This window comes from Hydractinia symbiolongicarpus, chromosome 7, assembly GCF_029227915.1.
Source record: "Hydractinia symbiolongicarpus strain clone_291-10 chromosome 7, HSymV2.1, whole genome shotgun sequence".
Taxonomy (NCBI): Eukaryota; Metazoa; Cnidaria; class Hydrozoa; order Anthoathecata; family Hydractiniidae; genus Hydractinia; species Hydractinia symbiolongicarpus.
Window position 1 is genome coordinate 4,948,715 of NC_079881.1, and position 57,200 is coordinate 5,005,914.

The 57,200-nt window shown below is 33.9% G+C and overlaps 3 protein-coding genes, 1 long non-coding RNA gene and 1 pseudogene across 5 annotated transcripts; 1 reads left to right on the forward strand and 4 right to left on the reverse strand.

The window, feature by feature from the left end:
• The first annotated feature begins 6,385 nt into the window (after positions 1–6,385).
• On the forward strand, positions 6,386–9,828 carry LOC130648432 (glycine amidinotransferase, mitochondrial-like; annotated as a pseudogene).
• Positions 9,829–12,428: 2,600 nt separating this feature from the next.
• Positions 12,429–26,394, reverse strand: LOC130649019 (uncharacterized). 2 transcript variants are annotated; one of them, XM_057455209.1, is made up of 19 exons: positions 25,886–26,098; positions 25,070–25,321; positions 24,510–24,703; positions 23,530–23,662; positions 21,425–21,625; positions 20,774–20,967; positions 20,533–20,662; positions 19,246–19,488; positions 18,626–18,822; positions 18,403–18,547; positions 17,640–17,981; positions 16,600–16,793; positions 15,375–15,504; positions 15,004–15,240; positions 14,642–14,835; positions 14,418–14,562; positions 13,978–14,263; positions 13,339–13,472; positions 12,429–12,855 (listed from the first exon to the last, which is right to left on the reverse strand). In XM_057455209.1, the coding sequence occupies exons 2-19, from the start codon at positions 25,311–25,313 to the stop codon at positions 12,785–12,787; spliced, it is 3,414 nt and encodes a 1,137-aa protein (XP_057311192.1). In that variant the 5' UTR covers positions 25,314–25,321; positions 25,886–26,098; the 3' UTR covers positions 12,429–12,784. The 2 variants fall into 2 exon arrangements, with proteins under 2 accessions (XP_057311192.1, XP_057311191.1); XM_057455208.1 differs by lacking the exon at positions 25,886–26,098 and adding an exon at positions 26,135–26,394 and having other exon boundaries at positions 12,430–12,855.
• Positions 26,395–33,886: 7,492 nt separating this feature from the next.
• LOC130649149 (uncharacterized) lies at positions 33,887–42,301 on the reverse strand. The gene is made up of 2 exons (XM_057455375.1): positions 42,160–42,301; positions 33,887–38,012 (listed from the first exon to the last, which is right to left on the reverse strand). The coding sequence occupies exons 1-2, from the start codon at positions 42,212–42,214 to the stop codon at positions 34,825–34,827; spliced, it is 3,243 nt and encodes a 1,080-aa protein (XP_057311358.1). The 5' UTR covers positions 42,215–42,301; the 3' UTR covers positions 33,887–34,824.
• Positions 42,302–46,607: 4,306 nt separating this feature from the next.
• Positions 46,608–51,019, reverse strand: LOC130648433 (uncharacterized). The gene is made up of 4 exons (XM_057454484.1): positions 50,908–51,019; positions 50,674–50,817; positions 48,076–50,390; positions 46,608–48,011 (listed from the first exon to the last, which is right to left on the reverse strand). Exons 1-4 carry the CDS (start codon positions 51,017–51,019, stop codon positions 46,608–46,610), a joined length of 3,975 nt encoding a protein of 1,324 aa, XP_057310467.1.
• A 1,760-nt stretch (positions 51,020–52,779) lies between these two features.
• Positions 52,780–53,798, reverse strand: LOC130649278 (uncharacterized). Its single transcript, XR_008983031.1, has 2 exons — positions 53,551–53,798; positions 52,780–53,405 (listed from the first exon to the last, which is right to left on the reverse strand). It is a non-coding gene; the product is annotated as an uncharacterized LOC130649278 (long non-coding RNA).
• Between the last annotated feature and the right edge of the window lie 3,402 nt (positions 53,799–57,200).

Genomic DNA, 57,200 nt, shown 5'->3' on the forward strand with positions numbered 1-57,200 from the left:
TTTTTGAAGTTTTATTCGTTAAGTCATCACTTCATCATCAAAACACGCAAAAGCATTTTGTGCAGACATCAACATCCACTTCTTCATCTCTCCATTCAGATTTTCTTCACAAAACTGCTAGAGAAATGTTTGAAAAAAAAAATGTTTCGCGGGTATTCGATTTCGCGGATGACGTTTTCGACTAGCTCGCGCCGGGTATTTGATTTCACGGATTAAGACAAAATCCCCGAAATCCACGAAATTTTCTTCCTGCGAAAATTTGTACTCTTAAGGTACCCCCGAAACACTGATATTATGTGCGCTTCACTCGATTTATGATACATTGTATACCTGTGCTAAAACGTTTCAACCGGATGAATGACACAGTTTATGGGTTGATAAGCCCTCAATCTGGTGTTCGACGCTGTGTCACGCATTTACTTGTGGCTTAACCAGGCGTTTCGATTTCCCCGGCTAGTGTATTACAATCCTCTGGAAATACGTTGAAAGATGTGACTTGTGTACCGTGGCTAATTAGCACATCTTAACTCGTAACAAGATAGGGGACGTGTGAACTTTTTAGATGTTCAACTGAACGTCATGACACTGGTTTAACTGTTTTAGCGTTCAGCCCAACTTTTGATTTTGTAAACTCTCAGCCGAACTGTAAAATATGTGTTGTAAGTCTTCAACAAATATTACATATATTTTATTTTTATTAAATATCGAGCACTCTTTATGGTTATTTTTGGTACATTTATAGTTGTAAAAGCTAAGTAGCGGTATTCGACAGTTAGAAGAGCTAACTGGCGGGTTTTGACAGTTAGAAGAGCTAACTGGCTAATTTTGACAGACAGAAGAGCTAACTGGCGGTTTTCGACAGTTAGAAGGGCTAACTGGCGGTTTTTGACAGTTAGAAGAGCTAACTGGCGGTTTTTGACGGTTGGAAGAATTAACTGGCGGTTGTTGACAGCTAAAAGAGCTAACTGGCGGTTTTTGACAGTTAGAAGAACTAACTGGCGGTTTTTGACAGTTAGAATTGCATCAATGAACCACTCCTAGTAGAAACTGTTCAAAAGACAAGGAAAAAGTTCTTTTTTTCACTCTCACATAAACATTGACAAATTTAAAATTTATACATATATATATATATTATATATATAAAATACATTAAATGTATTAACTTTAAGAAAGTTCGGACCAAAAAATGTTTGGATATTAAGTTTTGAGACATAAATTTTTGGACATCGAAATACACTCACTTTAACGGATTTTGATTTCGGGAATTGTTTTTGGACCGGATACATTTTTATAATTACCTTTTGTGAAACCGAATTGACATTAAAAAGGAAAACATGGTTTCTTATTCTGATATTGTTATGAAATTTAAGACTTGTATTTTTGAGATATATTCATTGCATGCGAGAAGACAAGTATGACATGATAGCGGAGTTGATAAAGAACGATGGACAGTCCAAAATCCAAGTAAAAACAGGACTGTCACTCACAAAAGCGCGTACATTAAATACTGGAGATTAAGGAATGATTTGACATCAGATTCAAATGGATTAAATTTTTTTCAAGGTAAACGAGTTCTGAAAAAAGGCGAACTGAATGAAGTAGCTAGTAGCAGAAACTTTCAAAAAAAGCAAATCAGCTGGATATAAAAAACTAACAAACAGAGCTGCGGATATGCGGGAATCAATGACAGAATTTTTTTCAATGTAACATCAACTGATGCTGAGATTAAAAAGTTCATTGTGAAATTCAATAACAAAGCAGTTCCTAAACCAGTCACTGCAAATGAGGTAGGTTCTATTTATATTGTGATCATGTAAATTAAATGCAAAGGCATGGGGAAGAATACTTTGCCCTCGGGTTTAATTCTGACGCCAGGTCCCCCCTTTCTTATCATCAAAACTTGAGAAGGCTGCTGAAGTATTGATTTGCAATATCTATATTTGATTTTTAGATATACCCGAGGTGACTATCACTAATCCCTTTTGTCACATTGCTTGCTGTAAAAGACTTCACGTCGAAATCCTTGAACTGATCAGTCTGCATGTTATGTTAAACAGGTTAAAGATTGCTACAGGTTATATTTCTTATGTTATGCTATAGTACGAAAAACATATTAGCTCCTGCATATTTTGTATCTTATTGAAACGCGGTTGTAACATTTATGTTATGTTATGGTATAAAAACAGTTCAGCTAGTACATTTTTTCACAAAAAGGTCAGTGTATATAATCTTACAACACCTGTTTATCAAAATTAAAACTAATCATTAACGTATGACACGCGTTTCATCGCAATTAACAAAACAGAGCATCCAGAACACCGATAACATAACAAAAGATGACATCATAAAAATTGCAAATTGGTCAGCATGAGAAAAATAAAAAATTACAAAGTGGGGCAAGACAGTGTTACAAAGCTGGACAAGACAGTATTACTAAGTGGGGCAAGAGAGTATTATAAAGTGGGACAAGACAGTATTACAAAGTGGGGCAGCTTTAAAAATTACAAAGTGGGCCAACGATGAATTACAAAGTGGGGCAGCTTCGAAAAAGTGTTTAACGTTTTTAGCAACCATTATGCCTGACGACGGAGAGTTCCGTCCAGTATTCTGCCCGTTGTTTAGGGTGCTGGGGTAATAAAAAATAGAAGTCTTACTACCGACCGACCTTTGCGACCTAGATGGTAAACAAAGGCAGATTACCGGGAAACATATACATGCTTCGTCTGTGTTCAGTTATGACAATAAAAATCATTTTAAAATTATTTTGGAAGTCATAGGGGAAAATTTCCTTCCTAATAAGTTTTTAAGGATTGTACAAATGAATAAAGGAATGCTTTCTTTTAATAATTAAAACTATCAATTGAGTTTCTGCTTGTACGTGACACGTGGAATGAGTAGAAGTTGAAAACATTTGAAAGAAGATCAGCGATTGCAGAATGCTGTGAAACGTAATTATAATTATATTTATCTCCTATTATGTTTGTTTTTCTTTTCACATGTAGTATTGTCTGAGTATTTTTTAACGTAATTAATACCTAGCTAAGACCTGACTTACACTACATAAAAGCAATTTTATTAGACTGTTTATAGCTACGATGATATGAACTGAAATGTTTTTTATAAGCTTTTGAAATAATTGTACCAGATAATGACACTCTAATTATCTGTTGCTAACTGCAGAGTTAAAACTATGCCTGTTGAACATTTGTATTAGATAGATTATTAGCGAAAGCTGATCTAATAAAGTATTTCATATCTGCATAATTCATGGTAAGGAAGTAAGTTGGGGTAAAACGTGTTGAAAAACAAAACTTAAATAATTACTGATGGTGAGAGAGGGAACTCCTGACACGTCACCTAGCTATATCATGTTTATGTAATGGCAAACCTTTAATACCAACTGTAGTAATTGTTACTTCCACTTCTTTTTTGAGATCAACCTTGTATTTATACTACAATCTCAAAGCAATTGGTGTATCTATTTAACGACGTTCTATATTCTGGGTTGCAGCCAAATTCTATCATCAATTGACGCCTCATTCTTTTCGCATCAATTAATTCTAAAATTCTTACTATCGGCGAATATGTTTAATTTTCACAACTTTCACACAACAGAAAACATACGTTCTTCCTTTTCTAGATCAAATAATAATTTAAACAACGAATTCTAAATTATACGTATTTCAAATTAAATCATAATAGAAATCGTAACAATATGGTCCTGGGTACCTGGTTGATTTTAATGAATGGTTCATTCTTTATTTAAAATGATTAAAAACAATTTTATTTACCAAGTTTACGTGCCAACACTGAACACTTGCTTATAGCTTTTATAAAGTAGAGAAACAGTCCAACATGATGTGTAGCATGCTATCAAAGTTCTATTCGTTAGCTCTTCGACGAAATGCAAGGGTAAGTATACAATTTTCTTTGGATTTGGAAACCCAGTTAGCTTATTAAAGGAAAACTAACGAAAAAACCTACATGTATGTTTTTTTTTTGATAATTGAAGCACTCTTACATATCTCGAAAACAACATGGCAAATAAAAAATTTAATTAAATTTTTTTCACTTTTTGTGTCCAAATTTTTGTCCCTCAAAAACGATAATTACATTAACGGTCGCCGCATTTATCGAACAGAAGCCAAGTTGGTACACATATACTTTGTTCATTTGTGACGTCACACGGCGTGTAGACCTCAACAGGATTTGCAAGACGATTGATAAAAATTCAGTCAGTTCTTGATCATCCAAGAGTAATTCAAATTTATTGGGAGGTACGAGCGATGAAGAAGACAAGCTAAATTCTAGTACAAAATAATCCTCGTGGATAAAATAATTTCCAAGAATTTTGCTAAAACAGGTAAAGAAATAAAAACTTTGACATTGTTTTTGTTTTGCTTTGCTTTCACAAAATCACTTCCAGTACACTTCATTGCGTACAATCATTGGAACTGTTGTTTTCGAAACCAGCAAATTAAATCAGCTGTCGTCTTTAAAGATCTTTTAATACAAAAAATAACAGAAGAAACATTTTATAATAAATTCGAATACACGGAATCCTTTATATTAATTTTATTTTTCAAGTGATAGACTCAGGTTCAAAGCTCCTGTAAAACATCATTTTATTCTGGGAAAGATATTTATTTCAAAACATAATGAATAAAATTACTTTATTGCAATCACAGCAGACACAGTTTTCCCATTTAGCATTCCTTTGCTTCGTTTATTTAGAATGCATCTACACTTGCATCCCCGCGGAATTACGTCACACAATTTAGTAATTTACCGAACAGAAAGCCCATATCGACACTGTCTTGTCGGCGACCGCAGGACTACTGTGACTTTGAAATTCTCGTAAACCAAAGCTCACAAATATAAAAAAAATTATACAGTTGAGTTTCAAACTATTATGAACATTTAAGAACAGCTTGTTATTAGTCGTTAGTTCTCTTGTAACTATCACTTTTCAATACAAGTTTTCAATTTTAGCAGAAAATATTGCTGTGCAGGAAATTCACCTGGACTGCGGATGAAATAAGAATTAAATGTAGACCAAAATTGAAACTTAATTTCGATTCATTCATTTCAAAAGCAGAAGATTTTTTTGTACAAGGAAATTTTAAATTGCTCATAGTAGCTAGCGCCATTTGAAAAAGTAAAATTCACTTTAATGGGATCTAATTAATGCTGAGTACGTGACATATTAGAAACAGGCATGGTTTCACTTCCTGGCTATAGGCAACCTCGTCCCCAGAGTGTCTTGTATATTTTTTGCCATCGGGACGGCAATTGTGCTGCATACCTTTTGTTTGACATCATTTCCTTTCTAGAGAAAATAATTTTTCACAAAATTTCATTCTAAAAGAAGAAGATTTTTTTGTACAAATTTAAAATTGCTCATAGTAGCTAGCGCCACTTGAAAAAGTTAAATTCAATTTAATTAGATATAATTAATGCTGAGTACGTGACTTATTAGAAACAGGTTTGCCATTTCCTAATTGGTTTCACTTCCTGCTTATAGCCAACCTCATCCCCAGGGTTTCTTGTATCTTTTTTGCCATCGGGACGGCAATTGTGCTGCTGTTTTGACATCGTTTCCTTTATAGACAAAGTAACGTTTCACAAAATGACGAAAATGTTTTAACTTATTCATCTCAGGTTGTGGTTAGCAAGCATGCTGTATTGCTTTTTATATATGTTTTGGTTAACATAAAATTCCATTTTTTTATTGACTGCACTTTTATCCGGCCTAGTTCAAGAAAATTAAAAGTGCAATAACTTTGGTAAATAAATAAATTTATCGGTTTGAAACTTGTTACGGAGCACTTTTAGACCAATCTTGTAAAAGATAAGTCTGCATGAAGTATACAAAAATTATATAGGCATTTTGAGGAAATAGTAAGAACTTTTGAAATTTGAATAAATAATGAAAAAGATAAGAACATTTTTGGTAAAATGATTCTTGCTAGCCAATTGGACACGAAGAAATTCCAGGCATATCAAACTTTAATCACATTTTAAGTCGAACTTTCATTGAGCGCTCAACCTGGCATATCGTTAAATCCAGGATCAACTAATCTAACCCTTACCGGTTCCTCTCAACGAAATAAAGTTGTGTTGTGAGTTTCAAGTTCTAAAAATAATTCCAATGAATTTCGCATATGAAATTCTTGGAAATTAATTTTTCTACAAGGATGTTTTACTAATTTAGCTTGTCTTCTTCATCGCTCGAACCTCGCAATAAATTTTAATCACTCTGAGAAGACAAATAAGTAGCCCGAATCTTCATTCATCGTCTTTACAAATCCTATTAAGTTATGCGCGCAGTGTGACGTCACAAATAAACAGAATATGTACGAACCAAGTTGGCTTTTGTTCGATAATGGCGGCGACCGTTAACGTAATTAGAGACAGCTATTATAAAAGCTTGGCTAAACATTCTGACATTATGTTATGTAAAACAGCAGAACCATTAAGGGATATTGTGGAGAATTATTTTTTCAAGAACTAATTTTTGAGATACTTTTGAATTTTTACGAGAACTATTTTTTGCCAAAGTAAGCAAGTTCTGCTCCTGTTTAAAATACCTCTTTAACCTGAATATAAGTATAAGTATATGTACTGAAATGGATATAAGCTAAAGGCTTTTTTTTTACTTCAAGAAAATTTTCTGTGAATTGGAATGGAAAGAAACAAGGATTTCTGAGCATACATTTCTTAAAATGTTTACAACACATAAACAGAATATTTGTTATCTATCGAGTTCAACTTTTTCTTTCCGTTGTGTACGTAAAAGACAAGTAGAGAATTATCTAGCTATTCAGGTTATTTTAGTTTGTGAGAATTGTGCAAAGTGTGTTTACTTTCTATATGAAAACGTGTTCAATTTTATAAAATGGAAATTACAAGTAAAACATTTTCTGTTCTGTAACTGTCCGTTCTGTTCCATGAAATTTTTTTTTAAAGTGGGAAATAGCTGGGAATTGTCAGATAGAGTCTAAATAAAAATATGTGCCATGCTTTATTGGTGCAACCCAGTTTCCTATTTTCTTATATCACTGAAAGCCACTCTGCCAATAAAAAACTCCCTAAATTTCAGTTCAAATTGGCCAATTTTTTAACATACAGCGTCTTTTTAAGCTGCGAGTGGGTAGATTTTACCTGCCTCTGCATGAATACGGTTAAGGTGTTATTGAAATTCATTGATTTCTCAGAGACGCCAGATTCCCCCTTCTCCGAATTTTAATATATTCTTTTTCTTGAATAAATTGATCAATTTAGGTAAATACTTGATAAATTTTTGCAAATGCCTATTTGCAAAAATTTACTGAGGAATTTCTCTAATGCTATTGCAATTTAGAAACATTGAAAAAGATGAGCTAGCTAATAGCTAAATGTAAACAAAACACCTAGCATATAGATAGCTGTTATCAGCACGTCTGTAGTAGGTGTTTATCACCTTCTACGTACTAAGCATATTAACAACCTTGTTTTAGCTACCTATCGCTAGCTAGCTACACTTACTAAAAGACAGGGCTGTTGTTTTTATTATTTCAGCAGTCTAGAATTCTTTCTTAATGTACAACGCAGCACTAGGGTCAAGCCAGCTATATTTCAATAAATGTAACAAAGTAACACCAAAACGTTTTTCATATACTTTTCTAACTTTATAAAGTTATGCTTACAAGACTGATTGATCACGCTTCATGCAACATTATATTATTACCCTGAGAAAGTGCTGACTAAGGAAAAAATCATCATAATTTTGCAAAAATGTGAAAGCGAATGATATTTTAAAATCCGATCAACGATATCATGCTATTTCTCGACGTCATCTCTCTATCAAAAAAGGCAGAAAACCATGGGGACGAGGGTCTCACACTAAATACTCAATATAATTAACTCTAGGGTCAGAAATTAGAGCGAAAAATTGAAAGAGATGGAAACCAAGCTTTAGCAATACTTTTTGAACTATTAATGCGGTGATACACGATTCAATTAATTAACTGGAGAAATTTGATCACATATAGACTTTACCGCTTTCGATTAAATTTATGCATTACTAAGGTTTTAAACCAAAAAAAAATAAGTGTTTTATATGTGCGTGCAAGAAAATGTGAGCATATGTGAAAAATAAAAAAAGGTTGTATAACATTATAAAAACACTAGTCGTTAGCCCGTGGATAATCCACGGGTTCGCCTGTCCTTTTTATACCGCTATGCCACGTGATATAATAATCACCATTGGCAACGAAATTATTGAAGCTCCTATGGCATGGAGAAGTCGGTTCTTTGAATATCGTGCTTACCGTACATTGATGAAGGAGTATTTTTCGAAAGGTGCTAAATGGACAACAGCACCAAAACCTACCATGTCAGATGAGCTATATGACAATGTATATGTTAAAATGATACCTTATTCATTCTGCCATAACAGTTTATTTTCTACATTATTTTGATACATGATCTTGTATTTAGGATTATCCAATTGATAATTTTGAAGAAAGACTTGTAGATTTGTAACAACAGAATTTGAGCCATGTTTTGATGCAGCTGATTTTATGAGAGCTGGAAAAGATATATTCGTTCAAAGAAGCCAGGTATTAAAAAAATACTTTCTTCCAGTCACCTTTATTAAATTGCGCTTTTCCTTAAAATTCTAAGTTGAATTGAAAAGAAAATTCTCAAAATTCTGTCAAAAATACATATTCTTTTACATTTTTAGAAATATCCTACCAATCAGATGAAGCTTTGTTTCAAACTAAATTATTTAAACGTTTTAATTAGCGAAACTTGCTTTTTTTATCTTACAACCAGTAAACTGACTTTCGCAAACGCAAACTATGTGTAAACGCTATATTCAGTCAAATAAGAAATATTGCTGTTTCAGGTAACAAATATGATGGAGATTGAATGGATGAGGCCCCATCCCGGTGAAAAATATAACGTTCATGTTCTGTCATTTGACGATGCAAACGCTGTGCATATTGACGGAACATTTCTTACGATTGGAGAAGGTTTAATCCTTGTCAACCCAGGCCGACCATGCAATCAGATAGATTACTTTTATAAGGCAGGCTGGAAAGTTGTAGCTGCACCTAGACCAGTTATGTCTGAGGCGTATCCATTATGGATGAGCTTCAACTGGCTAAGTATGAATGTCTTAATGTTAGATGAGAAAAGACTTGTTGTGGATAGTGATGAAATACCCACGCAAAAGGTATGTTATCTACTTCTTGGTTTGTTTAAGCAGATCTCATGGGTGAGCTTGTGTAAACTAATACTTGATGGACAAGTGAACATTTAGCGTTGTGGTTGTGTTCTTTTACCTCCCTCTATCCTCCCCATACCTAAGAAAATAACACGTTAATTGTATAGATTCAAATAATTTACTAAGTGAATTGTTTTCTTGGTAACAAATTCTTCATTTATGTAATTGAATATATTTATATATGAATTTCCTACAAAATTTTGTCTCCAATGCGCAGATAATTCAGAATATAAAGAGTAATGTTATAAAACCTTTTTTAGAAGAAAGAACTTAAAGTGAATTCTCAACAGAATAAAGAAAGTAATCGCAACAATATAGTAATAATCTTTCGTATTTAGATGTTTGAATCCCTTGGCATCAAATGCGCCAAAGTATCAATAAAACATGCCAATGCACTGGGTGGTGGATTACACTACTGGACGTGTGATGTAAGAAGAAAAGGTGAACTTAAAAGTTACTTCTGAATATGTCAAATTAGTAATAACTTTTTAATATTTTATAAAAACTCCATCCATGCAAATTTAATTCCAAATAAATATATATTCATTCATGACTTAATTATTGTAATGTTTAATTATTAAATCCGTTGAAGGTGATAATGCGCCAGTGATATCTTCTGTAACCAGGGCCCTTCGGGGACTTAAATTAGTTAATTTCCTTATAGAAACCTTTGAACTAAAGCATCTTTTTTATTAACTACCTCCATTTTTTGTCTGTGTGCGCTGAGGGTGTACGCATTAACGATGGAAGATGCACAATGCGCAAATTTAGATGCACGGATGCATATGCATATGTACAACGGGCAAATGTTTGGAGTTTTCCGCACGATAACTGCTAGTATTTCTTTGTGACAATACACGTCGTCTGGCTGTCTGTTAAACAGATGAGTTGCTTCAGAAACGCAATGACGAGAATCTACAACACTGTACCAGCACCCGTAACAACTAGACTTGACACTCTAGATACTCGGTGCTGATCAACTGCAGAATGTGCGAGGTCGTGTTACTCTTTATTACAATAGGGAAAAGGAAAAAATTTGCTCTGGGACGCACTGCACGACGAAAGAGAAGGTGAAGACCAATATGTTGCAGCAACTGACTATATATTGCAGCAACTGACTATATGTTGCAGTGACTGACTATATGTTGTAGGGACTGACTATATATTGCAGCAACTGACTATATATTGCAGCAACTGACTATATATTTCAGCAACTGACTATATATTGCAGCTACTGACTATATGTTGCAGTGACTGACTATATGTTGCAGCTACTGACTATATGTTGCAGAGACTGACTATATATTTCAGCAACTGACTATATGTTGCAGTGACTGACTATATGTTGTAGGGACTGACTATATATTGCAGCAACTGACTATATATTGCAGCAACTGACTATATATTTCAGCAACTGACTATATATTGCAGCTACTGACTATATGTTGCAGTGACTGACTATATGTTGTAGGGACTGACTATATATTGCAGCAACTGACTATATATTTCAGCAACTGACTATATGTTGCAGTGACTGACTATATGTTGTAGGGCCTGACTATATATTGCAGCAACTGACTATATATTGCAGCAACTGACTATATATTTCAGCAACTGACTATATATTGCAGCTACTGACTATATGTTGCAGTGACTGACTATATGTTGCAGCTACTGACTATATGTTGCAGAGACTGACTATATATTTCAGCAACTGACTATATGTTGCAGTGACTGACTATATGTTGTAGGGACTGACTATATATTGCAGCAACTGACTATATATTGCAGCAACTGACTATATATTTCAGCAACTGACTATATATTGCAGCTACTGACTATATGTTGCAGTGACTGACTATATGTTGTAGGGACTGACTATATATTGCAGCAACTGACTATATGTTGCAGTGACTGACTATATGTTGTAGGGACTGACTATATATTGCAGCAACTGACTATATATTGCAGCAACTGACTATATATTTCAGCAACTGACTATATATTGCAGCTACTGACTATATGTTGCAGCTACTGACTATATGTTGCAGAGACTGACTATATATTTCAGCAACTGACTATATGTTGCAGTGACTGACTATATGTTGTAGGGACTGACTATATATTGCAGCAACTGACTATATATTGCAGCAACTGACTATATATTTCAGCAACTGACTATATATTGCAGCTACTGACTATATGTTGCAGTGACTGACTATATGTTGTAGGGACTGACTATATATTGCAGCAACTGACTATATATTTCAGCAACTGACTATATGTTGCAGTGACTGACTATATGTTGTAGGGCCTGACTATATATTGCAGCAACTGACTATATATTGCAGCAACTGACTATATATTTCAGCAACTGACTATATATTGCAGCTACTGACTATATGTTGCAGTGACTGACTATATGTTGCAGCTACTGACTATATGTTGCAGAGACTGACTATATATTTCAGCAACTGACTATATGTTGCAGTGACTGACTATATGTTGTAGGGACTGACTATATATTGCAGCAACTGACTATATATTGCAGCAACTGACTATATATTTCAGCAACTGACTATATATTGCAGCTACTGACTATATGTTGCAGTGACTGACTATATGTTGTAGGGACTGACTATATATTGCAGCAACTGACTATATATTTCAGCAACTGACTATATGTTGCAGTGACTGACTATATGTTGTAGTGACTGACTATATATTGCAGAGACTGACTATATGTTGTAGTGACTGACTATATGTTGTAGTGACTGACTATATATTGCAGAGACTGACTATATGTTGTAGTGACTGACTATATGTTGCCGTGACCGCCTATGTGCTGCGGAGACTGACTATATATTGTTGCTACTGAATACATCGTTACTACTACTAAAACATAATTAATTTAGTTCTTCCATTATCGAAGTTTGTTGGGTAGTTACAAAATAGTATGAAACAATTCAAGAAAGCACTTTTGTTGGTATTGTTTGTGAAAAAAAAAGTGATTTCAGTATATATACATTAGAATCCTGTTACATAAGGGCTATACAAAACGGTTTTAAAGAGGATAAATACCTCCTTCCGGAGGTATTTATCCTCTTGCTACAGTTAATTAATAATAGTAGAAATTTTAGTAGAAATCCAGTACGTCGACTATGTTTCTCCTCCAAAATAAATTTGCAATTCTACTGATACTCCTATGTTTCACTGACAATCAAAACAACAAATTCACCTTTCAAAATAAACATTCATTAATAGGTTGTCTAGACGCCTATGTGGTTAGAAAATTTATATGATCTCTTGCACCTATTGGGTGGCCTGTTTGTAACACACCGTCATTAGAATGTGTGAGGATTAAGAATAATACTAATGACGGCGTGCTTAATTTAACCGATTTGTTGCCCCTTTGAAATCAGTACTTATATACTTTAATAAAATCAACAAATACATTATAAATGAACCTGCAGAAACAGGCTGAAACAAACATTAGTTGTTGTTTGTACTTTATTTGGCGTATGCGTATGTATGCTCATTACTTGATTTTGTGTAGGGCCGTTCGTAGCTGGTGTTAATTTCTAAACAAAAAATTACCATAAGTAATCAAATTGGTTCACCTATAAAATTTTGTTCTACTGCTATACCTCATCTTCAAACTTTTAGTGTGGAATATTAGCTTTTAGAAAGCGGGTTCTCCATGCTCATTTTTTGAATATTATATATCTGCATCAAATCTAACATTACTTTTTTGATTTCATATTTCTAATATATAACATTTCTTACTAAGGCATCTCCCATTTAAGCCATTCAAGCCGATTAGACACAACACAGACTCAAAAAAACAGAGATTCAAGATGTCAATTCCACTTCCTACTGCATGCTAACAGTTAGGAATCAAAACACTATTAAATTGTTGCCTTTACCTGAATCTGATTGTAAATACAAAAGCAACAATCCGTAGTCCAGGTGGGCATAAGTCGAACAACGTTTTAATTGGAATTTAAGAGATAGGTTCAGCATTGAACTGATCATTCACTGTTAAAGAATTTATTTAGATGTACCTTGGTAGACAGGCTTGTTAATGCTTGCATACATATTGTCGACCCTGTAATTCGAAGCAGCTTTCGATTGATGAAAACCTTGGCCCTTGTCAGAATGCTTTTTAGTTTCCTCTATTGTGTGCTGTGATTGGTTTCTATGATTAAATATATCGATCTCATGTTTAAAAGCTCTTTTTGAAAAAATACATGAAAAGATAAATAATAAAAGAGTTGTACTGGCAAAGAATGATGCAAATAATACAACTAATCCAGCATCATTTTTCATGGATGGCATTTTACATTCTATTGCAAACAGGATTGTGAACATAAAGAAAAACGACATCACTGAAAAAAGTTGTTGTAAAATAGATGTAAAGCAGCATACTTTTGCGTGATGAATTTTTTATTGTACTGGTTAATTAAGGAGCAAAAAAAAAGGAAAATACACTGAAATGCGTTCCATAAAAGCTAAAAATAAGTACTCCCTCCATTAAGCGCCTCCCCTTTTAAACCCCTTTCTCAAATTGTGGCCCACTAAAAAATAGTAAATTTAATTAACGGCCAAGCGTTTATTTAATTTCATAGAATATTGATATAACTGAAGGGTATTCCTTTCCACCTGACGATGGAACTGTATGGGTTAATTTTGAAATGATTTACCTGTTCTTTTTTGCTCGTATACAAACTATACAGAAGATAAGGAGCATCAGAATAATAAAAGCAGCAGCTCCTGCACCAACATATATCATCGTGTTCGAGCTTCCTTCACTCATTTGATTTTTTGCCTGGTTTGACTCAGGTGAGCCTTTTGAGATAGTTGTTGTCGTTGCTGGTGTCGTTGGCGTTGTTGGCGTTGTTGGTGTTGTTGGTGTCGTTGGCGTTGTTGTTTGTGTGGACGGTGTCGTTGTTGGTGTCGTTATTAGTGGTGGTGGCATGTTTGTTGTATCTTAAAAACATAGTACCATAGAAATTAAAAAACCCAACATCACACTACAGAAACATGCAAAAAAAATCATCAGGCTCTCAGAAATCAGACGGTGGAATATTTTCCTGAACAATTTGAACTTTTACAAACAGCTCAAGTAAGTGAAAATACATACACCTAATTGATCCTGCTCCTTTCACTAAAAAACATCCACGAATAGTACCATCGCAGAAAAGACTGATTTTAAACAGTCTTCCGGAATAATAACCATTATATCGGGCTGATTTCGTAGTTACACCGGTGATGATGTAACTTCTCCACTGCAAAAGAAAAAATGGATTAATGTTAACAAGATATACAAATCTTCTTAGTTAAGGAAAAAACTATTTCATTTCACACCTGTAGCTGAAGACGTCCGTTGGAATAAACATATTTAAAATCTCTTTCATAGAATTCTTCCCATGTTTTTCCTTTCCATTTTTTTATGGTAACACTTCGCGTGCCGGAACATTGTCCAGAAGATGATGACATTACTACAGAAGCAGCTGTAGCGTCCAAGGTAATAAGTTGTGTAGATGTACTAAGAGTGCAACCTAAATATTGGAAACGCAAATTGTTTTGAGTAACCCAATTATAAAATTAAAAATATTCTAGTCTCTTTCTTACCTTCGGCAAATGAACAACAAAGCGATATGACAGAATACGTTAGGCACCATGTTATCATGTTGTAGTCAGAATAAACAGTAGAAAGCTTTTCTCACCTAAATCTCTTCCCCCACCAGCATGGCATGAAGGACCTGAGAATCCATCAATGCTGTAAAAGTCCTGTTCTTTACACACGCAACCAATCGCATCGCGTCTTGCATTATAACGAGAACATCCAAAATAATTTCCTGGCTCGTTAAATTCGTCAATGCTTTTCCGCTCCACTAGTGTATCAAAACCAGGCTCTGGTGACGGCGTGGGTGTTGATAATACAGGTGGAAGATTGATATGATCTAATAACATTATAGATATTACGCTCGTGGTACAAATCCTGGTCCTTGATTTCAAAATGTATATTTGAAATTGATCTTATAGTTCAAAGAACATTACCATACAAGTTATTAAGTGTAAAAACTATAACACTTACAATTTGAGACTCCCCATCCTTTCACGACAAAGCATCCTTTAGCAACACCATTGCAAGACATATCAATTTTAAACATTTCCCCTTGATAATGTAAAGAAAATACAGTCGTTTGAACAATATACCACTTCCACTAAAAAAAGGAATGTACAATCTACAATAAGGAAAAAGAATGAAGACATAGAAGTAAGCCATTGTCAAGAGTGAGAATAAAGCATGTCCAAACTATGCAACGGGGTTAAATGAAGGTTCGGATTGCAGTCGTACCTATGTACACGACGGTTTTTCTGCAAACTGAGCAGTGAAAATAGCTTATCAGTTGATATCAAATACTCCTGCTCACCAAAGACCAGTAAGCTAAACGGCTAGGAGCAATAACAAGGTAACTAAAACAGCCAATGTTATTTTACATGTGCCAGGGAGTAAGAAAGCAGAGTAAAAAAAAATAAAAAATATACCACACCTTGTTGATATAAAATTTCACTGAATTTTTGTACTGTCAGACACATATTTTTGGTTTTCGTTATATTTTTATTACGCAACAAGCCACAACTATAAGCATTATTAAAGGGATTCTTTTGAAGTTTTATAATGGTACCATCATTAAATTAGCGACACCTTTTTATTGATACAGACAAACACAGGAAATGCATGTTGGTTTGTCATTCCTCCGAGAATGTATTTTAAAACTATGTTTCCTAATATCTGATTCTTGAAATTTTCTGAGAATACCCCTACGGAATAAAAGATAGACAAACAGCTCCTAGGCTGACTGTATTTACAAGAAAATACATTCCGCTTGTCTGGCTGGCTATATTTATTTGAGGCCTTTTGACCTAACAATGTTTTACTTGCAGTTCATTTATTATAAATATATCCAACACATAAAGTTACACAGCATTGATAATGCGATAACTATTTGATGTAATGAGTAAACAAAGCTCTGTATCAATTTTATTATCTTTGTTCTGTTTTTTGTTTTTTTACATCATGTCTTAATTTTTAATTTTTTAACTCTCATCACCAGATCACATGACAATGAACATTTTAATTGGGTAATCCAAGCTGCTGACACCAGCGCCCTGAAACCTACATTGCTTATATTTCATACAAATCTCATACACATCGCTACATACCGGTACAAATCACATACTACCTTCAAGGGGGCGCGTAGAAAGATATGTCATAAAACACTTTTTACAAAATATACTTCCTGTGTTTACCATACCTTTATCTTTAGAAAACCATGTTCATATATATAGTTGAAGGAGGTGCCAGAAAAGCTTTCCCATGTTTTTCCATTCCATTTCTTCCACGTGGCGATTGTTGTTCCAAAACATTGTGCTGCGTAAGATGGCATTTGCAACAAAGCGGAAGTATCGTCAGGTGTGAGTAGTGGTGTAAACGTAGTAAGGTGACAGCCTATGGTGAAATATTTTTCAAAATTTAACTTAAAACCGAATAATATCTTTAACTTTATTGTTACGTGGGGGAGAGGGGCACAGAGTGCTCGCAGCCTACTTGACTAGGTATAATAGTAATTCTAGGTATAATTTTCACAATTTATATTCGGGTTTGTGATGAAGAATGTTTTATGAAAAATTTGGCTGACATTAATGTTAGAGTGATGTAAAATTTTGCATATGTTAAGTAAATATTTATTACATATATGTTGCTCTCCAGGTGGTTACTAAGGGGTTGCTAAGAACATATGTGTCCTAGAGACAAATTACAGACCTGATTTAAAGAAAATAATATTCCAACAGAATAACGTCATTTCTGATACCTGTAATGTCTATATATCGTTTTTCTTACCTTGAAAACCTTTAAATGCAATATTCTATGCATGTACCCTAACGTACCCAAACCCTAACTAAGTAGGCGTCAACAGTTCTGAGTGTATTACCTGTATCGTTAATATAAAACACTTTCTTGTAGATATGACGTCATTATGGTTCCCAATAACTTTAGAATTGTTGTTCTTTCAAATATAAGTAGGACCAGGTTTCAAATAAACAGCTAGTATTTTAATTTCGCACAATAAATTTTAATTGTCCCATAAAGTTTAAGTCGACAATTAATAAGGATGGGGAAACGTTGCCATTATTTAATAAAAATTTTTTGGCTGGTTTACTAAATATTTCACACTCTTGTTTTCGCATGTCAATATTACGTACAATCTTTGTAGTTTCCATGTAATGACGGAGTGCATAGTTAACAATTTTTTAAATCTTAACTAGTCATAAAAGTTTTACATTTTTTACCAACCTAAGGCTCTTCCTCCTCCTGGATGACATGAAGCAGCTTGAGTATTGTCAACGCTGTAAAAGTCCTGTCCATTGCAAGAACATTTCGACATCGGACTGGGATTGTAGTATGCGTTAAAATCTTCGCATGTGTAACCAGGTACTTTTTCAAATTGGTCGCTGCCTTCCCGTATGACATTAAACAAGGGTGGTGGTGACGTCGTTATTGGTGTTGTCGTCGTTATTGGTGTTGTCGTCGTTATTGGTGTTGTCGTCGTTGTTGGTGTTGTCGTCGTTGTTGGTGTTGTTGGCGGAGTTGAAGGTCGTGGCGGAGGTGGAGGTGGTGGCGGTGCATTTGTTCCATCTACACAATAAAACATCATAAGAAATAACATTTAGCACTTCTAAAAGTGTATTTCAACGTTTTAGCACATATTGATGCATGGTTATCAAAAATAATATTTGAACAAATCTCTGACAGGCTATATTATTTTCAGAAATAAAATGTAATTTGAAATTAATACATACACTCATAGAGAAATTATAGTTATAAATTTAGTATTGGCAGAAAAAAACCCTCAGGAGGCTAAGGTCACTTTAGCCCTTACAATCATAAAAAACAGTGCTTTTATATTCTAACAAAAACCAATTCTTTACTATTGTCTTTTTAGCTGAACTTGTTTCTGTTGTCAGATTTCCTTGGCGAAGTTTCTTAGGGTAAGATATTTAAATAACAAATTAATGTTTGAATAACAAAGAGAAAAATTAGGAGAAAAAATTTGTACGTGTCGATGTTCCTGCTCCTTTCACTAGAAAACATCCTCGATTACTCCCATTACAAGAAAGATTAATTTTGAAAATCCTTCCACCATAATAAGCAGCAAATCGAGCTATTCTTGAAAGTACTCCAGTTATTCTATAACTGATCCACTAAAAACAAAAAATGTTTTTAAGATAAGAATACACACAAGTTTTCTTTAAAAACAACGATAAATTATTTCTACAAACCTGTAACTGAAGACGTCCGTTTAAATAAACATATTTGAAATCTCTTTCATAAAAATTTATCCATGCTTGTCCTTTCCATTTTTGTATAGTAACACTATGTGTACCACCAGAACATTCACCCACAGAAGAAGACATTACTACAGAAGTAGCTGTATCATCCACAGTAATGAGCGATGTAGATGCACTGAGAGTGCAACCTGGTGAATAGAATTAAAATACAGAAATGTTATGTCGATTTACCTGCTTGTACTCGTGTCCTCTGGATTGCAATTTATATTGTATAGGTGGGAATATTAGAATAACAAAGAGGTACAGAAACAATGATAACTGGGAAAGAAAGAAATGCATATACTCCACATAAACAATATAGATAGCTTTTATCAATACAACTTTGCATGACAAGTTATATTATATACTTAAATCGGTGGCCCATGGATAAATTAACGGGGTCGCCCGTCCAATATCTACCGTGTCTCGCTACTTGTGGTTCCATTTTGTGCAGAGACAGACAGGCGACTACTACTGTTGTAGAGACTTATATTATTTAATCTACTCAGCAAATTTCGTCTCCGATCATACAAAACTTGTAATTACGATGTCGCAATAAAACGTTTTCTCACCTAAATCTCTACCTCCACCTGCATGACACGATGGACCTGATAAGGTGTTCGTACTGTAAAGGTCTTGTCCGTTACACGAGCATCCATAGGAACTGCTTCCTGCATTAAAATGAGCACAAGTGAAATGTGCGATGTTGCGAAATTCATCAGTGTTTTGTCGCTTTATCTCTATTTGAAGTTCTGGCTGCGGTGGTGGTGGTGGTGGTTGTGGTGGCGACGGAGGGGGCGGAGATAGTACGTCAACTATTATTAAAATAAAGAAATAATATAATATGATGTTTTTGATATTAGTAAGAATCTTTAACGTCCTTTGGAAATCCATCCTGACGGCTGACCTTTCCTCTTCTCCGACAATAACTATGCTACAGTGCCGCTAGAGATGGCCTAACAACACTACATTTAAAGTTTGCTGAAGTGAGGAATCACCCTCCTCCCTCCATAACTTTTAAAATGCATTTTTAAATTGAATTATAACTAGGGGTATTTACAGTACGTCGTAAAAAGAACAAAATTTCAGCAATAAAAATTTGCTTGTGCCAGTAATTTTTCTGTCACATCATTGAACGGATAAAATTTTTCCAAAATAACACTACCTGCTTTAAATTCAATTGCCTTGTTTTTAGAACGAAGGTTAACATCTTGTTTAAAATGTTTCTGATATCCAAAAAATTTTTTTTTTACATATTTTTCGATTTTATATAATTCGTTTGATAAAAATCACCTCAAAAAAATATTTTCTCTATTTTTACTCCGATTAATTAAGTGTCTCACCGAATGATTTTTCTTGACGAGATAAAGTTGTGTTGTGAGTTTCAATTTCTAAGGAAAATCCTAACAAAAGTTATAAAATTTCCGACCATAAGCATTTCGTAAAAAAATATAATGGTTAGTTTCTAGTACCGAACAATATCGAAGGCTGCGAAAGGTATCGTACCTAAAAACTTGGTATGCAGATGTGTAAAAGATAGATATAAAACTTATGAAATACGGCATCCTTTTTATAAAAGTTTCATTTTGTTTTGAATTTGATCTAAATTGGCTCCTCAGCAAAATTATTGCAGGCAAAAAATTACCCAACGATCATTATATTTTGTGGGTCTTCGCATTTCTCCCATGTGGTAGCATGGCAAGAGACCCTACCTTCTACAACCAATTGTTGCCAACATAGCAACCGTGGCGAGTAGGATATTACAGGAAAATCCAAAATCTCATTTTTTACACTACACTAAAGACTAAAATAAGTGAAGAATTGAATTTTTAAAAAATGTATAATTTAAAATGACTCACAAGAGTCGCTTCCACTGCCTTTAATAAGGAAGCATCCACGATGAACACCACGACAAGACATGTCCAGTTTGTATAGTTCTCCTTTATAATGTGCATTAAATGTAAGTGATTGAGGAACAAGGAATTTCCACTAAATTATATTACAACAAATAAAACAATTAATTAGAGGAATACATAAGGTGAAAAAAGTGAGATGCAATTCAGAACTCAGATACAAATTTTTAAAGTACAACCTTTATACCTTTAAATTAAGATAACCATATTCATACTCGTAGTTGAGAGTACTGCTTGAATCAGCAACCCAACTTTTACCATTCCATCTTTGCCAAGACATGCTTATGGTGCCCGAGCATCGTCCATCACTTGCTGACATAGGCACTGATGCAGCAGTATCATCAGCAGTCATTACAGCTGTAGATGAACTAAGATAACATCCTACGATTTAGGAGAATATAACATGATATCTATAATAATAGCTGCATTCTGTTTGTCTGTCCGCAAGGGAGAGAGTCGTGAAAGGGGAACGCGAAAAGTGTGTAATTTATAGACCGGCGACTCAATGAAATTTTCTACAGGTTAGCAACTAGTCTTAGAATAATAGTTAAATGCACCGATAGTTATTTGAAACCTCGCTCTCAGCAATTGTAAAATAGCGTTTACATGTTACTATATGTTCAAATGAATTCGGTGTCTAAAAATAGTTAGAAAACAAATATAAAAATTTAGCCAACTTTAACAGTGCAAGCAGCGTCTTTGATTGTTGTTAGCCTTGTAGTAATGTTTTACTTAGGACTAACAGTACTTTGGGCTTTTTTCTAATTATTACTTCAGTCATAAAGTTAACTAATTTTATGAGGCGCATGGCGAGATTGTATCAAAAGGGTAAACATACCTAAATTTCTCCCACCACCAGGGTAGCATGAAGCGGCTCGACCTGTGCCTGTACTATAAAAGTCGTTTCCGGTACACGAACACCCGTAAGAACTGCTTCGAGCATTAAAATCCTGACACCTGTTACTTCCAATATTTCGAAATTCATCAGTATTTTGCCGCCTAATCTCTACGTTGGAAAGTTGACCTGGTCCGTTGTCATCTAATAAAAACAAAAAGGAAATGCACAAGTTGGTATATCACTAAATATATATTCAAATTGACATCCTTTGCTCACCATATCTTAAAGATAATATGCTTTATAGCGATAAAGCTCTGATGTCAGTAACGGGGATCATTCAATAAAACAATTTTGTAATGTGTGGTGAGCATTGGAAGTTAAAAAATAGCAGCATGCTGTAAACATATAAAGAGACAGAAAGGAGAGAACAAAATTAATGAAAGAGCAAATTAATTAGCAATCACACTTAAAACAGGGACGCGCATCGCATTATAAACGCATTATAATTTTGCAGACGAAATATTATTTCGATAAACTAAGGACAGGCGAACTGCGCTGCGGCACGGTTGCTGAATAAAAGTTCATGATGAGTGTTGACCTTAAAGACCAAACCCGCTTGGTTGTCTGCTTCCAAAGAAAGTTCTCACTATAAATCAATTTTGTGTACATCTCTGTTAGTGCTGAATTATTATTATTGTATTTTTGCAAATTTGTCAAGCGGGTGGCTAAATTATAAAACAATGGAATATATTTCTCTTTATTGTGATGGTCACGGTCAATTCACACAAAATAATTAAACAAGAAAATGTTGAAGATCAAAATAGCAAAAATGTTGAACAACATGCAGCGAACATATTTTTATATAATTTATACTACTGAACTTCTTGAACAAATTTTCGAGTAAAGATAAAGAAAATAAAGATTTGAGAAAAAAGATGAAGCTACCATATTGCACGTTCGATTTGTTGTTGTATGTTTCCGCTTTGTATTTTTATTCAAATTTAGCGCAATCTTATCATAACAAACTTTATTGTTCGAAATGGTAGTATGTTGTGGAAAAATGCATTGTTGTTAGTCATGCCAGATATTTCTTTCTTTATAAAATGCTGTTACTACTATAGTTCGTAAGTTGTTCTAAGTTATTTTAAGTCAGAGATCTTTCTTTTGATGTTTTCTGGTACATTCAAAGCCTAGTTACTTTCACCCCATGCAGCCATAAGAATTCTGTAAAAATGTTACTAGGAAGATATATAGATACTTAGTTGTAAAATGTAGTTATTAAATTGTTTGTTATAGTACTCAACTTAGTAGACTATAGGATTTAGAAATCTCTAAAAAAATTAAAAAAAATTCTCTCGCCTAAAATTTATTTTCTGGCTGCCACAAAAATTTTTTAAGGAATGAATTCCAAGCTTCAAAGTTACGAAATATTTTGCTTATACGGCTAGTTAACCAGTTATTCACACATGCTTAGATCTTTTTAATTACTTTAGAAAGTTACTTGAGAAAGAATATAAATATTATTATTCACTTATGAGTAAAGAAAAGGTTATAACCACATGATGACCTATTTTTTCTCTCTAGAACCTTAACTGCACTCTTTAAGGAGCGCCGATATTTTAAATATTTATTTTCTCGCGTTTTATGATAAGTCAAAAAAGGATATCTTTACAATGAATCGAACTATTTATTAATCGGGTAATAAAAAAATCAAAACATTGAAATTGACATCCTGTGCTACTCTTACAAAAATAGTTCATTGTGTGATTAGCTCGTAATCGAACGTTTACTCGTGCAATTGGAAATAATCGAACTCGTAATTTTTTTGCTTTTTAAATTTATCCTCGGAAAATTAAAAGCAAAAAAAAAATACTCGTTCGATTATTTCTTAATTGCACTCGTAAACATGCGATTACATATACAAATGATTTTTGTTGTCGTGGGTATTGCTTACTAAAAAAACAAATTGTGAACATTATTTGGAAAAAACAGCTGACTTATTTTTTTCTTTTTCCTCAAATAACCGCGTGATATCTTTAATTATTACAATTAACATTTGCATTGTTTCTAAAGAGCGTAAAATTGAAAAACCCCAAAAAACTTACAATCATCAACTCCCCATCCCTTTACAACAAAGCATCCACGTCTCAGGCCATTGCAAGACATATCAATTTTGAAAACTTCTCCTTCATAGTGTAAGCCAAATACAATTGTTCGCAGTAGTAAGTCTTGCTTCCACTATAAACAATATAACAATAAAACAAAAGTCTTTTTCACTATACCAAAAAAATATCGTGCGAAAAATAAAACATGCAGGTTTGACACTGGTCCTGAGTACAAGTGGTATATCTTTAAAAAAGGTCAATGCAAGGCAAATTCCTGCAAGCTTTCGCTTTCTTGAAGTCTAACTAAAATTCTGGACCTAAAGATCCGCAGAAATTGCTTTGTTTAGTAGAGGGCAACCACAAACTATTGCTAAGGAGAACGATAATTAGATACAGCGTTGTATAAGTTTCTTTTAGGTAATAAGGAATGCTAAAGATAAAGTCCAACATGTAGAGGCAGACTTGCTTTTATCTATGCTACCTTTAATATGGCTTATAACCATAAAAAGTGCCATGATTTTTGAAAACAAATTAAAATTTTATCAGGTGTTTCTTTTAGGTATTTAGCAACGTAAAAGATTCAACATGTAGAGGCTAGCCTGCTTTCTTTTTATGTTGTTTTTGATATAGCTTATGATCAGAATTTTTGAAAACAAATTAAAATTTCAAATACTTGCTGCATGTGTCATTAGGCTCTTAAAACAGGCCCTTTTTAATAATGGTAAGGACTTCTAATTAGTTTTCCAATAATATTATTGGTTTTTTAACTTTTCTATCCGATTAAGAAAATTGGGCGGTCATCGTACTATAACTTAATATGTATTTTTTTCCTCGTGGTTTAGAAAAAAATGATTTAATTTATTTTGTAGTGTCGAGAGGGGGCATTGTAAAACGTCCTGGTGTAAATTTAGAGAAATTATTTTCCAAAAAAATATTTTCATAACTTTAATTGCTTTTATTTCATTCTCCCATTTGTTTACCTGTATTTTCAAATTTCTTTGCTCGTACACGTAGTTAAATGAAGTAGTAGATTCATAGTTCCACCCCCGCCCATCCCATTTGTACCAGGTCATGCGTCTTGTACCAGAACAATATCCAACTGATGATGGTAATTCCAATGCTGCGGAAGTATCACCAAGAGTGAGTAAAGGCGTAAATGAAGTGAGATGACAGCCTATGGGAGAAATGATGATATTTATAGAAAAATTTATTTCCAGGTAACCAGTATTCAACAAGTCATATAATATAGACTATAAGAAGAAATGTCACCCGTAGTCAACCTATTCAAAGTTGTTACATGTTCTGCAAAGAAAAACGCTACAAAAACATCAACCAGATTAGAGTTAATTCTAAATGTAGTAAACTTTTCAAAAGGAAATTAAGACAATTGTATTACCAAGGTGAAAAAGTGAAAGGAAGTGTTTTATAAAAACCGCTACAAAAGATCAGGATAAGTTTACTCTGAAGTACACGTAATGTTAATATACTTTGGCTAATGTTTGAATAAGCTTAAAATAATCTAATAAATGTTATAACAAACCTAATGGTCTTCCTCCTCCTGAATGACACGAAGCAGCCTGAGTACTGTCAACGCTGTAAAAGTCTTGTCCATTACAAGAGCATTTCGATATCGGATTTGGATTGTAGTATGCGTTAAAATGTTCGCATGTGTAGCCAGGTATTTTTTCAAATTGATCACTACCTTCTCGCGTGACCTTTATGGAAGCCAAAACAGTAGTAAATATCCAACAATGGAAGAGTGCATTAAGCCAGAGCAACTTCATAATGGAATCTTGAAAACGATATTATAAAAAAAATAAAGAAATAAGAAAAGAAATCGAACAAAGAAACAAATAAACATAAACATATCACCAAAGTAAAGAAGGAAGCAAGTAAAGAAGTAAAGAAGTAAACAAGTAAAGAAGCAAACAAGCAAACAAGTAAAGAAGCAAACAAGCAAACAAGCAAACAAGCAAACAAGCAAACAAGCAAACAAGCAAACAAGCAAACAAGCAAACAAGCAAACAAGCAAACAAGCAAACAAGCAAACAAGCAAACAAGCAAACAAGCAAACAAGCAAACAAGCAAACAAGCAAACAAGCAAACAAGCAAACAAGCAAACAAGCAAACAAGCAAACAAGCAAACAAGCAAACAAGCAAACAAGCAAACAAGCAAACAAGCAAACAAGCAAACAAGCAAACAAGCAAACAAGCAAACAAGCAAACAAGCAAACAAGCAAACAAGCAAACAAGCAAACAAGCAAACAAGCAAACAAGCAAACAAGCAAACAAGCAAACAAGCAAACAAGCAAACAAACAAACAAACAAACAAAAAAGCAAACAAGCAAAGAACTACCTGTTTAAATATTGGTTACCGAAAACCAACACCTTCTGGAACATGCACTACCTTCCAACAAACCTCATCCCATTCCCTTACCATCCCCACATTGAAGAACCTGCCCTCCCGCGCCAATAAGCGCCAGTGTAACACATGGAATTTTTAATAGATCCTAGGACTCTTTTTAAGTGCTATCGGACAGAAGCAAATCAACATGTTACAAAATAACACGCAAACTCATAAAACGGAACGGAAAATTTTCCTTACCTCTCGCAAAACACTCTGGAAATGTCTAATTGCTTGAAGAAAAACCTTCCTGTTGAATAATATTTTTATATGAAGTCAAAAGTCAGCAATTTGTATACTGCGTGTTTCTTCATGTACCTGAAAATCTTTATGAGATCAAGTTTTTTTACGTTCGTTTTAATAGTTACGGTCTTCAAATGGCCTTTTTGTGATTTCTTTAGGTTTATAATGGGGTAAATTGCCCTTTTAGGCTCGTACTATATTTTTTTTAATTACATTTAAAATCTTTCAAAATTAGTTGATTTCATTGGTTGCACTTATGATCGCGCCACACAGACAAATTAATAAGTTCAAAGTACTTTTTTTTTTTATTATGGCTAGTTAGCTGTCAGCACCGAATAAAAGAATGTTAATCTATAGAATAACATCGAAACTTCCATTAGGGTAACCCATCAACTTTTGCACAATTGTAAAGATTATCTCCATTGGTAATACGGTCTCTTTTCTTTGGCTTTCTTGTGTACTTAATGTTAGATGTAAGAGATAACCATAATTTAATATCCCACAAAACAGTTCATATTCGGCAAGGTTGTGGACTTATTCCAAAATATATTAAAATATATTAATAGCTAAAAAAGACAGCATTTTTGTGTTATTAAAAAAAAAACTTTATTGAATTATTCTTTCAAAATTATTCTTCAGAGAATATGAAATAAATCAAATAAACAACAAAATTAAATTTGTGAATTTGAATTTGACTTTATAATGAATTAACTCTGTCTTATTTCAGTAGAAATTTAAGTTTTATCGACACATTCGTAAGAATCAACAGATCAAAAGAAAAGTTGAAGCTGATAATTAATAACGTTAGTTTTTCAGAACCCAGTTGTACCCGGAATATGAAGGATATGAACAAAAACGTACTGAAGAAAAACGTATAGTCGCTGTTAAAAAAAATATCTCAAGAACAATTGAGACGAAATTTTGCGTAATAACATGAGCATTCAACTTCAGTACCATCAGCGTATGACAAAACTGGGAGATCGTACCACAAGATAGCACAAATTTGTTTACATATTTTTTTTGTTTCTATTAATTTACAGGTAAATGGGTAATTAACCAATACAATAAGGCTTGATCCTTTCAGATCAATGAACTTTCGGAAGTCTAGTACTTAGTTTCGAACCAACTTGTATTTCTATGCAGAAAGTAAATTTATATCTATTTTAGGCAATATCTTTAAAGCAAATATGTTGAAAGATTGTTCTTTTCCTACAATACTTCAAACATTTGGGACATATATTTGCTATACTCTAAAAGATCAAATTTCTATTTTTAAATAACACAAAAAATCCCTTTAGATGGTGAAAACGATTGCAAACTCGCTTCTATGAGCAACGGCTACAACTTCAAAAAAACGTGGAAGCAAGAATGGCTGCAAAAAATAATTCTTTCAATTGCTTTTTTTTCAATTGCATTGTTTTGTGGCTTCGAAATTCTAGATAATCTTTTCCTGCATTCCTGTTCAAATACTAAGTATATTTTGAATTTCATGTTTTTTGGCACTTAAAATTTTTAAATTTGTATGTTAATCTTTGTGTCCTAATTTAATAATTCAAGAAATTTTTATCGCGCCTCGGTTTCAAACAGAGATCAGATGTCACTCAAATAATTAAATAAAGCAGTCATTATACCATGTTGTTTATTAAAAATTTCCGATATAAAAACATCATGTTAAAAAAAGGGATTAACGTTCATCAGTTATATCCATTTTCTGTGTAACTGGTAAAAAACATGATGCTACAGTTTCATTGCACTTTAAAACGTCTAAATAATTGTACCCTCTTCAAATATTTTTTTTATTAATGCAAGTTTCCATTAATTGACAAAAACAAAGCAGAAATCACCATACCTTCATTACTTTGCAAGAAAGTATTATATTATATGTTTTTTATAAAATATTTCGTGCTTTATTCGAGCAATGCCTTTAGTCTCTACTTTTACGTAAATGTCATTTTTATAAAAAAATAGGTTTATCTTTCCCTAATCAAAGTTAAAGCACGCAAAACAAACTCAGTCTCACCTAGCCAAGCTTAAATTCATGTCAGGGATTTTTAAAACTCTAAAGTTTGTAACATTAATTTAATTAGAAAAAGCATATTTAAACATTTTGTTTTTTAAATAAAGCTATGCACTTTTTCTTAGATTTAGAGAATGTTTTATATATCATGAAAAAAGATGGCCCACGCTTTAACAATATTTAACCCTATTTGGCATAAAATGCCCAGCAAATACAAGTGTTAATATGCTCTAAAATACCTGATCAATTGTTATGAAGCTTTGGGTCTAATGGTGTTTTTATGATAGGCATCTTTTCTTAAAAAATTTGACTTAACTAGTCAATGGTCCCAAACTACCATTAAAATCCCTAAAACAGGAACGCTGTGAATTTTGATCTAATGATCACACGAGCAAGAAAAGAGTTTATATTTTTTAATTCAGGTTCTTTGGCTATGTTTTGCAACATATTGAATCTGGTTTCACCGACTTTCACAAGTCTAAACTGACATATAAAAGTATTTGTTAAGATTTTTATGCACAAAAAAGCGACGTAATGTTACAAACCATTTATTTTACTAACAGGAAGTATCGTCCAACAAGTTTTCAATCACGACTTAGAGATTAAATATTATTTTTCCGATATTAAAAAAACAGGTATTCTTAATACTGGTATAATTAATTCTTTCTGTCTTACACTACAATTGTGCTAAACTTGATGTCATTCATAACATTTTTTGTCCGCTTTTTTTCTTTTTCTACACCATTTCTAAAATTATGAAGGATTCATAGATATTCAAGTAGTTCTTAATAACCATAGTCTGTTGTGGTATTTTAAAACATAATGGAAAGTTAATAACAACGTTCTTCGTCGAGGAGTGTGTAAATTTTTTTTTAATTCAATTATATGTTTCTTGTTTTTCTGCAGTCTTAAAAATAGTCTTCCGTTAATAAAGTAAGTGTTCAAAGATTAGTTACGTGATTGTTGCTACCAAAAAGCTGTTTTCTGGCAACTACATTCATCTCTTTCTGTTCGTTACCAAACTATACGTAGAAAAGCCCTAACCTTTTCTGTACTGTGATAAAATGTTTTTAAATATTGCATTCTTTGATATCCAAAAATTTATAGCTAAAGAAACGTTTTCCAGTATTTTTTGTGCATATCATCATTGGGTGCCTTAAAAATATGTTTTTTAATGAGACTACAATGACTGTTTCAAGGTATTTTTAATCTTACAGGTATATTCAACACAAGTAAATAGTATTTTTGTATACGTGATTAAAAATTGATAATAGAGATGGACTAGTTGTACACAATAAACAGAAATTAGGACAGTTGAGAGCCAGAAGAATGTTGTGACATTTGTTGTAAAAACTTGACCTCGTCATACGTACACTCCACGCTTGAACATCGCTTTCGGGTAAGATAACTTTATTACTTCATTAATCTGCACATCTTGTTTAATTATTTTAATTTCTTTTATGTAAAAAAATTCTTTTGTGTTATGGTTTCTATGGAAAGAATTACCCAGTTGCCTCGTGAAGTTTCAGCTGACACGGAACAAACCGACACGATTTTCACTTGTCACATGTCGGATACCTTTTTTAGTTAAAAAAAATGACTAAAAATCTGTCAATGTAAACAGGTAGGTCGCAGTATTGATAAGATTATTCTGTTTGATAAAAAAAATAAAAAAAGAATTTAAAGCTGTCTTAAATATAAAATTTATGCTTTTAGTATGGACTGATATGAACTGTGCAACTCGTAGCGCCATGTTTACGCATTTATAACGGCTTTGTATTCCTGACGATGGACAATACCCTATTCAATTCAAGGGGAGTGTTAAAATCTTTTTTGTAATGCTATTTGAATATGATACTGAGTTTTTGTATTTAGCTATTAGTTTCTGAATAACAAATTTTGAATTTCATAGCTATCAGAGTCGTCGATATTGGTCATAACTGGAAACTATCCCTTATACTTTCATAAAATACTTACAACTGGGAACATATAATAAATTTCGTTAGGATTATCCTTAGAACAAAATTTTAAATCATCAAGGAAAATCATTATCCGAAGATTGGACACAAGCCCAACCCTTTTTGCCGTTCTTCTCTCCAGATTCTGCCCAAGAATCGGGAAAACTCAGATTTTCAGGCTATTATTCATGCGAATTATGTAAAAACAACAAAATATATTACATAACTTTTATTTGGATATCAGAAACAAAAAAGCAGATAACGTTGAAATAAACAAAAAATATTGCTGCCATTTTAGTACTTTTGCGACGTACTATAGAGGGCATCAAGCTATACGTTTTCTTTATTCACTTTCCTTGTCCACACATTTGTTGCCTGAGATCACCTACAGAAACACACTGAAACTAACCGAGGTCGGGTAATGGAATGCATTTAGCTAGATATTAAGCTTTCTGAAGTTGATATATGTGGTTTGGAGAAAAAACTGGAAAGTGTTGAAGTGCAATCTGGCTAGCTGCTTAGTTGTTGATGTCCAGGCTAAATAATTTGACCTCACGGAATTTTAATTTCCTCAAAAGCCAATGATAATGTCTCGTTTCATTCTCTAACACCCCATTGACCAATCAGAACGCAGATTATCAATAGTCTGATACCACCACGGTCCGTTAAAGAATAAAGTGTATTCTGTGACAAGAACGTTCCGTAGCCAAATTGCAGCCATGACCGACAACCAAAAGTATTTTTCACCCTTACTGGCTAATCAGAACTAGATGCTATTAATTAAAGAGTATTTTATTTTTGATAATTAATTAACTTCTTAAAAGTTAGAAATGTATGCTGGCTAACAAGAAAATCTTCTGATACTGACTTGCCCCTTCTAGTTTAGTGGTTCAGTCGAAAGTAAAATAGCTTATCGAAGCAGCTAGTTATAGCTAATTAGCTAGGCTAACCACACACAGAAAAGCTAGCCAACAGCTAGTTTAAAAGTAGCAGCAACCAGATAAATTAAAGAGGCATAAGATCTTATTTGGATGATGGTTGTTTCAATGAAATCAGCTCTTCGATTCTAGAAATTTGTTTCTAGAGTTAAGTTTCTTGAAAAATTCCTAAATTCACCCCGATGAAATATTCACAAAATGATTTTTCCAAGATTTGTTAGGAAAAATACAAAAGGGCGCCAAATTTACTCCAAACACCGCAATAGAAAGTCTTTCGGGGGAGTTCGGAATTTTGAAAATTTCTCAAAATTTTAAAATTTGTAAAAAGATATACTTTTTGGTTGTAGCAAAGCATCAATTTTTAGAATCCTACGAAATTCTACTGACTCATAAAAAACAAAATAACGTTGACGAAAAAAGAGGTTCAAAATAAAGTCACACAACTCCATATATTTGGGGAGTCTTTTTTGTGGCCAATTCAGCAGAAATAAAAATACACTTCAATTTTAAAAATTGCTCTCCCTCCTCTCTCCTATAAAGTGTTTCTATACTTTTTAACTTAAAAACAACTTGTGAGCACAGTTTAATCAAAAAAGGACGACACATGATCAATCTTGTCGAATTCAATAAATTGCTTGCAAAAACTGGTTTGTGTATAGTCCGCTTAATAATACTTGTTGTACAGAGATCAAAATCTTGTGTCATTTTTTAAATATCCTTCTTTTATAGATGAGCTGTAATGAAAACATCTAACATTTTAAAGCTTACCTCTCCTGAAAAGCAAGCTAGTTTCGTATGAAAGAGCTTTAAAGTTTTTAACAAATCGTTTTACCTATTAGAAAAAATATTTCCTGATTTACCTACCTTGATAAAACTTTAACACAGCACCATATATTAGATGACGTCATGTATTAATTAGCTCAATTATTTAAAGTCAAAAAACTTGAGACCTGATTAACTTGAATTTTCAGGGAATGTAAGCTTTAAAAAGATCTGAAAGGAGAGAGAAAGATTCGGACTCGTCAATAATGAAACATTTGAATGCTGATATATTCATATATTCGCTCATATAGAACTATATTCCAAGGGCCAGTGACGTATTGTGTTAAGAACCCGATGTATGAGAAAATGCTAAGAAATATTTAACAAAAAAAAGAATGATATCTGACATCAGTGTACAGTTCGGGTAAGGAAATTATGGGAAAATTATTAGTATATGGGAAAATTAAATAAGAAATATTGAATTATTCAATAAAAATATATGTTGACGATTGCACGAAAACCGCTCGTCAGAATTTAAATTGTCTAATAATAAAAAAATGTACAAGTTGATGCAGGAAACATTTTCCGACATAAAAATAATTTTTGTATGTTTAAAAACGGGTTAAAGACATCGATTTCCTGACTGACAACATGGTACCGCGTAACATCCTAATCCCTTTGAGACTTTCCTTCAATACAGCTACAGCCGTCCACAAAAATTATGGCTCTCCACTCCCCCTTAGTGTCATTCAATGTTGAAAAGTTACCTTTGGGGATGGGCGGTGTAAACGATTACACGTGACCACGTCAACCACTATATAACCATTGATCATAAGCGGAAACGGGATTACTATCTGCAGAATTTGTAGCTATGTTCTCTTGCTGATTTTGCTAAACTTTTAGGTCGTTGGTTTTTGGCTAAAATTGCCAGGGACAACATATTTTGTGACTGATTGTACCTAGAACAAGCCGTGTGATGGGACGTTCCTAATCAAAGTAGAATTATCTTACTTACTGTGTAGTATATGTAGCCTAGTGAGCTAGAAAATCTGTCCAATAGAATAATTCTATAATAGCTAATTTTATGCTAGATTTGTAACTAGTTTCATGCTAGCTGCATGACACTGTTTGCTCTGTTTTTTGTGCTAGCTAACTTTTGAGGTAGCTAGGTAGCTGGTTATATGCTATCTTAGTTCTATTATTATTGCAGCTAAGTCGGCACTTTTATGCTACCTAGCTTTTCGTTTGAGTAAGGCTGTACTCTATGGACCATGTGATTTCTTTCGTATCCAGACTCCTTAATGGAAACAGTTGCACTACATTCTTTTGGTGACATTATGAAACTTTTAACATTCAAAATAAAATTCAAAGTTCTGAATTCTAAATCCATCATAGCTTCATATATTTTTACACATTTTATGAAACAGCAACAGTTAATTTTACATGTTTTTTCTCATAAATAAACAACAATACAATACATTTACCCTTAAAACAAACACAGTATTTAGCTCCATAACAAAAATTGAGCTTATTAAGGATGCATTGTAGATTCTTGGATTGTGTTATTGAGACAAAAATACTACATTAAGTAAGTTCAAAGTGAATTTTACTCTAGAGCGAGCGCTTAGTACAGGTAAACAATGTCGCACATCCATATAGGCGTGATACCCATTTCCCATTTCCTTACTTCAAATTAAATAAAAACACAGGGAACAGCCTGTTACTCTGCACCGCTAAAAAAATCACTCACCAATTTTATTTCGTGAAAAAGTTTTACATTTAAAAGGTAAAAACATAGTTTTCAACCTGTTTTTGCCGTGTTAAAGCAAAAAAAATCAATCCTGCAACATGGCTTCATTTTACGGAAAAAGTTTCCGTTGAAGTTAAAAAAATAATTGTTGCACTGGGATGACCGCTTAGTACAAGTAAATCATGGGGCATATCTTTATATATATTCCATAAAAACGAATCTGACGGGAAGTTGATTTCTTTATTAAACAGAACGTCCATGTGCAGTTTTTCTCTTTAATAATTCTTTTTCTTTTACGCCAAATAACAGACTAGATACGAAACCAACAAAACCGCTTGGCGTAACATTAAGATAACGATTCAAACCAGATGTATTATACAACACAATTTGGAATTATAAAGAAAGGGTAAAACCGGACCGCAACCGGAAATCCATGTATTTCGAAAAGTTTCCCTTAAAATGGAGTTCCACACATCTGTCATTTTTGTTTCGCAGTATGTCGCCATGAATACAAAAGACCATACATAAAAAAGACGCAGTTTGCAAAGAACAAATAACATCTTGTCTTTATTACTTACACGCCTAATTGCAATGTACAAGTTTTCTACCTCTTTTTTTGTAAATGAATAGAAAAGAAATTTTGTTTCTGATTATAATATAAAATGCTTTAGGTATACAAAAGTGTTATTTACTATTTTTAACTGTATTTACAGGGTTTTCTCTACAAAATATATCGTCACAAATGTAGGTGCCGAACCGGTAAATACAATGCTAAATTGTTAATTATGCATATAACAAAGTTAGGAAAAAAAATTTTAAGCTGGGAGAAAAGTTTCTAAAAGTTAAGTGTCGTATTAAAACAGAGATTCAAATAAACTAACAAGCAACAACAAAAAATTCAGATTGTAGGATATTTACTGTAAAAATGAAATTCACACACGTATAAAAACTCTTGTTAATTTTTAATCCAAATCTATCTGCTAAAGCTTAAAACATACGAGTGAAAATAAATACAAGCAAAATGTGCTTTTCGCAATATACCATTTACACTAAAATCATTAGCGTATTTCACTTGCTCAAAAAAATATAAAAACAGTTGTCAAACAAAATAGTACGCTAAATTACTAAATTGACAAACTGAAAATCCCGTATAATACTTTTGAATAAAGTCACTATTGATCAAATACACGTGTATGGTAATCAGCTGGTAAGAAGGTCACATTTTATGTATCGTCATCAGAATCTCTGTCTCTAACATATTTTTTTATCCCCCAAAAAAGCTTTCTTACTGCAGCGATTAGTATAATAACAAGGATTGCCAATGGTGGTAATATTAAGACAATGTCGCGAATCCAAATGAAAACAGTATTCATCAACTCAAAGCCTGGTAAATTTGAAAGATCATACAGGTAATCTTGTGCCCAAATCAAATCAAAAACATTGAAAACAATCAATGTTGACAACGACACTGTTTCCAATCTGTTTAACACGTTTTTAAAAAATGGTCTTGAATACCAGTGATGAAGTTGATATAACAAAAGCGTAGGGAATGTGAGAATCATCTTGAAAACTGGATTATGGATGCACATGCAAATAATTGACAAGGTTAGACGCCGCATCAATACAACCACTTCCCAGTTAATTGAACCGTCTGTAGATGTATTTTTTCTATACGGCTTAGTAAACAGTTCGATGATGGCATCTTTTTCCTTGTTATCTGCGGAGATTACGGTAACATTTACCATCTTCAGTTTCTTCTTTAATATATACAGGTATATTGCATATGGAGGAAGGACAAAACAAATGTAAAATCGAGATATGGATACAAACCCACTATCTAGCAGTTTTAGCGATAGATATGTTGATAAAGGGAATGGCACAACCCAAATGGAAAGGAACACGATGATTAGACATTGCCACCATGAGTAACAAACAACATCACCTTGTATGTACAAATAATATGTATCGTTTACATTGACGCAATTTACCATTTTCAAACAGAATGCTGAAATTCCAGTGTAACCTAGCAGCGTCAACTGGATTAGACACAATTTAATCTTTATTGGAAATGTTTTGGCCTGGTGTGTCCATTGCTTGCATCCTTTGATTATTTTTTTCCATGCTTGATGAAGTGTTCTAGCACCCAGAACAAGGAAAAGAAAAATAATTGCCATTGGAACTGTAATACTTTGAACGAATTCTTTACCAACGTTTGTAAAATTCTCATATGGGCAGAGCTTTGAAATTTTCATAGAAATAACTTGCAAATTTAGCACCGATGAGATTGCATTGCTAACGCTATTTAAGAATGCGTGATTTTCTTTATCCCTTTGTCGAATCTGTAATAAGGCCTCGATTTGGTAAAAGAAAAATAATATTGTTTTCAAACCAGTAATGTTTCTTACTATACTTGGGTCTAGGTATTCAGTTTCTGATAAGACATCGTCGCTTGTTTGACTAATATTATCAAAATCGGTACTTGTATTACTTCTAAGGCTGATTGCATAGTTTGACCCGGAATCATCATACACTTCTTCGTATTGAGATACTCTATTTTCATTGTTTTCAAATAATGGTTCGGTCAGAGTATCTCTGTTTTTACGTTTTCCTTTCAATCTGTGAATTTGCTTTAACACAAATAAAAATAGATCTTTGTAAAACAACAGCAAACCCGTGTAAAGAATCACATAGAAAATGTAAAGCACCCAGAATAAGGACTTCCAACAGCTCTTATTGGAAACGCATTCACCATCAAAATAATTTACTCTGTACCCTGGTATGCAAGAACCGCATAAATATCCGTTCCTATTCTTATTACAAGAGTTATAGGAGATGCATTTCGAGCCATAAGTTGAACAACAATACAATGGTGGGCACGGTAAAAACTTTATACCCTGTTCTTTTATTGATCGATAGCCCCAAAAATTCCCTCGACTAATTAGTTTGTCGTTACAATTGGCGCCCAATGGACACTTTTGACATTTTGAGTTAATATCCGTTCTCATTGTACCACTCTTATTGTGGGAAAATTTTATACTTCCTCGCGGCTCAATGTAAGTTGACATTTTGCATCTAATACAAAGAATTGTTGCAATAATCTTCTCTTCACGATACGTTGTAAAAATAGGCTCAATGTCATGATTTTCTGGGCAGGTGTAAGCAAAATCATAACTTTTATTATACATGTAAGCAACGCAATCCGGATTGCAATGAAATCCATTTCCAGGCCAGCTTGGCAACGTTGACTGGAGCACCATACTAACATTAATTAAATCTAAATGCGTTGACGAATACATTAAAACACCTGAAACTTTTGGAAATTTTGTTTTGCCTAATAAAATAACATTGCGTAATTTAAGTTCGGTAAAACGATTCGGGTAGTCGCTATGTATAGCTCCACCAGAAATCTTTGCTACATTTGAGATGAACTGCGAATTTCTTATTTCTAATGATGTACCTGACAAATATATCGCCCCTCCAAACTTTGCAGTGTTATTTAAGAATACACTTCTACTTATCAATCCCTTACCGTCTGAAACATACAAAGCTCCATCATTGTTATCCGAAAAATTAGACCCCGTTATAAACAGATGACTTATTGATAATGAGACTGCAGTTTTAGTGTAACCATTAAAATAACAATATCTAATGGTAACTATGGCAAATGTTTCGACTAATATTGCAGTTTTATGTTTGTTTTTTCCAAGAAATTGCGTGTTTGATATATCTATGATTTTGGTTATATTTCTTACATCTTGGGCGAAATAGTCTAGAAAAAATGCGATCCCACCACTTAAAACACAGTTTGACATTCTAAAATTAAAATTCCCAGCGTATTTCATTAGCAGGAACTTTTTTTTGCCTCCTTGGATGCTTGTATTATTTATGTTTAATTTCAGATGAGCAATCACTTGAAATAATAGTTGTGAATTACTTATTTTGCAGTTCAATATTTCGACATCAGCTAAATAATGAGCTGATTGTGTAAAGCCTGTTGTTATGAAATGTAAGCTACTATCAATAAGACAGTCTGAGATTGTAATTGTTACGTTACACTTGATACGAATCAGTGATATTTGGTAAAATTGAATGCCGTCCACATTTAGAGTCCGCCTCTTTTCACAATTCTCATATAAAAACCAAGGAGATGATTCGTCCGTTCTAGCAACAGATGGACGAATGTCACCACTTTTGCACAGGGTGATGTTTTTGTCAAGGATAGTAGATTTATTAACGAGGTATATGTGAGGTTTTAACATATCGGTACCTCCGTCTATTTTGATTTTCAGCTCTGACATCCCAGTTTTGTTTTGAAGCACATATTCCAGTGATTTGCAGGGAGTGAACAGCTGTTCTCCACAATTCTTTTGATCTTCTCCGTCACTTTTTGACACAAAAACATCTGTTGAATCTGAAATAAAATTGATAAGATTTAATCTATCGTCTGAATAATTTCATGATATCATTTGGAAGGAACAGATGGAATTAGATTTTTAATTGCACCTTGTAGAATTTATTTTTGTCATCCAATTATTTCGTGTGGCCGTAATATTGATATAATACTTAGTTCTTGCGTTACATGATAGCGATAGTTAGACAGTTTGTGTACGAATTTAATTATTTTCTTTTTATTCATTTGTTTTCATTTATAATCAATTTTACAGAATTTTAAATTAAATAAAATTGAATTCGTAGATTACGGCTCAACAAAATCGAAATGCTGGATTGCATATTTTCATGCGCAGAGACCGTGTAGAAAATTGCACAGGGAAGAAGTATTAATAGTCTGCGGTGCTTTAAGCGCTCTATTAAGTCAAATTTTGCTAGTTGTTTACATGCATTTCCTTGAAAATATGCCTTGGCTTATTTTCTTTTACAAAATGAAATTTTTAGCCTACTTTTCGTAAAGTTTTATTACCACGTGAAGAGGGTTGACTGAGTTTTTTATTTTTATGTCTTGCAGCTGCATTGTTAGTACGGGATTTATACTTTAAAACTTTAACTTAGCAGAGAAGGAGCCACTTTTAGAAAATGTTTATTTCTAAGGAAATAGCCTGTAGATTCGAATGATTTGATTCGAACGTTTGTTTGACCGGCTTAAAGAAGTGACAATGAAATGGCTTTAGTGTCATAAGGACATGTAGTGTTAGACATCTTGTTGCTTTATTGTCATTAGCAGGTACACCTGGTTTTTATACTGTCATAAGCTCGTATATTGTTAGACACGGACATAACTTCGTGCTTAGGCCCTTACCTTACTCAGACGCTATGTTAAGAGCGGCGTGGTTTGGATCAGGAGTCTTCGCTGAATTCCTTAGCTTCAAATTCGACAGGATCTTTCAAATGCGTTTGCAGCGATGTTATTTCTTCAATGGTCAGGAAATCATCATGCACGACATCAAGACCTGATTGCATCATGACTTCTGCAATTGGAGCAATGTCAAATTTGACAGTTTTCATGTTTATTGACCAGGAGGAGATAGCATCTTACAAAAATAATGTTTAAATATGTTAAATGATAGAGTGTTTAGGCGCTCGGACCTCTTTCTCCAACCAGCACATCACTGTTTGATATGTAGAAAGAATTAAAACATGCTTTTTTAATGTTTTCAATCGTAACTTCTTTGTAGTCATAGGAGACGAATTCCTGCGAACCTATCCTTAAATACTTTTGTGTCTTTCCTTGCACGTCACTTGTTAAGGCGGATTTCCACTTCAAAGTTTTTTGACGGGAACGGAAACGGGAACGGAAATGGAAACGGAAACGGAAACTCAAACGGAAACGGGAACGGAAAAAGGACAGACTGAAACGGGAAAATTTAATTTCCACTGAAATAAAACTGCAAAGAAAAAAACAAAAAAATATTAACAAATATGGTGTCTTTTCTTAAAAAATTGAGCCGCAGAATTTTGTATTTATTATTGTTGTGTCACTTAAAAAAGAAAAGACAAATTTTTCAGGATCGGAAAACGAAAGACGCGTTCAATCTTTTAGTTCATAATGTGAGACTACATGATAAAGAATGGAGTTTTTTAGAGTGACACCTACAAAATATGAACAGTTACTCAGATTTGTTGCTCCAACAATCACGAAAAGTTCCATCAGGCGCGAAGCTGTTGGACCAAGTGAGAGGTTAGTTGTGGCGCTTAAGTGTATTTTTGCTGGGACGTCTTGAATTGATTTAGCTGGAATGTTCCGAACAAGATTCTACTAAATAAACAAGGTTTATTTAGTAGAATTATCAACGAAACATACATTGCTATTTGAAACATTCTATTAGCTGAAAATTGCATCTCTCATCCTAAAAATGAAAGTGAATGGGCGTTAGTAGCTTGAACGAATGTATCCTCGGTTGAGTTGTAATTATCTATGAAGTTATCATCTTCGTGCTTGTACTGCGACGCCGTCTTAAATTGTATGTTATGCTGAGTTTGCAAAAATGACACGATCTGATTGGATAATTTTTTTCTATCCTGCGAGCTCTTAGAAGAAAGTTGGATTCAATTTAACTTTTTCCTGGGACCGAAAGGACAGGAAAATTTTCCCGTGGGAAAGCGAAATAAGTGAACTGTGCATTCCCGTGAAAAAACTTGGAAGTAGAAATCCGCCTTTAGACTTGGCACTACAATTTCTTGCGTATCTAAAATTTCTTTAATTTAATTGCAAAATTTGTCCTTTCCAGCTGACGTGGTTGTTTTTTTTTCTCTTTGCAGCAACGGCTTTTCGGAAAGCTATGAAACCAGTCATTCTGAATTAAAGTAGCATAAAATTTTCGAAGGACTGGTGGTTTGAAAAAATGGTTTCACACTCTTAAAAGAGTGTTTTTCGGAATTCCCATGGGTGGTTTTTGCCGTCATACTATCTTTTAGTTACTCACCTTTCTTTCTTTTGATAAATTTCGCGAAAAAAAATTGCTATCCAAATTATGGTTTTGCCGTAAAGAAAAGAATTTGTAACTCATGATTAATACACATATAAAATGAGAGATGAGACTTCAAAATTTAACAAAAAAAAATTTTTGAAAGTAAGAAGAATTTAAATTAAAAAAATCCAAGAAAAAATGAATTAAAAGTTGAAATAAAAAAAACAAAAAGCCGAAATTAAATAAATTTAAATTAAACAGAGTTCTCGGCCGCCATACAGTCATAAATTTCTAACTACTATTTTTTTCCACTTCCCGCCTTTTTTTATTTCCCGCTTTTTTTTGCAGTTCAACGCATTTTTGATGTTGCGGTAAAGTGCAAAAAAATTTTGCGATAAATAAAAAAAAACAACAATAACAATTTTTTTGTCTGTTTATTAGTTGAGAAGATAATCGAGGATCGAAATCAGCTAATCAGGTCACAGCAATTAAAGTAATTACCGTTTTTTAAGGACCCAAATGAAAGCAATAGATTGGTTAAAATCTTTCCTTTTTTCTAAAAGTTCGCTTTCTGTTAAGTTTATTCCGAATCGTTTTGCACTTTTTTTCTGAATATTCGCTTTCCAAAATGTGGGTAAATATTTTCCTTAAACTTGATATTAGTATTTCTGTCTATTCTATTTATGGTTTCTTTCACTTTTCTTGCTGTCCAACCGAACCCTCGATCTATGATAATAAATAGCCAAAGATGATTACGATCATCGCCAGTCGATGACAGCTGTATCTGTCGAAACGTTGTGTAAAATACATTTGTTTGTTCATGACATGATAATATTCTATATCATTCAATGAAAATGACTGAACAGAAAAGTGGTAATATTTTAAAAATTAGCAACGACAAAAACAGCTTTCTGTTTCCGGGAGAAAATAATAAAGAATTTTAAATCCAGTAAAATGAGTCATTACAATGACTCAAATCTGGCGTGATAAAAGTGTCCCGACCTTTGACGTAAACCAAGGAATCACACTACTCCGTAGGTGTAATTTAATAAGATTCAAGCAAAATCAAATATACTGATTTAATGGATACTGGAAAATGGATACTGGGAATCATGAATATAAAATTATTAATGAAAAAGAGAAAGTATCAGTTTTCGCTATGGCCTTTAGTCATCATTATCATTCTTTATAAAATTTATTTGTCTATGTATTTAAGGAACACACGTCAACTTTGTTTGTATTTCTTTTCGTTTTCACTTTTGTTTTAAAATAATTGTTTCTGATGACAAAGATTATTGTCAGACATAATTTACAGAACAGATCTTTTTAACTTTCTAAACCAAAGTTTACGGTTTAAAAATGACAATTATAAAGACAGATTTTCCAGAATGAGATCCTGACACACTAATTGAACTTTTACCTGCACTTCTTTTCAAAAATGATTAATTCTTTTATCATTTTTAAGTTTTATGACAAGGCACTATTTACAACTTACGTACAAAATCTTGTTCATTACCCTACTTGTAATCAAATAATAAATTTTCTCCCTGTGTTGTTATATATTAAACCGCCTTGAATCTTTACAAATCTGTGTAATTCAAATTCGAAGTACGTCACTACACTAGTAAGAGATGCTTATCAGATATCTCTCTCAGCAGTAGATATAGAATGCAAGACAATCTAGAAAATACTAACCTATATTTGTAGCTGATAACACCATCAAAAAAGTTAAGATTTGAATTCCAGCCATGTTTTAAACGATAACGAGGAACTTTTGATGCAGAAATAAAGAAGTAGCTACTGTTCACCATATATGTGTCTGCTTTAAGTTGTTGGTAATACATTATATATTCTTTGTGTCATAATTACGGCGAATGAAAGACATTTATGGCTTGTTCCATTGTCGAAAATAGAACCGAAAGTTTGACACAATAATGCGCTTGTTTTTTGTATAAGGGGGGTCATATTTTGTCTCAGCTTCGTGTTTCTTAAAAAAATCGATATTTTCAGCCTGAAATAATTCTAAAAGAGAGTCTTAATAATTATTAATAAATCGACTAATACATAAAATGCAATGCCATTTAAAAGATCTCTTTAGTAATAGCCGTATTTGGTCTGCTTGTGAGCAAGAAAAACATCGTGTTAAGGAAACACAAAATACGATACCTACCCTACTATACCAGGGGGGGGGGGGGGGGGGGGGCGCACAAAGTGCCCACGGCAATTTCAATTGAGCATATAATTTTTTGTGCGTAACATTAAATGTTGAAATTTGAATTACTTAAGCATAAGTGGTTCAGGATTTTTGACCCGTTGGCACTTTGTACCCCCCGCCCCTCGGGGTTACAGGGGCCAAAAAAGCTCAGGTATAATAGGGTTAAAGGCACACATATGCAGGTCTGTTTAGGGTTAATGTCTCCTTAATTCTATGTACAGCCACAGAGTCCTCGTTGAATATTTTTGATGATTCAAAGGTTGGTTTGGATGTTAATTTCATTAGTTTGTCCTTATTGTTTACAAGTTCTACATTTACACATTTTTTTATGTTTTCCATAGTTTTTTCAAATACACTGTTATTCACAAGTTTGAAGAAATCTTTTTCAAATGCATTTTTACAATAGGTTTTTTTATTAATATTGAAATCAATATATTTTTTCAACCATGATTAAATTCTAATACACGATGTACGCTTTTGATTTTTAATTCCAATGATATATATAATTGTAGATTTCGATAGTGTAATACGTATTTCTATTTTTTACATAATGTTGGTATCAACTTATTTACATCGCCTACTGATATCTTATACTGTTCTTGAATTTTTTTACAATAATCTGATAACATATTTTTGGTAACATTTATTTTCTCTGGAGCTAGTGGATAATGATTATGCAGATTATGTAGTTCCTTATAATATTCTAAATCAACTAGTCGTTAGCCCGTGGAAAAATCCACGGGTTCGCCCGTCCTTTATATTTACCTATCGCAATAAAGTGGATAAAAATATATCGCATTTGATATTCGTGTTTCGTAACATCATTTCGTAACTCAGCGGGGGGTCTGCGCAGAGACAGATGCGGGAAATATGTACGACAGGCGACGACTAGTCTCTTTAAGAATAACTTTATTTTGTGCGTTAAAAAAGGTTGCACGCAGATTAATTTCAGAATAACGGCAAAACCCGAAAAAAGGCAACATGCTACGAAAGTCATTTTGGTTTTAAAGTGATTGTGTGCGGTTTGTAGGTCTCCTTTTGATTTATTCAATGAGTTTATTATTATTTATTTTAACGTTATGGTTATCCGGTTATCCAGCTAGCTCTTTAGCTACCTGAAAAGTAGCCAATTGCAGTTACAACAAACTTTTTAATCAATAATACTTTAGCTAAATGCAGTTAAGTATTCTATTGCTACATTCGACGTTTCGACACTTAGTCGCTCGGCTAGTAATAAAAAACGCTTTTTTAAATTCAATAATGTGCATGTGCAGAGTTTAATATGATGGGTTAAAAAAGTTCAACTTCCAATCGAAATAAAAGTATTTACGCTAAGCGGTCGTATATCAGCTGCCTGTGGATTCTTGTTGGTAATGTAACATCTATATGGAACCAACTGCTTTCTGTTTTGTTTTGTTTCTAATTCTTTCTTGGATCCTTTCGTTTACTATATCAGATATTTAAGAAATCGAACAAAACTAAGTCGACTCATCAATAAAGATGTTGTATATCCAAATACACACGATAAATTACAAAAATAAGTGTAAAAATGAGTGCAAAAATGTGTCAAAATTTTTTTGAAAAGTTAGCTGTTTTTTTTAATTTCATTGAATATATCATGTTCCATGTTTCGCATTATTTGCCTGCACCTTGATTAATCCTAATACTTATTTCTCTTGTCGATTTTGTGTGTTTTATTTTTTTGATATGAACAGAAGGAAATTGAAACATTTTGAAACATTCGTAACTTAACTTTCTCTCATATATTTTGATAACACAATATTAGATAATTGAGTCCATTACTTCAGATACCACAAATAACACAAGGTGAAATTTATAGAGAGAAGTATTTGCTGGCATAAGCTGCAGACATAAAGGTGGCAACTTCACTCAGTCTCAGCGACTACCATAGAATATTTCTTTCTACCGGGCTGTAGTTCCAAAAGGAATTGTTGTAAAATGCAGCTACATGTTCAGTAATTTAGAGTTTATTAATCGATTATCTGTCACGCTTGATTACATTATTGGGAAATTTAACTTTTGTATAATAATAATATTTTGACACAATATGCAACTGTCTCGCCTTTTTTAGGTATGACAACAGCCAGTGACGGGAAGCATCTCAATAAAATAAACGTTTTTTTTAATGCTATATAGGATAACTGTAGAGTTTGCTTTAGAGAGGAATTGTGGTTTATGATGCAAAAAAATTCTGGCTCTTCTTGATTGTGTAGAAAGTTCTATTTGCGTTGCTACATTGAAAATGAGTCTTTAGGGATAAAAAAGAAAACAACAACAACTTTTATTTAATTTTTTGTTAACTTGTTCATGTCACAGCATTTCACAATTTTGATATATATATTATACATCCATTATTTTACGACAGGAATGTTACAAATAGGCGTATATTTCTCGTCATCGCTGGACTTTGGATGTTTTCTACTGCTGTAACTATTCAATCCGGTGTAAAGACAATACAATCATGGCGGAGGTTTGAGGTTGCAGCAGCCCTTATTGGCATTTGTACATGTGTGATCATTTCGTTAATGCACATCAATATATATTCAGAGATAAAACGTATGTGTAGAAAAGTAACTACGAATAGTTCCGCGCAGCTTGATATGTTAAAAACAAAGAAAAAAACTTCCAAGACAGGATTGAAGATTTTATTCACCTTTATTTCATGTTACTTTCCGTTATGTTTCTGCGTTATTTGCCGCAATCTCATAACACGAACAAATTTTATGGTTAGTTATGCAGAACCAACCGCTATCTGCATTTTTCTCTTAAATCCTTTATTGGATCCTTTCGTTTACTATTTCAGACTTTCAAGAATTCGAAAAAAAATACGTCGACTTCTCAACAAAGGTGTTGTTGATCCAAGTACGCACGATGAGTTAAGGACGTCAAGAGCAAGAACTAAGAACTGAGTGAGAAGAACTAAGTCTGGCGATCTAATATTCCTTACAGTAGACATGTAACAGGTGTTTCAGTTTATGCAGAGACCATTTGTTGTTATGATGGAACATGTTTTATTTAAAAGATCGTTTGGTTTAAGTTTCTTACGAACATTTGTCAAAACAAAACAATACATGACCAATACCAATTTTCTTTGCTATCATACAGCTAAAACTCAGGTTTTCTATAGAAAATAATTCAATATGTGATGTTTTGTGCGCGGACGGTACACAAGAAAGCATACGCAACTATGCGAACACACGGGGGCGGTAGAATAAAATACGGTACATTGGTCGGTCTAGTACAGTATGATGATGACGTTTCATAGCTTAAATACGAACAGAAAAAAAACAAAGACACAAAAAGATAAACACAACATAAATAAATACAAATATTAAGTTGTGTCATACTATTACACGTACAAAATAAAACATGAAACACTAACTATTGCGTCGCTTACTGCGCTTGCTTCCTTTTTGTTGCTTGAAGAAACTCTTTACGTTAAGATTTCAATCAAGAACTACGATATTTTTGATTCTCACTTTTACCACACGCTTGTCCTATTCGTACGGAGATTAGAAGCAATGTGAAAAGTGTGCGAAAAAGCTATAAAAACCCAATTAAAATTAATGTGACGTGACGGGTCTCCATCTCTGAGACGGATCTTCATCGTTTATGTTTAAAACACTCCCCACCAGTGAGTACTCGTCTACGAACGACTGTCCATCTAGTAACGCTTTATTTTGTATAATTGATTATCTTGCTTACGTCGGACTCGTTAAAGATGTACGTCGTTTATGTACGTCGTGTATGTACGTTATTCCGGTTTCTTCATCATCGCTTTGCAATATCGTTTGCCCAAGATTTATCATCGAATTTTACAACGTCGTTGTTGTTTCTTCATGAATTATGTATACCTATAAAGAATACAATTCACCGTCGTATGCAAAGCATAGTTCAGGTGACATTTTCATTTAGCACTGCGTTCCAGTAACGCAAGTGATCGGATGGGACGATTGTAAATTCCATCAGCAGTTTTCACTTCTGCAATCCTGTTGATGCCATCGCTGCCAGGAAAGATTTTCGCAATGCGTCCAAGCGGCCAATGATTTTTCAGGACGTTCTGGTCTCTAACTATCACGAGGTCTCCTTCCTTAATTTGGTCGTCATTTGTATTCCATTTAGCACGTGTTGTCAAAGAAGGCAGGTATTCCTTTCTCCATCTATTCCAAAACATATTTGAAGCAACCTGTACGGCTCTCCATCTTTTACGAGCGTCGAGGTCTGTAAATACAGAATCTACAGGTGCATTTTGCGACGCTCTCCCTATGGGAAAATGATTTGGCGTTAGTGCTTGGTAGTCATCTGCGTCACTGCTGATAGAAGTCAACGGTCGGCTATTGATGGTTGCTTCTACTTCAGTCAAGAATGTACGTAACTCTTCTTCGGTGAAAACGCGATCACGAACTGTCGCTTTCAACGCTCGTTTAGTGATTTTTACCATAGATTCCATAGCTCCATTCATCCATGGTGAAAATGGTGGATTGAACTTCCATTTGATACTATTCTTTGTTAACTCTTTTCGAAGTTTTGTCTCATTCAGATTTGTTACCAGTTCTCTTAGTTCACGATCTGCGCCGACGAAGTTGGTTCCTTTGTCGCTGGTGATTGTTTTGGGGTTTCCTCTTCTTGAGATATAACGTCGAAGTGCAAGAATGAAACTATCTGTCGATAAGTCTCTAGCTAGCTCAATATGAACGGCACGTGACGTCATGCAGGTAAACAATGCTCCATACCTTTTCACGGTTCCAGATGAAGCTCTTGTCCTCTTACTTCTCTTGACAATCATTTGACCAAAGTAATCTACTCCTGATTGATTAAATGGTAGTTCACCTACAGCAAGACGATCAATTGGTAGATCTCCCATAAGTCGTGACATTGGTATGACTTTCTTTGATTTGCAGTATGTACATGCATTTATCAAATTCTTCACATAGGATTTTCCAGTCGGAATCCAAATATTTTGTCTTGGTAGTGCTAGTGTGGCGTTTTGTTCAACATGGAAGTTTGTATGATGAATGTGTTGAATTATGAGTCGTGCAATGTGGTGTTTCGGCGAGATTATCAATTGGTGCTTCGACTCAAATGGTATATCGATTAAACCAATTCTTCCTCCAACGCGAATCAAATTGTTTTGCATCATTGGTCTCAAAGCTACAAGTGGTGATCTTTTTGGTAGTTCCTTGTATGATTGTAGGTTTTCGAATTCTAATGGGTAGGATTCTTGTTGTGAGATGCTATACAACTGTAACTTTGTTGCTTCAATTTCATCAACGGTCAGGTAATCAAATTTTTCACGTTCAGACCCTCCCCGCTTTAATAACAACCAATTTCGTTTTAATTTGATAATCCACGCAATGGGGCGACAGAGTTTTTGCCAATCGGAATAACTTTCCCATTTGATAAAAGATGTTTTCTCTGGTTGACTGAAAGTTGGTAATATCTGCGTCTTCTTCACTTTGAATCACATTTTGGTTTTGGTCTGGCCAATTACATTCTTCTTCGATTAAGAGCGATGGACCGGTTAACCATCTGGAATTCTCGGTCGATGATAGTGGTACAGATCTTGTAGCATTGTCTGCTGGGTTCAGAGTTTCTGGCACAAAACGCCACGAATTGACGTCAGTCGTAGTACGAATTTCGTTGATGCGATTCATAACGAATACTGAAAATTTTCGGTTTTCTTTCGAGATATATTTCAAAACTATTTGTGACTCTATCCAAAATTTGGTACTAAGGTCCATGAAAAGACTACTCACTATTGATTCTCTCATTCTTGTAGCCAATACAGCAGCTTGTAATTCTAATTTTGGTATTGTGAGAGATTTCGGATTCAACGGGGCGACTCTGGATTGTCCCATCACGAATGTTACATTGACGGTATACGTATCTTGAATACGTAGATATGCGACAGCACCATATGCATTGATTGAAGCATCGGAAAAAATATGTAGTTGAATCAACTGATTATCGGACTGTAGTTTGAGCCATCGAGGAATGCTGATCGATGTTAGTTTTTCCAATTCACTTCTCCGGCTCAACCACCTTGTTTTTAATTCGGTTGGTATTTCTTCATCCCAGTCTATTTTGGATTTCCACAAAGATTGGATGATAAGTTTTCCTTCTAAAATGAATGGTGTTAAGATGCCAAGTGGGTCAAATATTGAACTTGTTAAACTTAATATACCTCTTTTAGTTTCAGGTGATGGCTTGTTGACAACTTTGAATGTGAAATAGTCAGTATTCGGATTCCATATCATACCAAGTACTCTTTCAGTCGGTAATTTGTTTAGATATAGATTGACGTTGATTACGGTTTCGGTTTTTGGAAAACACTTAAGAGTTTCACAAGAATTTGAAAGCCATTTTGTTAAACGAAAGCCACAACTTGTCAATGCTTCTGTCACGGTTTTTGCTATCGATACGGCTTCGTCTACCATTTTCATGGAGCCCAGATAATCATCCATGTAAAACTTTTTCGTGATAGCGTCTACAATTTCGCGATCGTGATCGATACTAGTTTGTCGAAGAGCGTAATTTGCGCAACAAGGTGAGTCTACTTTACCAAATAAATGTACTTGTGTGGCAATATCATCAATGTTGTCGCTGGTGTTTTCTCGCCAAACGAAACGAAGAGCATCTTGTTCTATCTTTGATACTTTGACTTGATGAAACATTTTTTCAATGTCAGCCGTAATTGCGTAACGATAGGTACGGAATGTGAGTAATACAGATACTAGGTTGTTCAGCAAGTCTGGGCCGGGCAACAAGTTGTCGTTTAATGAAATACCTTTGTACTTTGCAGCTGCTGCGTCAAAGACTACACGAACTTTTCTGGGCTTGTTAGGATGGACAACACCATGATGTGGTATGTAGTTGGTGATATCGGATGTTTGGTTCTTCTCAAAGTCTGAAAGCTTTCTTGCATGTCCAAGAGCGATATATTCCTTGACCTGTAACCTGTAATTTTCTGCTAAAATTGGTTGCTTGCTCAATTTTCTTTCGTTAGATTTCAGACGTTGGACTGCTAATTCACAGTCGTATGGTAATTTTGGTTTTTCATCTTTCCACAATAAACCTACTTCAAAATGACCGTCTTTCATTTTCGTGGTCGACTTAAGTATGTGTAACGCATGTTTCTCGTCTTTCGTTAGTAGGTCTGGATGGAGTGGAGGCTTTGTTCCATATGACTCGATTTCCCAGAATCTTTCTACTGCTTTATTGAGATTATCCGTATCAGTTTCTAATCGATTAATATTGGTAAATATGTTTTTATTCTTCCCACCAAATAGGATCCAACCAAGTTGCGTTTTAACAGCTACTGGTTCGTTGTGTTTTCCAACTCGATAATCGTGTTGCATATGAAGTGATGGTGTATCGATTCCAATAAGTACTGTTACTCTGTCGTCGTTGAAGGTTGGTATATCGATGTCTTTTAAATGAACATATTTTTCTTTTAAATCTGTGATGTTTCTTTTTTCAGTAGGAGTGTTAAGATCTGGTACAACCCATGCTTTTTCGATCCTGATTTCTTCTATTAGATTGGTCGGGTGAACATTAAATGATACGATTTTTGATTTAAACGTCTGTGAATTCGATAGGATCGTCGATTCTCTCAACGATTGCTCTTTCCCACCTAATCCGAGTTTCCGCGCTGTTTCTTCGCAAATTAAGGTGCTATCTGATCCACTATCTAAAATAGCGTTGGTTGTTACTGATTTGTTGTTATGAGTTAATGTAACCGGGATAACTTGAAGATAGGTGTCAGTTGTGGTACGAGATCGGGTGATTCTTGCTCAGATTCATTCTTTGTATCTTCATTTTCATTTTGTTTGGCGGTCCTAAATGCAGCAGGGTGTGGTGACGTTTTCCACATTTATCTTCTCGACACCTCTTCTTAGATTTACATTCTTTTATTTTGTGAGAAGGTTAAAGACAATTGAAGCAAATTCCCTTTTCTAAAAAAAACTTCCTACGATCTGCCACCGGTTTTGATTCAAATTCTCTGCATTTACAAACAAAATGATTTTCTGAACAAATCCAACACTTCGTACTGCGTTCACTACCTGCACCTGTTGGAAATGTTTCCTCTCCAATTTTAATCTTATTATATTCCTGATCTGTGATTAAATTTGCTATTGGATTGAATTGCTCTAATAACTTTTAACTTAACCATTTCTCAAAGTCAATCAAATTAATGCTATTCTCACTCGTAATTTTGCCTTTCGAACATTTGTAAAACTGATTGCGAAAGTGGTGAGGTAATCTAGCTACAGCCTTTGCTAAATTCTCAGTTGAATTAATAGCAGATTTGTAGCCCATGGAGATTAGCCAAGTATTATTAGAATCAAGAAGCTGCTGATATCGACGGAGAGATGTTCTGTCGCGAGGTGGTATTTGAGGAAGATCGAGAACGTTTTTTAATTTAAAGTATGATACAACAACAGGATTGCCGAAGTCAATGCTTTTAATGCTGATGCGTAAAATATGCCACTTGCACCAATCGATAACACTGTCTTCTTTGCCCCACCGTCTAATACACTAATCAACCTCTCCATCCTTGTGTTATCGTCAAAGGAAACCTTCAAGTGTACTCTAGATTTAAAGTTTTCCACGAACTCTGGCCATTTATTAGGTGAACCATCAAACCTAAACAGATAAATAACTGGTAGATTCCTTGATTTATACTCCCAGCGAAGTACTCTAGCGGCAGTTATCGCACTTGCATCTTTCATAATGGTTTCTTGTCCTTCAATAAGATCGTCAATAAATTTATCAATTGGTTGATAATGAGATTTATCGATATTTTCCGGATTATTGAAGACATTGTTTTCGACATCTTTTAGTTCTGAACGGTTCGTTGGACATATCCTTAGACTACCAGAGACTACACCTGCACAACAAGCTATGAAATACTACTTCGAAATTCCCAAAGATGCACAGAACTTTCCAGGAAACAAACGAATTATTTTACCAACTTCTATAGATCAAGATATCAAAACAACTCTCAAAAATAACCCAACACTCCCTGTTAAGCAATTTACAACAACTGATGACCTTCGCACACTAAAACAGATTGCACAAGATAGAAAACGATGGAGTGATTTATCTAAAGTCATTTGCCTCGCCTAAGATAAATAAAACACTGTTTTTACAAATTGAAAAGGCATAGAAGAAGAAGAAGAATTAAATGTAAATAAACAAGGAAAAAAGTAAACAAAACGCCAAGCAGAGTTAAAACTTACCTTTATCTTTTAAAGAATCCTATGTTGTAGCTACAATAAATTTTATGTTTACACGACATTCGATTTCAAAAAAGTATATTTTTAGTTCGAATGTACGTTCCGTATGGGAATAGTTTCTATAAAGACATGGTTTCTACATCATGCTTATAATGTTATATTTTTTTGTCATAAAATGCAGCACCCAGATAATAATCCATATAATAACTGTTTATGAGGGCAATAGCAGAGAATATTTACCGACGTCAAAGTATTGCCCCAGCTTGGGAGGCCATTACGCCACAGAGGGGTATCATAGGGTTAATACACTAGCCGTAAATCTAAGGACAAATCGTCTATGTAAAAAAACAGTGAGAAAATTTATTTGTAGCATTTTGATCACTAAGATAGTGACCCGTCGTTATGCGGATATTTTTTTTGCGGAGAGAAGCGGAGGGCGCGTCAGCACCCGGAGCGTAGCGGAGCCCATTTCCTCATTAAATAAGCCAAATAAAGGCTGTATGGGATTTCCGCGTCTCGCCCCTATACATCAAAATTATCAAACACTCTTCCCCACGGTTACGATTTCGCCCATTTTCGTTTTGTTTCCCAGCAATTTAATCTGGTCGTTTTTCCCTAAATTTCTGATTAAGCGAGACAACATGACTTTAAAACGGCAATGGGGGAGGCTTTGTTGTTATTTAAATATGGTGACGATGCGAGAAGGACCACGAGAATGGTAGTGGCTAGATGCAGCGCGACTCAGAACCATCATATTTTTTTCAAATACACTTCATCTTGGAGGTCACCCTCCATCAATGTTTTTTGTGGAGAAGTTCGAGCGGATAGATGAAACTTAAATTAAATCATCATTTTATCTTTTTTTTTTTAAAAAAAGTATGTAAAATGTAAATAAAAAAACAATATATAAAAAACGCTTAGTAAAATCATAATGATAAGAAAGAGAAATACACTGTTTTGAATGAACATTAACACTTTCCACACTTCCATTTAACAGCCTCGTCATCGTTTTTAAATACTTCTAAAGGAATGGACACACACTTTCTGTGATACCATTCCTCGCATTTACTGCAAACAGCCATGAACATCTTGCTGTCAGCTTCGGCGTCTCTAGTGAAAAATGGTCGACGACAAACACAAAAAACATCCTGGTAACTGACCAACGCTCTGTTGGTCTTGCACCTTTTTTCTGTGCGAGGAAACGGCGAAAACTTTTCTTCAACCAAGCATGAAAGAAGATGTTTTCTCATTTTTGCAATGTCGAATTTTTGACCTACAGGAGTAACGCCAAACAATGCATCGACAAGAAAAGCTACGGCAAAAACTCCACAATCAATAGAGTTTTTTTGTTGATGGACAGGAGAAATGTTAACAGATAAGGTGCTTTCTGAAGTGAATGCGATATCGGCTATCTGCTTCCATACCGCTTCAGCAATTCTTCCAGCAAGTGAGTCGCAATAATATATCTAAATTAAGAAGAATAAAGAAACGTCTGCAATCCTTCTGGGGAAGTGATTGTTTTTCATTCTATTTTTTTTTCATAATAGTTGAGAACGTTAGACCAAACAAAACAGTAGTAGCAAGCTGGTTCTAAGCATAAAATTTGCTCACCTCTTTATCATCCAAGGAAAACACAGCAGTCCAGTGATCTGCATGAAAGAGTATCTGTGCAAAATTTTCTTTGTGATGACTGAACTATCCCTTTTCACCAGAATCGGTTTCTTCGAACCCGTTCACTAAAGGGAACTGCAACTTCAATATTTTCTGGCATAAATTGATTGCATCATCTCGCAGTCTATGACCATTTAAAATATCATTCTTGATTTCTTCTGACATTCTTGCTGACATCCTGCATCTTTCTCTTCGATTTCTGTTTGACGGAACGAAATACGTTTCTACAAGATCATGATCAGTAGAACCAGCGGTCACCTGTTCATCATGAACCGCTCTATCTTGAAAATCACATACAACCGTTGTCTTTACACCGACAGTATTCATATCTGTGATGAAAATTTTTGCCCTGTAAAGTTGACGCATCATCTCGGCCCTCTGACCAACTCTATGTGAGTATGGGTGTTTTTTGTTTATCGAAAATGACTTTTTAAACTTTTTCGGAGCAATTGATGGTCTGGAGATAAATGCACTGGCTCTCCTTTTCAAATTAGGCGAAAAGAGTTGTTTTTGCGGAATTCAATAATGCTGTAATTTCAGTGGTGTATGATCTCAACAGCTCCTCGTCCTTCACAAGATATGTTAAGTCGTAAAACGTAAAACTTTGAACGATGTTCATACTCATACTTCCCTAGTTCCGCTCTAAACTCTTCATATGACTTAAATGTTTCAAAATCTAAAAGAAATCACTTAATAATGTCTAAGTTTTTCGTTTCCTTTTCTACTTAGCTAATCAATTATGCATAATAGTAAAAATATACCTGTAGCTTCTTCTTTCTTGTTTGGGAGCTCGTTTTTAATATTATCAATCGACTTTTCTTCCCTAATAGATTCCATATCACAGGTAAACTAGGAGAAGAAAGAAACAATAATCAGTGAAAAATATTCTCAACAATGTTAGGAATAATCCGAAGAATAATCTATTCACTATTTCGAAAAGAAAAAAAATGTTGTAGTTACCTACCAAATTTATCTTAAACTTTTTCCTTTTCGATAAAATAAATATTTTGAACCAAATTTCAATAAATAAAAAATAATAAACTTATCAGTAAAACAGTACAAAACAAATTAATTTCGTACAAACAACTATAAATCGTAATTGAATGATCACCCACGTGGTGTATCTACAGCATCAACACTTTGAATATATAAAACAACTTTTCCGCGTAAAATTATTGTTTACATCCAACTCGCATTCAGTGAATCGTGGACTCGCTTTTTTAACTCGGTTCTGAGTCGCGCTGCATCTAGCCACTACCCACGAGAATTTTACTGGAAAAGTTTACCTTTTATATCTATCAATCTCAGGTAGTAATATACTTATTTAATTCTCATTAGATATACTTTATCTTAAGTTATTAACATTTAGTGCTTGCTTTTTTTCGTTATATATGGAAACTTTATCCAGCGTAGCTAGCTAGCTAGCTAGCTATGTAAAGAAAGCATATGTATTAGCTAGCTAGCTAGTGCTAGTTCCACATACTAGGTAGCTAGCAGACCTTCAGTGAGATATTTCTTGCCATAGCTAGTTATCTACATATTTTTTTAAAAGAAACCTAAGCATTTGGTTGAGCCTGGATGGAGTTTCTTAAAATTTGATAAGTTGAGCCTCAAGCGTTTGGACTATGGTTTTGACATATATATTTTCTATTGTACATTAAGTTTCTTAATGTTGAAGATTTCTAAAAATTTGGTCTTTCTGAACCTAAGGTAAAAACAAACATGTATATAATCGTTTCCAAAAAATGAAGGTGATCGTTTAATTTCTAAAAACCTGGAAATAGTTTCCCGATAAAGAATTATTTTCGTTGGACACCGTTCTTGTTCCGTTTTAAATAAAAAATGTCACTAGCCCATGCAATATTACGTTCGAAACACACTGCGGTACTGTCAATGCAGAAACCCTAGCAAATGTTTCATCAAGGCGAAACTGAAACCGTTTGATCGACTGCCATGGAGCACGTGGGAACTTTTATGATTCATTATACAATTCAACCGAAAATGGCGTTTAAAATTTTTCGCTTGCAAACCTGGGCGACTCAGTCCCACGCTCCGCAACACTTTCTATATTGATTACTATTTGGGTAACCTTTGCTGCCATTGCGTAGAGTGTGATGCTCTGAACAAAAATATACCTTTGAGGGGTTACAAGGATAATTTAATGACGTCACCATTCCTTCCACCCTGAAACACGTCGAGTGGTTAGGATTTCGGAAATTTGACCAATTTTGATGCCAAGTTATCTCCAGAAACCTACGTTAGAAAGTACGTTGGTTATTTTCATCCATTACCGACTTTCATACAGCGCAGTCTGGGCACGAGTAAAGCGCTTGTAGGGATAAATTTCAACCTGTTTTTGTGTGACTCGATAGCCCAGTCAATTTTCTTGGTCACTTTCTCACAAAGAATTATTTGTGTCATACGGAAAAAGGCAGAAATGTGTAGCGTTCTGTTGTTTCTTTCCTAATTATTTGCATTTTATACTAACGTTTAACTATTAAATAACGTATTAGTGTGATGCTGCTAGTCCTCTCTGTGGTATAATAACTTTATTAAGACGTTTCAAGTAAGAACAACTTACAGTTTTAACTTTTACAAAGTTTAAAGTTGGATGATGGCAAAATGGGTATTTTTAGCTATGTGGCTGCAGAGACAGTGAGCATAGACTGAAGTACTTGTTAAAAAAAACATGACACATCTTCTTCTTTTAATCAGCCTTGATGGTATAATTAAGTATAGCTAGATGGCTAAAACCACCAATGTAAAATGTATGCTTGGCTTGGCTACCTGAAAACAAGGACAATCCAACATGAATTAGAGCTATAGCTAATTGTAGCAAAAGTTGAAGAAATGGATAATCCAATATCAAACCAAAAGAATCAAGATATTTGAATAATCATCAAAGACCATTGTCAAATTTGGACAAAAGGTTATTAAAAATGACACAACTGCATATGTAGCTTATACTGTCCTAATTACGTGATTATCTAAAAGCGAATATTTAACTTCACCGACTACATAACTGTATGGTTTAGCATCTCGTAAAATAACTTTAAAAAAATTGTGATTGAATGGAAAGTCATTGGATGAAAAGCGAATTAGTAAAAACATTCAAACATCCTTATAGCTAGCTACTATAATTTTGGTGTTTCGATGCAGACGAAGACGTGAAAAAAAGATATATTTTTAGATAATGCATAAGGAAATGATCTACAGATTTATCGTCAACCCATTGGGTTTAAAATTTAAATTTTAAGTTTTTTAGTTTTTTAATTTAACTTTTTCTGGCTTTCTTTTTTTTCATGAGGAAAAGTTTTTTGTGGATGCAGGTAATCTTTAAAAGAAGTATTTTTAACAGAAAGAAGTTTTCATGATTTTTTTGGTTTTTTTTTCTTTAGTTTACTAATTCACCACAAATTTTAAGAATCAGTCATGTATTTGCATGTGCTTACAAGTTATTCGCTGAAATAAATTCTGGTGAAAAGTATAAAGATAACATTTTTATTTATTTACAACCTTATCCCGTCTCTACCAGAAAAGTTTGACCTACCATCCCCCTTTTAATGCTAGATTCCTAACCAATTTATATA

Coding starts and splice junctions, on each gene's coding strand:
- LOC130649019 (XM_057455209.1), bottom strand. CDS start 25,313: ATGAAGTTGCTCTGGCTTAATGCACTCTTCCATTGTTGGATATTTACT. Junction 19,489..20,532: donor AGGCAGTGGAAGCGACTCTT/GTGAGTCATTTT, acceptor TTTTAATAATAG/TTGACGTACTATCTCCGCCC. Junction 14,836..15,003: donor TGGTGGGGGAAGAGATTTAG/GTGAGAAAAGCT, acceptor TCCAATATTTAG/GTTGCACTCTTAGTACATCT.
- LOC130649149 (XM_057455375.1), bottom strand. CDS start 42,214: ATGGCTGGAATTCAAATCTTAACTTTTTTGATGGTGTTATCAGCTACA. Junction 38,013..42,159: donor GTTATCAGCTACAAATATAG/GTTAGTATTTTC, acceptor ATTTTATTTCAG/ATTCAACAGATGTTTTTGTG.
- LOC130648433 (XM_057454484.1), bottom strand. CDS start 51,019: ATGGGCTACAAATCTGCTATTAATTCAACTGAGAATTTAGCAAAGGCT. Junction 50,391..50,673: donor ATCAAAACCGGTGGCAGATC/GTAGGAAGTTTT, acceptor ACGCTATTTTAG/ATAGTGGATCAGATAGCACC. Junction 48,012..48,075: donor TGGGAAAGTTATTCCGATTG/GCAAAAACTCTG, acceptor TTGTTATTAAAG/CGGGGAGGGTCTGAACGTGA.